General features: G+C 41.0%; 4 protein-coding genes across 19 annotated transcripts; 2 read left to right on the plus strand and 2 right to left on the minus strand.

The window, feature by feature from the left end:
- Positions 1-392: 392 nt before the first annotated feature.
- Positions 393-16,779, minus strand: HELQ (helicase, POLQ like). The gene is made up of 18 exons (XM_074823789.1): positions 16,473-16,779; positions 15,347-16,079; positions 14,821-14,999; positions 14,021-14,221; positions 12,922-12,994; positions 12,341-12,438; positions 11,653-11,751; positions 10,780-10,925; positions 9,773-10,012; positions 8,709-8,850; positions 8,302-8,406; positions 7,560-7,779; positions 6,610-6,767; positions 5,623-5,721; positions 5,165-5,338; positions 4,487-4,600; positions 2,232-2,366; positions 393-580 (listed from the first exon to the last, which is right to left on the minus strand). The coding sequence occupies exons 1-18, from the start codon at positions 16,623-16,625 to the stop codon at positions 494-496; spliced, it is 3,156 nt and encodes a 1,051-aa protein (XP_074679890.1). The 5' UTR covers positions 16,626-16,779; the 3' UTR covers positions 393-493.
- Positions 16,780-16,947: 168 nt separating this feature from the next.
- Positions 16,948-24,079, plus strand: MRPS18C (mitochondrial ribosomal protein S18C). Of its 2 annotated transcripts, none has more exons than XM_074823813.1 (6): positions 16,948-17,021; positions 17,129-17,190; positions 18,166-18,249; positions 18,692-18,749; positions 19,078-19,137; positions 24,023-24,079. In XM_074823813.1, the coding sequence occupies exons 1-6, from the start codon at positions 16,970-16,972 to the stop codon at positions 24,043-24,045; spliced, it is 339 nt and encodes a 112-aa protein (XP_074679914.1). In that variant the 5' UTR covers positions 16,948-16,969; the 3' UTR covers positions 24,046-24,079. The 2 variants fall into 2 exon arrangements, with proteins under 2 accessions (XP_074679914.1, XP_074679913.1); XM_074823812.1 differs by lacking the exon at positions 24,023-24,079 and adding an exon at positions 19,218-19,326.
- On the minus strand, positions 19,327-26,291 carry ABRAXAS1 (abraxas 1, BRCA1 A complex subunit). Its single transcript, XM_074823811.1, has 9 exons — positions 26,183-26,291; positions 25,395-25,485; positions 24,031-24,067; positions 23,112-23,178; positions 22,263-22,456; positions 21,502-21,621; positions 21,116-21,200; positions 20,588-20,696; positions 19,327-20,449 (listed from the first exon to the last, which is right to left on the minus strand). The coding sequence occupies exons 1-9, from the start codon at positions 26,267-26,269 to the stop codon at positions 20,022-20,024; spliced, it is 1,218 nt and encodes a 405-aa protein (XP_074679912.1). The 5' UTR covers positions 26,270-26,291; the 3' UTR covers positions 19,327-20,021.
- Positions 24,037-56,205, plus strand: LOC141923178 (glycerol-3-phosphate acyltransferase 3-like). 15 transcript variants are annotated; one of them, XM_074823806.1, is made up of 16 exons: positions 24,037-24,079; positions 24,353-24,485; positions 26,907-27,046; positions 27,986-28,163; positions 42,866-42,938; positions 44,453-44,723; positions 45,893-45,967; positions 46,685-46,774; positions 47,687-47,780; positions 48,064-48,179; positions 49,359-49,481; positions 49,571-49,626; positions 49,980-50,065; positions 50,835-50,963; positions 52,146-52,225; positions 52,664-53,532. In XM_074823806.1, exons 6-16 carry the CDS (start codon positions 44,479-44,481, stop codon positions 52,776-52,778), a joined length of 1,209 nt encoding a protein of 402 aa, XP_074679907.1. In that variant the 5' UTR covers positions 24,037-24,079; positions 24,353-24,485; positions 26,907-27,046; positions 27,986-28,163; positions 42,866-42,938; positions 44,453-44,478; the 3' UTR covers positions 52,779-53,532. The 15 variants fall into 15 exon arrangements, with proteins under 15 accessions (XP_074679907.1, XP_074679906.1, XP_074679905.1 ...); XM_074823805.1 differs by lacking the exons at positions 24,037-24,079; positions 24,353-24,485 and adding an exon at positions 38,189-38,394 and having other exon boundaries at positions 26,192-27,046; XM_074823804.1 differs by lacking the exons at positions 24,037-24,079; positions 24,353-24,485 and adding an exon at positions 26,192-26,705.
- Positions 56,206-65,508: the final 9,303 nt, after the last annotated feature.

Genomic DNA, 65,508 nt, shown 5'->3' on the forward strand with positions numbered 1-65,508 from the left:
AAGGCTTCAACTAGGCATTGTTTACAATTTCTTACACAACTCTGGGACAACTTTCATTATGAATTGCTGCTCTATTTCTCTCCTTCCATTAGCTACACCAAGAGTACAGAGATTCCTGCAAGTAGGAACTTTGGAGTAGCTCACTCAAGTAAGTGTCCTAAAGGGAATATGCAGTGTAAAGACATGATTTGAGTCAGCTGTGAATCTAAGCCCTCAGAAGTACCCATCAGGCAGTTAATCCAGTCCCCAAAGCTCCTTAGGCTACAGCTGAAAGCAGGAATGAACATCTTTTGATTCTAGCCTATTGCTCAAGAGGTTCAAATCAAAATCTCCAAGTTAAGTCAACTTTCCAAGAAACATTCTGAACTCAGAACTCACACAAAATCGAGGTATACAAAAGGCATTAAATATTTATTATAATTACAGCAGTTTTACACAGGAAAGTTAAAAATTAAAAAAATATCCCAATTTTTGGATTAATGATTTTTCACGGTCAGCAGGTCCCTGGGATATCTGTAGGCACCTTTAAGAGTTCTTCAACTTCTTCTTGTAAAGCCTCAGCTTTTTCACTCAGCAGCATCTATAATTAAAAAAAAAAAAAACCACCACAAAAAACCCCATTAGAAGACAAATACAAAGATTACACCACTGTTTCTTTCCAAACTTGCATCTGGTTTGTTAGAACTGCTGCTGCTGCTCACAGGACCACGGTACCTTTACCTCAGAGGACTAACGTTTTCACAAGTACTACCACCAAACATTTTTTACTCTTTAGTGTATACCCATATGAAAAACAGTAACACAAAAATTCATAAAGTACACAGCTGTTTTTTTCAGTTCTGCCATCACATAACACACAAAATTTAACAGAACATAACATTTCTAGACAAAACCTGTTAACAAGAGCATCTTTAAACATTTGTTTTCCACATTGGAATAAACATTTGGAGGTTGCATCTGCCAAGTTGCCAATTTTTGCTTTATACAAAGTTTCTTACTACAGCATTTTACATCAGACATATAGGACCCCTGATACTAGCAACTGTTTAATCTAGCGCCCTGAACTGTTTGTTGCTGGCAGTTGGAGGGTAACAGTTCCCCCAAGCAGCACGTGTAGCACAACACACGCAAATGCTTTAACCTCCCAGTCAGAGAAAACTCCATCAGTTTAATATCTGAGCATGAGAGTGAGCTAGACAGCTGGATTTGGCACTGATGTAGATGAGAAATCTGCACATATCCCTCCTTTTGGCTCACACAGCAGCAAAAAGGCAGTAAGGAGCCTACAACGTTAAATGGCCATGACCTTTTAAGCGCATAAACGCCAAAGTTAGTCCTTTTATTCTGTGAGAATAGACAAACCAAGACTTTGTTACTAGCTGCATCGTTTTTACACCAACTACCCATTCATTTATTCTAGGCATTCTCTCACTTTACTGAAAGTTTGCTGTTTTCGCAGAATCAAACATGAAACTGATGCCAGTGCAACAGCAGGTGTTTAAAGGAGATCTAGGAGAGAAAATACTACCACCTGGTAAATAAAATACCTCCTGTAATTTTTGTTTAGGCACAACGCGATGTTTCTTACAGCTCCTTTCCCTTGGATTACTTATGTGTGCCTAAGAGGCAGATATTAGGTGAAGGCCCTTCTCATGATGCATATTCAAAATGGAAAACAATTAGAAAGGGAAGAACAACAAGGCATGGGCAAGGTTAACCCTATAGCTTGTTGGTTTCTATTTCCACAATTCTGAAAATCCTGTTTTTATCACAAGTACCACTAGAATTTCTATAAGTCCTGAGGCATTGGCAGAACTGAGTGTTTTCAGTTACGATGACTCAGCACAGAGATCAAGGTAGTCATTCGATTCCTAAATTTCATCAGACAAGCTGCCAAACTTTTTTGCCCTTTGCTTCCCCTCTGAAAAAGAGCACAACTTTCCTCTATCCTGATTATAACAAACTGTTTTAAGAAAAGTTTAAGCTTGCCTACCATTCAGGAGCATGAAGGTCAGCAATTCTCAATTCATTACTCTTGACCCTCTTCAACAAATGATGTTGTCAAGAAGATATTTCAATATATTCTCAATACAGATCAGTACTTGGATCACAAATATCCACTAATGCCTTTACTAGCAAACTGAATCCTTCACTTTTAGTGTCATATGTCATATGTAATTTGACATATTGAAGTTCTGAAGCAGGTCTCTGCAACTTTATTTCTAACTTACCTTGGCAGATGAAACAATTTGTTTGGCTTGACGTCGTGACAAGTGCTCAATCGTCTTGACCAGAGTTTCTGGATTTGCATTGGCCAAGTGTGCCAAAGTTTTGTACCCTGCATTATAAAGCTGTTTCGCTCGTGCCTGCAAGTCCAAAATCGTGTTAGATTATTAAAACAAGCAATACAAACTACCATTGAGTGCCAATCTCTGCACCAACCTCAAGCATTTTGTGTTTGTGTATCAATTCAATTCTCTTTGATTTATCTTTCTAAGAACATGAATACTCACAGAGGATCTTTACTCCCCCAGAATACAGCTTTATTGCTAAGATTTACCTCCCCATGCAATCCCACCCAGCAATTAGGAACCCATTTGTGATTTTCCTCTTTTGTTAGTTTTCTGCATTCACTGCCACTGATGGGAACAACTCTCACATTCTTTGAAGGTGTTTAAGTGAAAGGAGGGCTGATTTTATCCGAATTTTTCCACAGTTTTCACAGAACAGAGCTTTCACAAAATTCCAGAAGATACTATACTTTCCTGTTTCAAGCTTATAAGTAATTTTCCCTTCAGTATCACAATAGCTTTTTATTTCTCTAGTTTTGTGCAAAGTCATGGCTGTGAGCTCAGATATACAGCAGATAGCAAGGGAGAGATTCTCTGGAATCTGATCCCCGCCAGTGGAAGGGGGTGTGCATTATCTGCTTCTCTTCACTTGATCCTGTTGCTGTGTAAGGCAGCCAAGCAGTATTTGCTTAACAGAGGGGCTCTGGGCAAATGTTTTTTGCAAAACAAATACTACTAGAACTTTACAAAAGTTTAAATTAAAATACATTTCTATACTAGTAGTGGAGTAACTTAGTATACCCAAGGCTTTAGTATCCTGAGTTATGAAATAATACCCACTTGATGCATAAGTGTTACACCTCCAAATACTTGGTTAACTATCTTTTGCTTCCCCTTCCCCCCCCCCCCCCCACTTTTAAAGACAAAGAATAGAAAGACATTTATTTGATGGTGTATGTAGGGGTTTTTAGCATCCAACACATAACAGTTTACAATACATTATCTTCCTCTATGGTAAACTGAGAGCTGTGAATGTTCATTGATGTGAAGTAGGTGTCATTAATTTCATCAGAAATAACCACAAATTGCCAGCAACTATTTTCTGTACTTTATCTGGCTGTTAGATGCACAGTATGACTGATGACACAGAATCTTTCCCCACTAATGACTCAATCTCATTACAAGGTTTTCTCTTTGAAAACTGTGTAAATGTGCAGAAAATTTTCTCTTTCACTACAACAACCTTAAGATTGATTTTACCATTTTTTGCACAGAAAGCTAAGCAAATCACATCTGTTCAAGATGACAGTCTACCTGCTACAAATATCAGCTCTTGGTATAGTTTTAACTCCAGTGCAGAAGTACCTTGGTTATAGCAATAATTTTGAAGAGTCATCTTCAAAATACAACTTCATGCTGTCCAAGCTATTTTTGCCTTTACATAGAAATGCTCCCATATGGAGTGAGCCATGAAAAAAGACTACTTAGCTTTCACATCTGATTAAGAAAGTTTGATATATACAAACAAAAAACATTAAGCTCTAAGTCTCCATTGTTGTTTAGCTTCTCAGAATAAAACCTTGCTGCCACTAAACTCAATGGTTTGCTGACAAACTGAATTCTACAATAGGCTGGACAAGCAAGTTAGATCACTTTGCAAAGAGGTCCAGTGATTACTCACAACCTTGCACTGAAACCCAAAAAATTTTCTACTTTAATAGCAGTCTTCAATTCAGAGACTGGTTAAGTTTCTTGCTTAAAATACATGTAGCACTGCAAGTGATTTTTACAATCTTTAGCCTAAGATCCCAATAGGACTTCACATATTTCTGTGAGGATCTTCTAAATAAATATGTAAATTCTTATTCCTCTTTACTCCCATGAGCTGAAGAATCCTTACCACAAAAGAAATCTGCACTCTGTTTTCCAATCGAGTATACAGCTAAATTATTGTCCAAATACAGCATTTTCACTGTTGCTGTGGTAGCAGCCAGAAGAAAAACATTATTGGCTCCAGCTCACATTTCCTCAACAGACCACTTCTTCCCCAACCTCCAGGACTGTGGTGGTGCATCTGCACTACGCCAAATTCTCAACAAAAAACTAACTTGGTCTTCCAGACATACTTAAAAGACACAGTAACATTTAAAATACAGGTTTATATTGAAAAATCTCACAAAGCCAGATTTACTAACCTCCAGAACCCCTGCTACCTCCATCAGAGGGATGAGTTCTGTCTTAACACAGTACGTCAACTGCTTGGTAAGTTCTGTCAGCAAGGCTTTATAAACCCAGAATTCTTCCAATTCCTGCAGAGACAGAGATCACTAAAAAAATCAGATCTTAAGTTCTGTATTTGGGGGGTATGATTGATAAGAGGTCAGCTATGGCAACCAGCATATATTTGGCTTTTAGACAGAAGAAAGTTATCCTTTCAGCTAGTTGCAGAGTTGTGTTCAGCACTCTTCAGCTGAACATCCCAAAGTTGGGGCAGTTCTGAAGGTTAAGCAATACATTATTTCAATAGAGGAAAAAAATCAAGAGAACAAGCCAAGTCAACTGCTTTCCTGAGATGACATTTCACAACCAGATGGCCTTATTTCCAGGAGAAGGGTAAAACTGTTCATTATTTCACCAACAGTGCTGACACTGATCAACGCCCTGCACAGTCTGTGTATTTTTCACATTTTCAGTGCATAAAGGTTACTTTTAGTGTAAGAAATATCACTGTACGAGCGTGCTTTTCTGAACAGGAAACATAATTTTGAACAGGAAAGGGGAAATACAGTATCTGTGTTCAGTTCTAATGTAAGAACAAAACTCCAGATTTTGCAAAGCCAACCCCAAAGAATTTATCGGAATTAACAAACTACCTCACAGAAATGTAGAACACAGGAGGCGAACGAGGCAGCAGAATTAAGGAGATTTTGTACATATCCTCGGGACATATTAAATTTCTCTGAAACGCTCCATATATTGGTCTCTTTCAGTAGGGCATAAAGGACAAATGACAGGTAGAGCCTGTTTACCACAGCACTGTCCACGTTCTAGGAATAAAGCAAGTTCGAGTTCAGAGCCAGTATCACATTCAAGATATCCTGTTAGGGCTACAAGGAAATTTTTAATCTCTACTCCTTCACATCTCTAAAACATGTCTATGTTATAACCGAAGACATTAAACAACATCAAGAAAACCAACCAACGAGGTTAAAAGCATCTTAATAAGTAGAACAGTAATAAAGAATGCTAGCAGAAAAATCATCTAGAATTTGTAAATAATCAAGTGAAATGACTAAACTGTCATCTTAGGTAAGAGAAATCTCCAGCCTACCTTTCTGATGGCTTGACCAGAAGCCTTTTTTGTAATAAAGCTTTCAGGTACTCCCACAACATCCACTACTTTTTGCTCTGCTGCACTTAGCTGGTTGAACTAAAATAAGATTTTATAAAGAATTTTCAAATATTTAGTTCTCTTATTATTATAGAAAACACAAGTCTATTACTCAAAGTGAAACAATGTTTTTCAATATCTCTATATAGTACTTAGTCACTAGACACAGTCAGATCTGCAGCTTCTTTGCCTACTTGTTTGAATTATCTGTAGCTGTCCATCTCCGAATGCCACATTTCAACAAAATTAAATAGATTTTAGTGCTACCCCTAGTATGTAACACTTTACAGTAAAGGGAGAAGTTGAATTATGGGTGATCTTACAGAGCGTGCAAGACTAGGACAAGGGCTGGGCTAAGGCTGACATAAGCCTAGTCTGTAGGAAGGTATTGGTCAGAGTAACAGTGGCAGTCATGACTGGAGTTAAGCATCAGACTCAGGTATCAAACAAAGATTAAGACTTAACATTCTTTAGTGGCTTTTGCTCCCTAAACTACAGATTAAATGAGTGAGCATCAGAAGGTAAATATGGCTCCTGATTAATTTAATAGTGGTTTTCTTGCAAGACTACAATGATGTGGTTACATATACCTAGTTGATAGGAAAGCCTTGTTTAAGATTAACCAGACTCTGGTGATGGCAAGGTTAGCACCAAGGTTAGAGTCAGGATTTGGAGTACTGGCAACTCAAAGAGATGTTTCACACCACTGTTTCCCGCAAACAGGGTCAAATATACATGCAAAACAGAACTTAGGTTTTCATGCAATACAGGAAAGCACTTCTGCCCTATGACTGAAAATAAAATAGCATATCTTAACTTTTTATCAAACTGTTAACCCACTACCTACATTTCCAATGTGCATAAACTTAAAAATTAATAAGCAGGATTACTATATGTCCCAATGCATGTTTGCTAGTAAATTCTCACCTGTCTCAAGTATATCATCCAATCTGGGCTACAATTAAAAGTCATATCATACGGAGTTGCCAGATATAGAAGATGAAGATTGCTCTCAAGAACCAGCCCTTCCAAACCTTTCTTCAATTCTCTGTAAAGAAGATTGCAGTATGCCAAGTCTATAGCCCCTATAAGCACACAACATATTGCAATTTTAAGCAGGCACACAGAGTTAAGTGTAATAGATTTTAACATAGAGTTAGTATTTCTTTGTCTTCCACAACAGCTTGTTATGCCATCTGAACTCCAGGTAAATCATTAACTTGAAGAATTGCTCTAACCTAACAGCAGCAGTGAAACAGAACTGAAGAAAGGCAGTCACCTATTTCCACGTCTGTCTATTCTGTGTGTGGTTTTGGAGTGTTTGTGAATTGCCTTGGCTTTCATGAAGTCCTGAAACAGTCTTGCAGATTGAAGGAATCTTTCAGAGATTCATCCTACTCCAATTGCTTTCCATACCCCATATCTTTATGCTATGACAGGAAAACAGAACTTCCTGATACGCTCTCCTCTATCACAATTGGTTCTACGTGTCATAGGCTTCCTTTCCCTCTTAAGTTTCCCTCTAGGTCAAGAAATCCGCCTGTTCACAATACCTGTTCATACAATGAATTAAAAAACAAGGTCATGAGCCATTTTTATTACAATCACTACATCAAATCTTTAAATAATTTTTTTGGAGTAAAGTTCTGGTTTTACTGCCATTGTGACCAGTGTTATTATACTTCGTTCCCATCATGCTCAGTCATGTACAACTTCTCCATTCCTACTTTCAGTCCAGCACATCATTTAGTAATCAAAACTGTTTCTCTACAACTTTTTTCATTGCAGTTTCATATGGGAAAATGTATCAAATTGAGATAATGGAGATGAAATGGTTTGTTGAAATAAAGATTGTAATAAGAGCAAAAAAGTCTTACCTTTGTATGTAGCTTTACCCAACAGTGTGATTGTCAGCGTACATTTGGAATTGTGGTCCTTCGCAGATGTTCTTTCTTTTAGGAGTCCTTTTTCTATTAGATTTTCTAGCCCATCTTTAGTTATCTCAGAAAGGCTCTTCTCGTTAGACAGCAGCTGCTGCTGAACACCCAGCAACGTACTGCACATAAAACTGTCGACTTCCTCATGGGTAACTGCTATCTGCATCAGTTTGCAAGTGATTAGCATATTTAAAGATGTCATTTCACATAATACATTCCATAAGCTATATGAAAAAATTTACTGAATAGAGCAGTCTGATATCCTGTTAATGTGTTTCTACAGAAATACACAACGAATAGAATGATAGTCTACGATGGATCTGATGGGACTGCTCTCCATCTGTTCTATTATTCTAGCTACTGCATCACGTTAATGTGTTTCCACTTTATTTTTATTTTGAATCAAGTATCAGAAATTGAAATATTAATACTGTAATGAATCATATGGTAGATATAATTGACTTTTACACAGTAGGAAATTGTCATGTTATGTGATTACTTGACAACTGAGTAAATCAAGAGACTAATCAAATCTTTGTCCTTCTTATCTGATTAGAAACTGTTCTGGAACTTGTAAGCCAATCTGTTTAAAAAGTCTGTTTTTTTCTATAGAATCAACAGATTAGATTTACTTGGCATTCCCAAGCACTTAAGTTACTCACAGAGAAGAGTTAACTGATACCTTCAGCCCAACCAAAGATAACAACAGGCTCTGTATTCCCTTGGTCAACTCCACCAGAAGATTGCTGTAACAATTCTCCAAAGGACTGTTAACTAAATCTTGAACCTAAAAAAAAAAAAGCAAGAAATATCCTAGTTCAGGGAAAATTTATGCATTAGTTTTACACTTTTAAGAATACTGATACACATGATTCAGCTTATAAGGACAATAAGTGTAGACATCTAAAGTTTACACTTCACATCTGAAAACAAAACACATAAAGTTAAGTTTATAGGTATTATTACATAAGTCAAATACTTGCAACATTAACAAGTGAACAAAAATGAAGCTAGGCAGCTCAGGTCCTCCTGTTTACCCCACCCACTCAATCCAACAATTTAAATTACCAACAGCTTTGTAAAAATTACCAAGTGTTTGTCTTTTTCTTGCACTATGAGAATACTTTCTCCCGCACTGTCAATACCAGCTCGACCAGCTCTGCCAATCATTTGCTTATATTGGCTCTTCTTCAGGAAGTCATTAGCAACGTAAGGAGCTCTAAGAATAACCCTGTAAAGAAGTCTTTAGTAAGTTATGCTTTATATTAAAAGTACTAAATGCAGCAATAGAATTTTACAAATGCATTGTTCATATATGGCCCTTGCTGAGTAACTAAGAAAAACCAAATGCACCTGTTTGAACAGATGTGTAAATCAACCACGAAAACATTTAACAATTTAAGGTTAACTGAATGATAAGCCGTGTTGATCATGTTTTGCAGAACCTCTGGAACTAGCCTTTACATCTACTCAAAGGCCTCAGTTTAAGAGTGGAAAAAAAAATCACTGAGACATAAAATAAACCCTGCTAAAAGACATAAGCAACACTGACTATACATCAGTTATGCTAGAAAGACAACACTTGTCTGTATGTATTTTTTTCCCCCCCTCAGATGCATTATTCCAACATAGATGCACACAAAACTGGATTCTTTGCAAACACTCTGTGGTCATACAGAGTACAGCAGCCATATCATCAGCACTTGTATAAGAAAAGATAACACATTTTTGTGTTAAAACATATTCAAACTGTGTCTCCTTAGAACCAAGATTTGACAATTTAAACACTGTTCTTGGGTAATACCTAAAGAAAACATCACAAATTCATTATTCTTCTGAGTAACTTTACTAAATTACTGAAGCATTTCCTCAATTTATTAAAATTTCCTTAATCCATTTATGTAAGTGCTCTTCAGCATTCTGAGGGACTTGCTACTGATTCACATTTCCTATGTAAGAATTTTACAGTCTTGTGTCTCCTGAGTTGAACACAAAAATCTTAACGCTTCCAATTTGCTAGTAAAAAGTAAAAGCAGAACCATAAAAGTAAAAGCAGAACCATACTTTCAATAGCTCCAATACTTCCAACGTATTAAAGCAATGTTTTTACAAAGCAAAAATCAATGCAACAATGAAATGTTTCAGGTACTAACCTTCTAGCTGGCAGGTTGACTCCAGCAGCTAAAGTAGCTGTGCAAGCAAGTAGACACAGGACACCTGTAGAATATGCTTCTTCTATACTTTTTCTTTCATCATTTGTGAGTCCACTATGGTGATAGGCAATACCAAAAGGGATTGTTTGCTTCAGAACAGGACAGATGCTGCCATTTCCAATATTCTTTAGGTTCTGGATGAGATCTTGTTTCTCTTTCTCCCTGTGAAGTCTAAATTCTCTTCAGGGAGGAAAAGCATTTCTTTAGGCTTTGCTCAATCATTAACTACTTACAAAGAAAAACAAGAGACATGCTTACTGTCTGTTCCTGTTCATTATCCATTCCTCCAACAACTAGGTTGGAGAAACAGTTATTTCCAGTAACTTTAAAATAGCAATACAGGAGACTGATCTTTTCTTGTTTGTAGGCACAGAAGCAATCAAATACTGACTAGGTCTGGGTATCCAGTGCACTGAAGAAAGGAAACGGGGCCAGTATCAACTTGCACTGAGGATTAAAGGTACATCAAAACCGGTTTCAATTTGGATCGCAAGGGACAGGTTTAGTTAGTTTCAGTGTAATTTCTTCCTACATAAATTTTAACTTTGCTAGACCATTATGAGTTGATCAAACTACATTTAAATGGAACCAAATGTAAGTCTGCTTTATTAACAAAGCCTGGTTTAGATTTTACAACTTACATTCACAAAGCAGGCATGGAACAGAGATGAATTTAGCATGCTTTTCCTTTTTTCTTTATTTGTCCTCTAATAACCACTTTTTCCAACTAGTTTGTTTAAAAAATAAGATTTTTTTTTTCTTGATAAAACATTTTTTTAATGAGCCTTGAGCAGTTTGCTATCAGTTAGGCAGTTAGCAACTTCACAATTCCATATTCCAAGTATTTACTTCTGATCACCAGAGATCACTTGCAAGCTAGTGAAGATAAATCCTAAAATTCTGACCAATTGTTCCATATATAATTAAAAAAATCATGACAAACTTACTTCTTGAGGTACTTGCACACCATTGAAGCCACATTTTCACAGTTCTTTTTAGTGGGACAGAAGATTAGGCAGGAATATTCAGGAATAACTTCAGTAACCAGTGCAATGATGTGGTCTGGATCTGCTTTCTCCAGATTACTAGAATACTATCATAAACACAGGTTGAAAAACACTTAACCTTAGAAATTAAGTCATAAACTAAGTATTCAATACTTGTTCTCAACCGTTGCTAGAATACTCCCATTTGGTTTAACATTACATAATTGCAGGTAGTTGTAGAATAAGCTTTTCTCCCAGTCCTCACTTGAAACGGTTTATTAACACATCTAGCTTGAACTGAGGGATACATGGATGTAAGAATTTAATGCTTTGTTTTTTCTCTTTAACACTTCAATTTCTTTTAGCAACACCACACTGATGTTACTTGTGCTACCTGCAGTCTACCAAAACACACATTTTTCTTTTTAAATGTTTGAAGGAGTACCTACAAAGCAGTAATAAGCAACAAAAAAAACAAAAAAGATGTCTTCTTTCAGTATTGTCTAAGAGTGATCAACTGTTGAGAAAATTTACCCCAAAACAAAAAAGCACTGGGTATCTGGAATACTCAAACCCATTGCTCTTCATGTATCAAAATAATGAAGAAACCTCTCTACCTTAAAAAGCAGTAAAGGACTGAAAATCAAGTTAAGCATTCAGTATTTTAAAAAACTTTTTACCTCCCCAAAGCCTGTCATTTTCTTTCTCATAGGCATTACAAATGAACTATCATGTTTAAGTAATTGCTTTGGTAAAAGCTCTATAAACAAATCAGTATAAAATAATACATTTTATAACTATAGTTCAAAGAAACTATAAGCACCTCAGTTTTACCTTGAAATTAAGGAGACGTGAAAAAGTAAAGCCATTCTCTGTTTTGCTGTCAACTGCATAAATGGTGTCTCGTATCTTTATGTATTCCTTTAACTCTACCTAGGGAGATACAACCCGTAAACCGAAACTTCAGTTAAATTAACAAGTCTTCTCTAAAGATTAAGCTATTACTGGTGTACACCTATTGTTTTTTCTATGCATCGCATTTCATATACATATATACTTGCGTGCACACAAGCCCATACTCCACCCCATGAAGAACTTTTAAAAGTTGTTTTAATTATTTGCCTGGACAAAGTGTCTAATTATAACAAAGAATGTGACAAAAATTGTACCACATGAACTACTCATAAGCCATTGTCACAACAGCATTCAAGCACCAGTAGTACAGATTCCAGTTATATCAAATGAACTGTGATGATTTATCACAGTAGCTGTAATTTGGAAGTTGGTTTAGTTAAAGTGACACAAACGGCTTAACACAACAATAGAAAGGTAGTTGCATTCGTGCATTTACAAGTGCATAGTGCCATTTACTCTGCTGGTACAACTGCAAGCAGTAGCAGGCATTATATTACATTACACTGTGAAATCAAGCACAAAAGCTGTGACAGAATCCTAAACAGATTTGCTATAATTTTAAAGCCAACTATCTTCTTTACTAGTTTATGCTATCTTGTGTACAGACCGGTCTAAAATTATTAGTATAGTACTCCGCTTGCAGGAACTTCTGCAGGTCTCCAACATTATTTAAAGTTGCACTCATTCCAATGATTTGCGTGTTTTCTGTAAAACAGAAGTTGAGATTAATTTATTGCCGTGTTAACAATTTTTAACACTTCTGCTCAGTATTTAATTCATTAATTTGCTTTTTTATCATCAGTCTTCTAAAATGCCAAAGTAGCAGGTTTGAAGGGGGATATAGCTAAGAAATATTATCTGAGACATAAACATAAAAAAATGAATCCTTCTCTATAGAAGCATTTAATTGGAATGGTTAAGGGGCTCCTACAAAGAAATGGAAGATGTTTGACAACACTCAGGATTTCCCAGAGAAGTAGTATCAAAAAAGCTTCAAAAACACCCAGCCCATCATTGCAGGGTCAACTGACCAACATTTAAACAAGTAAACACCATTACTGCATGAGTCATGCCATGTTTTGCAAAAGCAGACAGAACACCACAAATCCAGAAAGCAAAAGCATGACTTCTCTCTAGAGATGCCACCACTACAGCACTTTAATAACATTAACTGCAGCCAGGACTTACTACTAGTGTAAAGAATTTTTGCAAGGGTAATTTCCAGAGTTGCTCCACGACTTCCTTCACCAAGCATATGCAGCTGTGCACAGAAAATGCAAGAATATTACTGAGTTAAGAGTATTTCTACAAAAAACAGATTACGTAGTCCTAAACAAATATCGCAGGAATGTCTTTGTTGGGCTTCCTGGTATCGCTCTGTTAAATTCTGACTGCTAAGCTTCTTCCAGAAGTACAGGCTCACTGAAACAACGTTTAAGAATCACAGAAAAAAACACATGAGAGCAAATGTAAATAACAAGATTTACCTTCCATTTAACTAGACCATAACCCACACAAACAGTTAACTCCTGACATTGAACAGTCAACATGGAGATCTTGGTATTCACCTGCCTAAAGCAATTTTAAACAAACCATGTTTTAAGCAACACTTACAAGGGAAGTTAATCTAAAAAATCTTCTAGAGCCAGCTACTTCCAGAAAAAGTAGAACTTAATTCTTAAGCTGCCTTCTGTTTAGAAGCTACTGTGTTAAAGTAAGGTCAGCCTGAAGCTTTTCATGAATTAAACATCCCTCTTAGATGTTATACACGTGACTCAACCCCACAGTCAACCCTTCCGAGCACAATTCAGCCACACCACTAAACAGCAGGAGGGGCAATTCTCACAGTCAAATGTCACTTGCTATTTTTTTCTAAGGTTTCATTTAGTCATTATTAATACCAGACAGAAAGTCCCATGATTTCACATTTAAGCATTCAGTTCTGGGATTCATAAAATACATTCCATAGGATTAAAATTATTTATGTTTTTTCTAATCCATTAGAGATGTCTAACTGACAAGTAGTTACTAAGTAATTCACCATCAGTCACTAACACAGTAGATACCTCAATATATAATCTATTCCTGATACAGCAACAAAGACTTCAGTTAAAGAAAAAAAAAAACCTTTCAATATTACAGAATTATGTACCAAGGCAGAGAAAACTTAGTTAAGTAGTAATAATGTCATGATAAGACAGCAGAAAAGACTGCTCTTTGCTAATAATTGTATATTATAAATATAAAAAATAGTACATTATAAACCTGAGTAAATCTTGTAGCATACCTCATCTACTACAACCAGACCAAGGTCATCAATTCTTTCTGTTTCAATTAAGGAATTCACTAGAGCATGTCCTTTTTCTATAGTAGCAATATAAAGAGACTTTTTTTTTCTCCTCTTGAGTGGTGGAAATCTTCCTTTACTTCCTGCATATTCTTCAACCAGGAAGTCCAATTCTACCCCAAAACTTGATAAACCCCTAATCTGTAAAAAAAAAAAAAAAAAAGAAAAAAAAGAAAAAAAAAAAGAAAAAGAGATAAATTAGAGAACAAACTAACAAACTTATGCTCATTTTGGATTTCAGAGCTGCCTCAAGAACTCAACATGCATATAACGAAGACACAATCAGCTGTTTGAATTCGTAAAAACATATTAGCTATGACTACCTCTACCAACTTCAAAGTTGAAGCGTGTACAAATATTATCAAGCTTGGGTTACATCTGTTCTCCAAAGTTAGCTTTTCCTTTACATCAAAAAAATCTTAGCTTTTACTTAAAAACCATTTCTTTAGCAAGTTGGGCAGTACAGTTTTAAGACTGCAGAATTATACAGAACATTACAAAAAGCTATTATTTCAAAATTCAGCACACTTAACTTTATAATTCAGCATCTTCACCTCATAATTTAAGCCTATTTTATTATGAAATTACTGACCCTCAGAGCAGCATTTAGGAGCGAAGTCACTCACTTCACACCATATAGTTGTGACAATCACGGAGTTTGCCAAAATTAGTGTTAAAACCAGCCAAGTAACAAGGCATATCAGAAAAGAGAAGCAGTATCAGAAACACTGTATCCAGACCTTTTCTTGGACTATAGCAACATACGGCAGGATCATCAGAACATCCTTCTGCCTACAGAGTAATTCTTGGAGAATTATTATTTCAGCTACAAGCGTTTTTCCACCACTGGTTGGCAATGAGTATATTAAATTCTTTCTTTGTTGTAGAGATTCTAACATTAAGCAAGCATGCTGCCATTCTGCAAAATTAAAAAAGAATTATTAGCAACCCCCAGAGGCATGTTAATCAATATCAAAATGCCTGTGTTTCATACAGAATACTTTAAAAGCCTAGTCTTTGAAACATTTTCTTCAATAAGCTGCTAAAAACTTTGAGTGATAGTCTTCCAAAGTATTCTATAATCCATATCAACCTTTCCCACCCATCTAAAAAACAAAATAACAACTTAATAAACTAAAACAACCACTTTCCAACATGTTTTAGATTAAATATTACAACTTAAATATTTTTACAGCATAATGGGTAAAACAGGCAATGCTTCAATAGCAATTTATTTTTTTTCCAACAAACCATTAATTACATTACCATAAAGCGTTTCAATCCCTCGAAATTGTCTGAATAGATCTTTAACTTTGCTAGGTAATCCATAAAAAGGGCCTATATCAGCAGAAGATGATTCAATAGCTTTCCTAGCAACACAAATCTCTTCAGATAAAACAGCTTCTTTAAGCTGTTTGGTCTTAGAGACCTGCAAAGTCTGGGCTTTGGCATTTCCAGTCATAGCACTTTTCAGATGATCTTTAAGACTCTCAGCTTTAAGTAAATCACACTTAGAGTCTGAGGAAAAGTCAGTAGGTCTGTTCCTGTGTTCAGCATCAGGACAAAAAGATGATGGACTCGTGATTTTGACCGAGGAAGAACTCACAAATTTATTCCTGATTTCTGAGATTGAAGATAGTCGAGAATCAGAAGAAAGTTCATTCACTTCCTCAAAATACAAAAGTTGTGATGATGGCAAGTCATCTAAAACAGATACAGTCAGTTCTTGATTGCTATCCACTGGGTCATTTTCATTCATTTGGAAACCCTCCTCTTTATCGGCTTTAAAACCAACCATATTTTCTGAAGTAGAAAAATTATCTTTTTTCTGGTGAATTCCTGACTGAAGATTCCCAAGGACGATTTCTCCTGCTTTTATATCCGTATTTTTATCCTGCAGGTATTTCTGCTCTATATCATCAACTTGAGCTAGGAAAGAACTATTTCCATAAAAGCTGTCAGGGTCACCAAACATATCCTCTTCACTATCGTTACTACACTGTAAAAACATAACAGTGAGTATTAATGCTCCGAAGTAACACCCAGGAAGGCGGCATAACTTGTACAGCACACACATCAGATGCAAGTCACTTAGGTGTTCATCAACTTCACAAGCACGTAAGTGTTTTTCTGATGTTGTTTGAAGAAAATTTAGCTTTACTTCTAAAGGAATGCATGCTTTAACTCTGTGAAACTTAACCTAGAAGCAGACAGGATGCCTGCACAGATACTCGATGGCGATGATTAAAGCTAAACCCAAACCGCATCCCCTCCTCGTACAACGGCCGGCCCTCCCCGATCAGTGCCCCGCAGGCTCGGTCCGGGCCAAGCCACCCTCCCGGGCGGAGTCTCCCCGCCTCGATACGCAGCCCCGCACCCGCCATCCCCGTACCGGGATCTCCGCCAAGGGCCCCTCGCCATCGGAGCTTGGTCTCTTGGGAGCCACCGGCGAGCAGACGGCGCTGGGCTGCACCGGGGCCCGGCCCCGCTTACGGGTAGAGGCGGGACGGCTCTTTCTCCGCACCGCGAGGCTGGGCTCGGCCATCACCGCCGCCCCGGGGAGCTGGATGTCACCCCCCGACCGGGGCTGCCGGGAAGCGGAGCGCAGACTGTCACAGCAGGACAGGGCGAGGGATGGCCGAACCGCCGGAGAAGAAGAGGGCCGCCATAATGCGAGCAAGACCCCTCCACCCGCTTCCCCTGACATCACTTCCGCACCGCGCCACTGCCAGCAAGGGAGCGTGACGGCGCGGCAGCCAATCGCCTGCCCTGACAGGCAGACCGCGCTCCCATTGGCCATCGGATCGCGCTAGGGGCAGGCACAGGGGCGGGGCAACGGCTTCTAGGCGGAAGTGGCGCTGCTGGGGGTGGGGAGCTGTAGGGGGCAACATGGCGATGCGGGCTGTGGTGGCGGGGAGATCCTGGCGGCGGCTGGTGCCCGGTGCGCGCGTTTTTCATTCTGGTTTTCTGCCTTCCGGGCGGTGGGGGTGTGTGGGGCGTTGCCGGGGCCGGTCTCCCCCATTAACCCTGTCGGTGTTTCCCTTGCAGCGGCGCTGTGGGAGCGGCCGCGCCGCCTGCAGCATGACCGGCAGCTCGGCGGGCCCGACCAGGTGAGGCCCCTCAGCGCAGCCCGCGGCGAGCTCCGCGGGGCCGGTTGGGTCTCGGGCCGCTGCCGCCCTCACCGGGAGTGGCTCCGGTCAGGCAGCAGAGGCGTCGGGGAGCGCTTTGCCTTGGTCTTTGTGTAGCTCGGCCTCCTATGAAAAAAACAACCCACAACCTGAATTCGCTTCCTTGGTGTGTCACAGAGCAGGGGCTCTCCGCTAGGGGAGGTCACCGCGTGAAGTTAAGGCGCCGTTGATCTGTAGTCCAGTATTTTAACTGTGGTCACTTAAACCAGCTGTCTCGGTAACTTGGAGGTGGAGCAAAACCTCTGGCAGTGCTGATTACCTGTCTACAGCTGAGAAAAAGATTTAAGAGAACGCACGAGGTGTGGTTGTTACGTCCTAAAAACGTGTTGTCTGGTACTAGCAGAAGCTTTTAGAAACATCCTTTCTCTGCCCAAATTCTACCTATGTCTACTAAAAATGCATTTCCACCTTTCATTCATATCTTGCAAGGAGTTGGTGCTGGGTGTGTTTTGAAGCCGAAGGAGCCTTCCAGGGCTTGGGAGGTATTTCGGAATTTCTCTGTTAAAGTGTATGAGCAGACAGGAGCTCCCTCAGGCCACTTACTTTTAAATTACTTTCAGAAAAATTCTCTTCTGACTTACTAGACAGAACTACTTTACTACCAGTTTCTGTAGCTATTGCCTTCCAAGTGAAGGGCGTAAGCACTATCTTACTAATTGCTTTAATTGATCTGTTACATTGTCATTATTATTAAGGTACAAAATGTTGTGTAGCTGTGAGAAGTCTTTTAGATTGGTAGGTACCAAGCAGTGTGTCAAGGAAAGCTATTGAAAAACTTCAGTGATGCTCTAAATACCTCTTTTGGTTTCAAGGCATGTTTTGCCTAAAGGGTAAAAATAACAAGCATTCCTTATTTTCTTGTGAAGCTTACAGATGTTGATAATTCTCTAATTTCAGCCCATACAAATGGAGAACCCCTATAAAGAGCCTCCTAAAAAATGTGTCTTATGTGGAATAAATGTGGACTACAAGAATGTGCAGGTGAGTTTGAAGATTCCTGTCCTCAGATGAAGGTAACTGATCTGCTATTTTTAAATATGTGTGTAAGGAGTCCACAAGAATAGAAAGTGAAAAATTAATTCAGATGTGTTAGGGATTTAAAACTTAAGAATGTGTGCAGATAAGGACCAAAGACGGTGATTGTGATAAGATGTTCAATCTACTAGTCCTATGCACAGGTGTTAGAACTTTGTTATTTACCAAATACAAGTCCTTAGTTTCAATTCTACTGTCATATAGCTTAAATGTTATCACATATAAAATACTAACTCTAAGCTATACTTTTTTCTGTCTCCAGGTAGAACGGAGTTTTGTAAAAACAGATGAAAAAATGAAAAATAGAATGCAAATATTAAAATAAACTAAAGCTCTCTAAAAAAAAAAAAGTTTTTAAACTGACTTTGGATTTCTTAATTTTAAATAGCTTCTTTCCCAGTTTGTTTCTCCGCATACTGGCTGCATTTATGGCAGGCATATAACAGGTATGTGAAATATTAAATAATTTACTAGTTAATATCAGTGTTCTTGTGCATCCAAGTAACTGTATATCAGCCAGGTTTCCAAAAGTAACTACTGCCAACTCTATACATTTTGTAATAGTATTCCTCTTAGTAACCTTCATCAGGAAATGAAAATACCCCTTAATTATGTGTTTTTTTGGATCTAACAGTATAAGCACATGTGCCCTTTTCTATGAGGACTCAAAGCTGTCAGTAGTGTCACTTTCAGAAGTGTTGGTAATAGCACTTTCACCCTTTAATGGTTTGGTTATTGTTGATTTAAGAGACTGAAAATGATTTCTCTCTTCAGGCTTGTGCAACAAGAAGCAGAAGGAAGTTACAAAAGCCATTAAAAGAGCTCATGTGTTAGGTAAGTATGGTTATGCTTTTGAGTTTTGTAAGTCAAGCCTATGTTCCTATTAAAAACTCCTCCATCTTGTCTTTTTACAGGATTTATGCCAGTCATGTTTAAGAACCCATCATTTCTCACAGACCCCAAGATATGTAATATCAAGTATCCAGAGTAATATACTATAAAAAAAATAAACAATAAAACTACTTTTCATGTTTATAGACTTGTTTACTAGAAATGTAGTTGGCTAGAATAATGTATCACTGACCAAAGGCTGGATGTCAGTTGTTTTTTTTTTTTTCTTTTGAAGTCTCTAAAATTGTCTGAAGGAAGTGTGAAAGATGAAAGCAACTGTATGGACCACTTTCTCTGCTCACAGGTCTTGCTAAAGTTCAGGTGGTTGTTTTTCCCTTGCTGGATTAGAAGAGGGACAAAATAAACATGGAGTGGAGAGCCAAGGAGAAATTGAAATATTGAAATGGTGGCAATTTATGTAGACAGCTCATTCTGTTTAGCGTGTTATCTGTATTCTTTTGATGCTCCCTGCCTCAGCTTCTGCTGAGAGAAGGGTAGTACTGCTTCTTCCACCAGCAGCTTGAAGTTGTGTTACTCTGAGGCAGTATGTGACATGGTTACACGACTGCTAACAGCCTGCTAGCATAGTCTTGAAACCCTGAGAGAGCAAACACAGATTTAACTCTGGAAGGCAAAATGAGGGAATGTCATCTGGGCTTGTCTCTATGCCAAACAGGATTCATGCATTGGAAGAAAAACCCCAAACTTCTACGTCTTGGGAAAATGCAGGGATTTTTTTATCCCTGCAGGGCTATAAACTGATATGCCACTTGAATATATTGGCAGTGGCTTTTGGTGCAAAGTCATCTGGACAAATCATTAACTGATCAGAAAGTAGGAGAATGTGGGTATTCATTTGTGTCTCTGAGTTTTTCCAGCACTTCCTCATCTGTTTCAGTGCTACTCAGCGTAAGCTTCCTTTCCTGGTCACTGTCCTCTTGGTCTCGAAGTAATTTTTGGTGAAGCTGCAGTGATCTGGACTTCTTGAATGCCTTTGATCCTGTTGTGGTCCCTCTGACTTTACGCTTGGTGAAGTGTCTTGTTTCCACTTCAGTGAAGTCTCTTTCCTCTACCATGAGAGTCAGTTTGTCCATAACATTAATATTATGGTCAATATTACAGGAGTTCTTGGATATCTGTTGGCCCTTGAAGGAAACGATACATGTCTGAAGTCCAGAATTTGGGAAAAATGTCTGCAGTGCTTGACAAAGGAGAATGTTCTCTTTTGGCTCTCCTGGGTAGTCTCTGTCTTCTCCTGAAAAAAACAACAAGCTAGAGTTGCAGTCCCTCTTGCATGCTACTGTTTTGGCTGCCCTCAAGTTCAGAAGTGTTTTCTGCTTCTGCCCATTGAATCAACTCTTACTAAGACTGGCATTGCATTTATTTAACTTACCTGAACAACTCTGTTGCTTTTTCCTCTTTATTTCTTCTTTTAATTGGCTCACCTCTACTAAGAGTTTCTCTACAGATCGTTCACTGACTTCTACTGTAGAGCATATTTTCTGCAAGGAAAAGAGCATTTGGTGGAATTAATGGTATTCACAGAAGCTGACTTTAACCTTGTTGCAAAGTAACCTTGTTGCAAAGATACTCATGATTTTAAGCTGGACACAAAGTATTAAAAAGCTTAAATAACGAGCTGGAGGTGGATTTTAGAGAGAACTCGAGCCTTGCCTGGAATGAGGTGCAAGATGTTTTACTTGTTCCCATCTAAGCAATGGAGCTCTGACAAACTACAGGTAGTGCTCCTTCAAAATAATCCTCTCGTGAGAATTTATCAGTGGACTTTTGACCAAACAGACGTCTTTGAGAACTTAATGTACAGCTACTAACAGCAAGGAACTCTGATCTTTCACTATAGGCTTCCAAGACACAGCTTTGTTTCTCATGATGGTGCACCCTTGGCAGGTATCTGACTTGCCTTCAGTTCCCCCTGCAAGGTGGCATACATCTCGTTTATCTTCTGAACCTCTTGTAAGGATCCATCCTCATAAAAGAATTCTGACCTGTGGACCAATAATCGTATAATTGCAAGTTAATAATCCCAGTGCTTACTTAGTAGGAGCTATAATGAATAAAGCATTTTGAGCTTCATCAATGCCGATGTTGAGACAGACAGCTGCTCATGTCAAAGTATGGGACTTAACTGATTCCCAGGTACCTTGGAAAGGTAAATAATTGCAGGGAACAAGTGAGCAGAGTATGGCTGTAGCATTTGCAAAAGCACTTAAAAGGACACTTATTAAAGAAGGATAATTATAGCTAACTGAAAGCTACAGCTCTCAGTAAATATGGCATATACTGTACCTGTGTTGTCTTACTGCTCTCACAAAACCAGAAGATACACAGGAACCAGACACTGTTCTGTAACCTTGCTGTTCTGCCATACCCAAGTTGGTAACCACCAAAGGAACTTTCTGGAAAAGACTTAAAAAGCAGAAGTATGAGAACATGATTTATTAATATCCTCCCTGATTTTTTTAACTCCCTGATTTATTAACAGCCCCTCTGATAGTTAAAGGTTCTTGATGGTTACACATGGATGGAGGTCTGCAGTATAGCTAGTTCTTGCTAAATGGATGGCATCACCCACAGATGACTGCTTATGGCTGAAGACAAACTGCAGGAGCAACAAGACTCTGAGCACTGCCTCTAGTTTTTCCCTGTTTCTGGATATGAGTCACACAATGCAATACTTGCTTGTTAAGCCTAGCCTATGGGCAGCATGTCTGAAGACAGCCAAAAATGACCACCAATTTAAATATTTGAAGGCTATGTGAAGATGAACCAAACTGATCAAGAACAGCTTATGTGCATAGATGAACTGACAGTGTCTGCCTGTTGACACTGGTGCTACAGATAGTCATAAAGGCAAATCCCTGAACAGAACTCCAGAGTAAGATTTCAACTGGGCTCTAGCAATGTAAGGAATAATCTTATTTAATGTGTAAGTTTCAAGTGTAAAATAAGCAGTTAATCCAGTTGCAACAAAGAAGAAACCAAACTGTTCCAAGTTATAACACATGCTGTGCTACTGCTTTATTAAAACTTGAGAACAAACCAATTACCCTTCTTGTGGCCGATGTAAGGCATGTTCCAGCCTGTAAGTAGAACAACTTTCTGTCATCACGCTAGAGGTTAGTAACAGGAACACAAGGCCCTGATTTGATAGGTGTGACTGTAAATTCTTATGAAGAAGTCTCTCCCGGAATGTCATGGTCTGGTCTGTGTTACGTCTGAATTTGTACCATCCTATCACACTCTGCAGGCAGAAGAAAATTAATTACTGTTGAGTCATTATCCCTGTGTGTCATATTGAAGCAAGTTAGAAGACTCAATACGAAGTCATGAATCTCAATTGTTTGGTGATGTGTACATATTCAAGAAGTTAATTAACTTGAAACCCTTAAAACATCTAAACCTAATTCCAGTGTGACAACTTCTCTCTTTCCTTCAAAACCATGCCTTTAACTGGCCTGTTTTCTGAGCTTGTGCTCAAGCTGAAACTCTGCAAACTTTGTTCTGCTATCTTGCTGTTTGTCTTTTTCTGGCTTTTACTTTCCCCTCGTAAGGACAAGACTAAATTTTGGGGGGGGCAAGTGGTGCTTAACCACTTCAGCTGACCTCAACTGATCTTGAAATTAGTAGAATTCCTTTGGGATATCTGAACTGTTTGCTTGAGAAATGGATAAGAAAAAAAAAGTTGTGACATATATGTAGGCAAACCCTAATCAAAAATAACCTAACCTGTTCTTTCAGGGGGAATAGATGATGCAGCTGCCTTGACCAGCAGTGTGAGGGACTAGATATAAAAAAGAGGAGGGGAAAAAAAAGCAGCTTGATACAAGAGTTATCCAGAAGAGCCCCCAAAATCTGAGCAAGGTCCTTGGTATAGTTTAAGTTTGAAAATAAAATACCTTCTTACAGCCTGACAGTATTTTCTTCAGGGCAAGTTCATTCAGTTCTCCTGCAGAATTATAAAAGCTAGAAGAAAATTAGGACAGTTAGAGGAGGGGGGAAAAAAAGCAACTGTAGAAATAATTATTCCCTAGCAGTCTGGCAGTCATCTCACTTTAATAGCGCTCTTTCTTCCCCCTGGTAAGCATAAAAATATGCTGACACAGCTTCTCTGCTAGGACAATGCAGCTAATTTTATTACTCAAATAGCTATGTAGGTGGTCTTTTACAGCCCAGATGTTGTTCTGGCATCAGTGCTACTGGGACATGAGTTAAAGGTAGCATCTATGTTCTCTCAACTACAAGATATGTTCAATTTGTTACAGAATGCTCTTCTAATAACAATAAATTTTCAGAAAGATTTGAGAAGGAAATTGTGTTGTGCTTCTCCCCTTAGAGGGGTGCAAACCTGCACAACTGTGTTCCCATCTGTGATGGTCTAAATACTAGTTCTTGGAACTACTTCTGCCATGGGGCTAACCAGTGTTTCTTTTTCTGACCCACTTAGAAGCCCATGGCTGATGCTACGTTTCTTTTCTTTTTTTTTTTTTGTTTCTTTTTTTGAGGGTGAGGGTTTAGGAAGTATGTTTTTAGAAAACCAATGGGGTTTTTTTCAGTATGCTGTAGTTTATATGGTATCATAGTTCACCAGAAGGTGCAGTATGCCCTATCTCTATATGCACAGACAAACACCAGAACAGGACAGAACGAAAACAGGCATAACATAAAGCATCATGTGTCTGTAATTCCAAGGGGTTGATATGGCTAATGTAGTTACAGCTGGGTGACTTTCTCAGTAATGTAAGTTTAATCTTGAAGAGTTCAAGTTTAGGGTTAATTTTAACTTTTTTTTTATATCTGTTTACTTAAGATTCTTACCTGAACAGCTGGTAGCATGGAATATGCTTCTGTATATCTGGAAAGAGAGGTAAGATTATTCTGGGTTCATCAGTTCAAGATGTATATTCTTCTGTACGCTACAATCAGAATTAAACTGGTAGAAGAACCAAGAAAGATTTCTATTTAATTTCTTAAAATCAAATGCATAACATCTAATTAAATAAAGCTAAGAAATACTTTTTTAAAATATTCTAATTAATTTTTCAAATGTAAAGGGAACCATTTATATAAACGGTACTTTTTATCCATTTTTCTGTTTTGTCAAGTGAAAAAATCTTTTCCTCCCTTTTGTTGAGTACAGTAGTAAGCAATATGAAAGATTTCACTTGAGTTACTCTGCAGCAAGGCACGGATGCGAGTAAGACAGATGAGGCTGGAGAACAGAACCCCATAGGGTAGATGATAAGAACCAGGACACTACCAGAAGAAAAACAGTAGGTGATCTAATGGCATTCTAAATCTTTTTCTTTTCCTAAATTTTCCACTACTTTAATTTTCCCAAGTTAACTAAAACAAACCCCCAAACTTTGGAGCAACTAACTCTGCCTGTGAGAATGTGATGATGAGGCTCTGGGTGACTTCATCAATGCCACCACAAAAAAATCCCCACATTTTTGGTTCAGCTGTGAGACTCTGGAGGGAAGTGTTACACCTTAATTGTATCCTAGAGTAAAACTAGAAAATGGGATGCAATTTCTTCCTACAGTATTTTCAGGAAGACTGGAAAGAAGGCACATAGTGCATTACCTTGTTCACTTTCTTTTTGTACAACTACATTTTAAAGGAATGGAGTTAAATGTGTGTGCATATGCACATATACATATGTTTGTTAAGGGCTAGTATAAAATGCACATCTACTCCAATCCCATGAAGACTATAAAAAAAAATACATCTGGCATCTGCTCAATGAAATACATAAATAGTTTTCAGCCTTCACACACAGTATTTTATAAGCTCCAGATCAGGTAGTAGATGCTAACACATCACAGTTTACATGACTGAAATAGGCCAAGTTTTTCCAGGGCAACTGTAGTCCAGCAGAGTTTGTGACGTGGCCAATGCAAAGGACTCTTTAATGTGACAAGATATTTGACAAAGAAGTGCTATTCAAGGAACTAAGAGCTAGTATTTATATTAAAATATTGTATTTTCTACAGTAAAACTGTATTTTTGTAGCAATTGTTACAAAATAACCCTTCCACGTGTGTTTTTACATCACTGGGGACCCCAGGGTCTAGCAGCTTTGGTCTTGCTGTAGGGTGATGACTGCCCTCATTCGAAACTGGAAGCAGTCACGTAGTGCCTGAAGCCAAGTACGGGAGTAAAAATGTGGACAGACTCACCGATTGTATAAACAACTTCAACATCATCCATCTGTGAGTCAGTAATGCTGTTCTTGGCTTCACCTTTCACATCTCCAAGGAGAAAACCTTCCTTTATAGGGGGAAGAGAAAATAAAAGTTCAGATCAACAGTACCATTGAATGGGACTTTGTCTAATATGAGCAGTAAATGCTGTCTCCAGGAGAGGAAAAAAGCTGTCAAAACGAAGTGTTTTTAAACAGGGTGGGTTCTCACTCATTTGTCAATACCTGCCTGTATTTATGAAAAAAAAAAAAAAAAAAAAAAGTTGGGCTGTGTACTGGGCTTCTGTTCCTCATTTTGCCATTCCTAAGTGAAGGGTTTGCGGCCGTCTGGGTCCTGCCCGCCGCCGCGCTGAGGCCCGAAGGCCTGACCAGCATTGCGGCCGCCGCACCAGGCGCTCGCTGGCCCGCACCTCCTCGTTTCAAAAGAAAAAAAAAATCCCCGCCGTTTCCCGTCATTAGCACGGAAAGCAACCTCCGCTGCGGCGGGGAGGGAACACACCGCCCAACCGCGCTGCGGCACAGCGCGCAGGGAGGAGGCCCGGGGTGTCCGGGGGACCCTCCCCCGGTACCGGGGTCCCGGCGGGGCCTGGGCCGGGAGGCAGCGCGCCCTCCGGACGGGGACCGGGGAGGGGGAGGCCCGGCGGCGCGCTCCGCCATGGCCCGCCGGCCCAAGGGCCGCCCCGCCCTCCGCTCCCCCCGCCTGCCGGCCCGCGGTGTCCCCCCCGCCCCGCCCTCTCCCGCCTCTCCCGGCGGCGCGGCCCCCACCGTGTCCGAGTCGGTGCTGAGGTGCTGGAAGGCGAGGGCGCCGAAGACGAAGCCCGACAGCAGGGCCGACGTGCTCTCGCCCTCCATGCCCCCGACAATGGCGGGCCGCGCCGCGGCGGCGGGAGCCCCCAGCGGCCGCCGGCGGGAGGACAGGGCCGGGCCCTGGCGGGCACATCCCGACCGTGAGGGAGCAGCTGCGGAGGGAGGAGGAGGAAGAGGAGAGGGCGTGCGGGGCCCGTGCAGCGGCCTGGCCCGGGCCGCTCCGTCCGGCGGCGGCGGGGCGCGGGCTCCCCTCAGCCCTCACCTCCTCCCCGCCCGCTTCAATCCTCCCTCGCTCTCCCGGCCTCTTCCCGCCTCCTGCCCGGCCAGGCTCACTGCAAAACCAGCCCTTTCGGTTTGCCTTAAATGGTGTAACCCTTACCTCTAAATCCCCGGGGTTTTTTTACCCTTCAGGTGGAACAATGCTCCGATTTAGGCTGCTCAGTTGCCCTCACGGGCGGCTTCTGCAGCGCAGCACTGGCAGGTGCAGCGGCGAGGGCTTGTTCCTGCGGGGGGGGTGAGGTGCCCTGACCTCGGGGATGCCTGTGGGAGGGAATGGAAGGGCTCAAACAGATGAGTTTCTGACAATTATTAAGACTAAACTGTGATGGATGAAAGCTTTGCTTGTGCCTTGCTCTGTTTGTTTCACAGCTTTGCTTGTGTTTTGCTTCATTTGTCTCCCAAGGACTCCTGACTCCTCAGCTGGTGCCTGAGGTCCCTTTGTCCGTTTGGGTGAAACGTGTCAGGCTCCCGACGGAAATCCCTGGGAGCAGACTCGAGGCCTTCAGTGGGCACTTGGGCAACTCCCAGAATGGGAAAACTAAGGTAAGGGGGGGCTCGAACAGAGAGATGCAGAGACCCTGTTTTAGGGAGGATGATTCTGCTGATTTAGGAAGGAGGCACCTGGACTTTACTGCACAGCACATGCTCTGGAAAGAAGGTCAGCTAGTGAACACCGTGAAGAAGACTGCTTACTTCTTCCCTCGACCACCGAAGCCCCTCACCCTATTTCCACTACGCATGCTGGGACTATGTAAATGAATTCCGGGAACTCATTATCATAAGACACCCCTTTCCAGGATATCTAACGAATATGTATGATTTGTGTGTATATAAACTGATGTTCCTTGCTAGTTTGGGGGATCCCTTATGGTGGAGAATCCCCAGGGTGACCCCAGCGCTGCTAATAAAGAATTCCTGCTTAACAGGAAAAAACTTTACTTTTGAGTCAATTTTGTTTCACCTGCCAGCCACCTGCCCACCAGCTCCAGGCCAAACAGTCGGGATCTGTACCTATAGAAGCGCCTTATTGATCTGTACCGAGAGCAAAGTATCAAACCCGCGTTGAAACTGAGTTGCCTGGCCCACATCAGCCCTCTGGGAGTGTGGGTGGAGCGGGCTGGCTTCGCGGCCCCCCAGTGGGAGGGTTGTGTCGTGCCAGCCTGCGATATGAAAAGGCATGGCACTGGCTGAGCTCCGACCTGTAGCAAGGTCGTGCCTTTTGAAACAGGACATGCTGCTGTGAATGTGTCTGGAGGTGCACTGTGCTGTTTGGGATCGTGGCAAGAATCTTCTGAATTAATAAATCTTGATAAGGAAGTCGTAAAATGGTAATGCTAAACAACGATCCATCAGCAGTAAATTGTACCTCTTCTTCCTAAGATATAGACTGAGGTTTCAGAATGGATGTTTTGTCTTTTTTCAGTAGTCACATTTTACTACTTTTTAATATTTGTAGTAACATATTTTTTTACGCTCTGGCAGGTGCTCCTGACCATATAACCCAGAAGAAAGCTCAAGAAAAAAAATTTCAGGAAGGGAGAATTAAAAGTGACAGCATTCTTTGAAACATGATCAGGGATCTGGTCTAAAGGCCGCAGGAGTTTTTCCCCTTCACTTCAGGAGAGCAACTATTTGATTTCATCCCTCACCAGGAGCATAGGTAAGCATATTCTTAGCCTTAGACATTCATTTCCTGACTTGTGAAATAGGATGTATGCTCCTGTGGTCTTTCAAGAGGTTTGCTGCGATTTTGGGGTCTCACACATGTATTTTGCATATTTCAGTGCAATTTGTTTTCCCCTAAAACTTGTTGGCAAGATTTAGAAGGAGAATGGTTAGTTCTGGCATATTTACATTTATAAAGTTCCTTCAGTATTATTTAAAATCTGCATGAATGGTGCCAGCATTTAGAAGAGGGAAATTGTTGTGATTATTACCTGTTGTCGCAGTGGAGAGAGGGACCAGCTTTTATTTCTCAACACACTCATAAATTATCTAGATCTCTGAATAAGGGAGTGATGAGTCGTCAGATGATACAGAGTGATTGATGAGCTTAATGGGAAAGAGCTGGTGTGCATTTCTTGCAATGCAGGCCTGTGGTATTAAATGGATAATAAGTACAACACAATTGAAGTGATGCGTTGCAACAAATGACTCCATTATGGACCACGTTGCCACGGTGGAGGCAGCAAGAACAGGTGTGGGTATGACCAGCCTCCATAGCCATTTGAGGAGAAAATGGTGAAAGCAGACACGAATGCTGACACCTTTCAGAAATTGCCCCAAAGCACCATGTGCTGTGATTGCAGTCACTCCTACGCCAGAGCTGTGAGAAAATTTTATGCATTTAATCAATGCAATAAATGTTGGGCATTGATAAATTATTCTGTTGCATTCAGCATTGATGATAGGCAAACCGTATACAAGATTTATATTGACAATATATGAGACATGTTGACAGCCATGTAATGCCTGTACATCTAATAGGTATCTGTACCTTGCTGAGGCAAACAAATACAGTCAGGACATGTAGTGGACTTCCTGCTTTTGTGATACAAAAATGCAAGCCTGTTGTAAGCTACAGGATATGATAAATAAGGTTCTGTAATTGTTGCACTTATCTTGTGTGGAAACAATAATGCTTGTGTGGTCAGAGCTAAATGTGTTACAGTCATCCTAATGAGTGATACAGTACTTAAACATACTTCTTCGATGTTTTCATAATTCAACTGTTGATGGCCAAAGATGAACCATAGATAGCACAATCTTACTGCAGTCAGATATAAACGCAGATCTGTTTAGTGGCGTAGATGGGGTCTGTGCAGACCCAAAGAGCAGCAGACATGGATCAGTTAGAGTATGAACGCAGAGGAGTGGATATTTGCACTTCAGTGGTGAAGACAGTATGGTTTCCGTAAACAAATATTTCACCTGACATTGCTTACCATGCAATAGGTGACCTTTAAGGTTATTCTGGCCTTTTGGAGGATTTTTCACAAGTCAAGCATGAACCTCAGTCTTGATAAAAATTGAAACAAAACTACCAGAGATTATTTCACCCTTGAGTAGCAATCGGATGAGTTTGCTCAATGTGAGGTTGAAACATTGAGAAGATACAAGGAAAAAACCAAAAGGGCCCTTTTTTTGTTACAGCTGGTAAAAGTTTAATTGAAAAAGAGGTATTCTTAGTAGTTTTCATGCGTGAGTGCACACATCAGAATTATTGGAGTGCAGAATGCTCTGGTCAGTCCTGTTTGAAAGAATGGTTCCCAAAATTGATCTGTGATTCCTTCTCTTTAGAGGCCACACTGAGTGTTCTTTCTAGTCCATGCACATGTATTTTTAGGCTGCATATAAAATTAACCTTTTCAGTTCAATTTATTTTCCCCTAAAACTTGTTGGCAAGATTTAGAAGGAGAATGGTTAGTTCTGGCATATATACATTGAAATAAAGTTCCTTAAGTATTACTTAAAATCTGTGTCCATGTCCGCAGTAGGTAACCTATCAGAGGGAAGGCAAAACCCTAGTGGCGCTCTTTGAAAGTGGTTATGTCCTATTGCAGTTTTTATCTGTTCATGGCTTGAAAGATGACTTTATAGCTACTCCTGTGCAGGAAAAGGCTCTTTATACCTGATTTAACCCTCCCATATAACACGCTACAGAGAGGCAGAGGTCAGTGCTGTGTTTGCTTCTCCCTGCAGTGAAAAAATAAATGGGTCATAATTCCAGTTCCCTCAGACAATTGCAAAACGTTGCCTAATAATAAGAAATTAGTAGAATGATCTCAAGGATTGAGAGCCAAGAGTAGCAGCTGACACCTGCTCTGTCTCTTTCTCATTTCCCTAGGAGACAGGAATATTTTCATTGTTTCAAGTGATTTTCTTATGCTTGCAGGTGTCAGCTTGAGATTTGTTATATTAAAGAGAGCTTTGCTCTACAATTCCTCCCGTGTCACCAGGATCCCTGTCTTCTAAGTTGGATTTCATTCTTTCAAATGAACAGAGTTTGCACATTGTGTACTGTGACTTTTACTGGCATATAGGGTACTTCACCATAAAGAAGTGCTTTTAATTATTTGCTATAAATTAATCAACTGTGATTTAATGGACCTTGCAAATGAGTGGAACTACATTCTGTTACTGCACGTTTGTTTGAATTATTTGCAATACCTTCACACTTCTGAATAAAGTATTTCTACCAGCTCCAAAATGGACATGATTGCAGCAGGCTGGCTGTTGGTAAGAGGGATAAACATTAGAAGGGCAGAGGAATGACGTGCAGAAGCTCTGCTTAGTCAGTGGATGGTAGAGCTAATTCTTAAGAAATTATTGTGCTGAGGAATTTGTGTAGCCCCATCACAAACTGTATTTATTCAGCTCATGGTGTTGGATGCATGGCTATTCATACTGGAATTTGCCAAACATGTAATTTCAGTGGTTCTTTTGAAATAATAAAAAAAATCAGTGGTTGTGATGGGGGTGTAATAAGCTAGGTCAACTTTCTGACTGGAAAATAGGAACCTGTGTTATGAATTACCTGGAGGAATGAAGAATTTCCTTTCTTCTTCACATGACGAGCAAGTGCATCCCCTTTATAGAGCGCAGAGATACCATTCAAGTACAGATTTACTTCTGTAGTAACCCTGAGTGCTTTGGAGTTGAGAAGTAAACCTATTTTGACCACTGTTTTGTCTCAGTTGTTTCCATGCTCATGATCCCAAGAGCAGAAAGATGCTTTAGAAGCTTTGCCAGCCACTTTTGGCAGAAAATTAATGAAGACTGAACTCCTTGGTTGTGATTGGACCAATTCCAGTACTCAAGCTCATTCTTTAGTGCCTTTTGGGACCATTTTCCATTACATTAGAATTTTTATTCCATACTGTTAATAGGTAGACATAGAGGGTCTTCTTGATTTTGGTGTTGTTTCCAACTTGGGTGGTTTTGGTGTTTGTTTTTTGAGTTTTTTTTAACCCTCCAACCATGTGACATTAAAGGTTTGCAATAGAGCAGTAAGAACACTGAAATGTTTCGCATGATTTCAGGAGGTGCAAAGTGGATAAAGCAAAGAATAAAGATAAGAAGAGACCTGGCCATATGGACCTTATAGATCTTATAGCCCAAAGGTGGGCTAGATAGTTTGAGAACCTCAGTAGAGAGGCTACTAGCAACTCTTCCTCTTCTTTCACTGTATGTGGGAATGCCATCCCTACAGGAAGGGGGCTTCCCCTTTCATGTTCCTGCAAGGGGCTGGGGCCCCCAGGCTGGCCCATGGATTCAAGGTGATGCTTCCACCACAGTGGGTTGTTGCAGTGCTGTTTGTCCAGGAGCAGACTGAGTGGAATGGGTGTAGTAATTGTCCTTTGCTGTGTGGCAGATGTGACATGTTGGGTGAAAAGCAATTGACTGCCAAAGCCTCTCTGTTTTATTTGTTCCCCCTCCAAACCTGTTCTACTTTTTTGGGGGATATGCCTGTGACAGCTGTCTCAGCAGCCCCCAGAAAACCTCAGATGTCTTGGGCTGAGTGGTTTGTCAGAGAAAATTATAGCTGACAAAGGGCTACAGTCCCATCATTACAATAGAGGGGTTCACTTGCTCTCTGTTTTATTTAGACAGTGGCAGGGAAGAATCACAGTGTCTGTCTGTGCTGCTGGTGTGGTGGGGAATATGACTTTGTAAGGGTTAGGCAGGCAGTGCAAATGATAAGTTCTCGCAGGGTGGGAAACAATTCTCCCTCATTCAGGAGAGGAAACTTCTTCTTCCTCCCCCCAGGGTGGGGAACTCTGTCTTTCCCTCTCTCCTTTTAAGAAAGGATCCCTCTTTTGTGTGCTTATTGCTGAGGCACCCCATCAAGAGAGTTGCCACCCCTTTCTGCTACTTCCCGGTGTGCTATCAATACTTCATTTGGCCCATCTTTCCTGCTTCAGATCAGGTCCCAGAAACTACCTCCACCCTCCCGCCCACAAAGTTCTGAGTGCCCAGACGACACGCATACCGATCCCCTGTGCCAAGGCTGAAGGTGGCTATTCAGAGAGGCACTGCATTGTGCCGGCAGATCGCCCAGCTCTCTGCTATGTGCCGTCCTAGGGAACGGGTCCTAGCAGGGTACGCCACTCCACAGGAGGCCAGAAGGGAGAACGTAAGGAATGGTAGCTAAATAGAAACGGGTGAGCAAAGCTGTTTTACCGACAGTGAAACGTTGTTCCTAGAGAAGCCTGGAACTAGAGCCTTGTGGTGAGGCGGGTGAGAAATAGAGGGTCATGGTGAGCCTGGCAGCAGCAGTGTAGTGAGAGAGCAAGAGAGGAGCTTGAGGTTGCCATTGAAAGACCAGTGGGAGGGCAGAAATAATTAAAACCCAAACCAGAGAGGTTTTGTAGAAGACTGAAGGCTCAGAAAGAGGCCAGCAAGGGGAGCGACGTTAAAGCAGGTAAATAATAAAAAGAAGATGCAGAAGAAAAGTTAAATTGCCGAAGAAGATGCGGTATAGTTACAGGGATCTGAGGGATGGCATTCAGCAGTAAATCTGAAGATACAAAAGGTACTTGACTCATTATGTGGCACAAGAAGCATGTTATGGTATCACGTGAGCTTGTAAGATGTCAAGAGCCTGCCTGTTAGTGCCTGGGTGCGTGATATAAACGGGACAACTTGGTGGTGGTGCAGCCTGCTCTGGTATCTGTGCTTCTGTTACTGACTGGAGAGGACTGGGTGCACTTTCTACAGAGGATCTTTGGGTCTGCTTTCACTTCTAAGGAATCCAGTTTGTGTGTACTGGGGCTGCTCCACAACACAAACCAAACAACAGTATGGGGGAGTGAGGGTATTTTAAAAGGACAGCCCCAGCATTAGACAAACATGCTAATGTAAGCATGTGCAAATGAAAGGTCTTTTGTGGACCAGCATATCACTATCTTGGAAGTTATGCCCTAAATGCTTATTCCACCAAGGTTTATTCTGTGATAAATGAGCAGCTAGTAGGCTCCTCTTAGATTCTAGAGATGCCTTTGTTTCTTCTGTGATGCGTAAAAAAAGGCAGGAGGGGGGTCTGCGTAAGGGGCTGAACTGGGTCTTTCCTAAAAAATAGTGGATTAAATTATTGACATTTGATGGGATAGGAGAAGCCTGCTTATCTATTGTATTTAAATTCTGTACTTGAATAGATGCAAAGGTAGGTGACTTGTTACATCACCACAGTGCATTTTGTAACCCTGTACTACAGTTTGGCTCATTTCTTGTAGAGCAGTGGAGGGAGCAGGTTTTATTGTGTTGTTGATTCCTGCCTGCTGAAATTTGTATCTCCATTTCACAGGCATTACTATAAAAAAAAAAAAAAAAATAGCCTGACTTGCACCTCAAGCTTCAGTTTGGTTCCTTTGGTCAAATATCAAAACAAGGCTCTCATTTCACCATGAAGTAGAAAGTCTGACCAAACAAATCACTAATTTGAGAAAATGTTAGTTGGAGAAGCGCTTCATGTGTGTTAAATAAGTTTTAGAAGGTTTTAGGCAGTCTGAAAACCACACCTACTTGGTTCTGTATTGTAACTTATTGGTAAGATGCCTTGTGAAAACTAATTGACACACTGACAAGTTTCCTTATTGGCAGTATCGTATTACCTAACATATAACATCATGTTTTTTCTTTCTTCTCCCCTGTATTATATCTGGTGAGTAAATGCTTATCAATTAAAAGAAAGTGGGTGGAGTTAGGGCGGGACAAGGGGTAGAAAATACATTATCATTGAGAACAGCTGTGGTGTCAGGCTTCAGAGGGCAGCAGCCTTCTCCTAGAGATAGCTTTGGCTCTTAGAATGTGTAATTTTTATTTGCCTCTGTCTCTTGAAGCTTGCTGGATTCTCCACTACGGATGAGAGTATATTCTCAGAAAGGCAGCAGGTTGGCATTTTGAAGGAGCAAGCATGGAAGAAAACAGAGAAGGCTATGGCCTTACAGATGGCAAGATTTTGTTTATCTGTTTGATTTTGTTTGTGCTGTTAGTTTTGTTGCCTTCAGTGTTTAGAGTGTCACTGGGGATTTCTCATTGCTATGTGAAAATTCTAATAAAAATGTTAGAGGTAAGTTGAGAAGTGGGTTTAAAAGGTATGTGTTTACTACAGGACATGTTTAATAAAAAAAATAAAAATCTGTTCATTTGATAGAGATGCCATAAAAGTCAGCAGGAAGAATTCCATTAACTTGGGTGTGTTGTGAACTTACATGATGGTTTTTTTGAATGGTATCTTTAATGATGTTTAGTTATGTGCTGGGTTATAATCTGGTACCAGTTTGAGTTTTTCTTGGGTTTAAGTAGAGATTCCATGTTATATTGTTTCTAGTTCCAGCTGGTTAGAATACTTCATGCTATACTTGTGACAAGTCAAATATGAATAAAAAGATGTGTTGGTTTATGGGAGTTGGCAAGTAACAGGAATGTGTATTTTTAGATGTACATAAGTTTCAGTGGTTTTATTTGGGTTATTTTAATGACATGGTATTAATGAGTGCTGTTCTAGGTAAGAATACTGACTCTGTGTGTTTGCTGCTTCCACTTACAAATCTGGGTGATCCAGCAGTCACAAGTTCTGCTGTACTTGAGGAATCCATGTGACCTTCTCAAACTGTAATTTTTCTAGAGATGAACAGATCATGGTTAAGATCTTGATTCTGCTGATATCACTAAAAGTTTTCTGGGGCTTTTAATAAACCAGAGTTGCATTTAATTTTTCAAGTCTGACTTATCATATCCATCAGCGGCCAAGGGTAGGTGCTGTAAATTCATCATATTGAACAGCGAAGCGTTTCTGTTTTCCAGTAGATTAACTTTGTCTTTCTGGCATAAACCTGATTTTCATCAGTATACTTCTTGTGGCAGAAAACTTATTACTATTATTAAGCTGCTAGAGCCACCTGTTTGTGCAGTAGAACATGTCTGTAACAATGTGATGCAGTTAATATCATGACCACCTTACCTTGTCAATTCTGTCTTATTTCTGTCTTGCAATTCTCCCGTCTCTTTATTATTTTTTATTTTAGTACTGATTAAGAGTTCTTGGGCAGGGATTGTCTTCAGCTGTATGAACATAATGTAGCATAGTGGACATGACTGCAAACTGTAGGGGTTGCTTGTTTTTTCACGTACTGATGTCCATGGGAAATGATTGCCTGCAGTGGCTATGTGTAACATGGGCTTTTAGATGTGATTTTTTTTTTTTTTTTTTCTTTTTAATCAGCCAGTGGTATGCTAATTAAATTCTTACTGGTGCCCTGAGTAAGAGACTCGTGGCACTTGTATGTGGCATTGATTTCATCAGGCACTCTCATATCAAACACAAACCTGAGGAGGCTTGTGGGCAGCTTTGCTGCTGCAGTTGGCAGATACTAAAATAATGTCTGTTGCTTTTTCCCCTGTGCATTTCCCAGCTTTGAAGGACATTTGAACCACTCAGTGGGTGCTTAATATAAGAAGGCATTTCTTTCTGGGAAAGCACGTTAAATGTTTTTCTTTCCACAGTTTTCATGACAGGTTATGAGCATGATAATTTTGTGTTCACAATGTGGAGGCTTAATTTATCAAGAAAAAGTAATTTATTTTTATGTGATCGGGTAGAACCCTTTGTGTCTAGTTCCCACTGCCACAGCAGCTAATAATAATAAGAGCACAGCTCCAGGTACTGGAGTTCAGGCTGGCTTGTTTTGTTATTTACTTGAAAGTTGCTTCTTAACTGCCTTGTGAGCAAAAAAGGGGTTTCCTGTGTTTTCATCTTATGATTGATTTCAGCTGTTTTCTTTGAAGTATTGTTCAAATGCTTCTCATCGTGCCAAAAGTATAACTACTTACTTTGACCTGAAATAGGAGGGAGATAGGATGGAGGGAATGTTAGGTTCCCTTTGCTTGTGCTGTGGCTCACTTGGCTCTTTGGAAGTAAGGGTAGGGCTGGGGAAAGCTTGTGTATGCAATTGCTGGGCCTCTTCTGGGAGCACTGGAGCTCATTCACCTGAATATGGCTGAAATTGCTGCTTGGAACGCAGTTAGCTTTAAAGCAGGCTTACATGTGCCCTTCATTCAAAAAATGACCAACTTGACATTGACAGCCTAGTGAAGTGTCAACGTGTTTCTAGCTGTGATGTTGCCTACCTGAGGTCTTGCTAATGGGGTAATGCACAAAGACCATTCTCGGCTCCTGTTGCTGGCCTGACTGGTGAAATAGGATGCCTTACTGGGTAGCTACACTGAAAATGTGAAGAGCAGATGCTTAGTCATGTATTAGCACACCTCTGACTGTATTGCAGGAATATCGGCACTCTTGGAAGTACCAAACAACTGTTTGATGTGCTCAAGGTTGGATTTTTGGTGAAACTATTGACTGGATTCTCAAAATGACTGTTGCATTTGATTTAGTCTGTTATGTAGACTGGCAAAACTAATAGAAAACTTCTCACCTGAGAACACTTTATATTTACTTCTTACAGCTTTAAATGACTCTGCAAATTGGGAGGCAGAGGGAAAATGTGGTTTACTTTCCTCTACGTTTTCTCAATTTGAGAAAAATAAGAGACTGAAGACTTTAAAGACAAAAGATACTCTTTTCAAAGTTGTGTGTTCAAAGCAACCATATCTATAGCCCTTACTGAATTTGCTGGGGACTCCAGGTGTTTTATGATAAAGTCCAAGTTTGCAGATCTATTACTAAACAATGAGTAATGGGTGCATGTGATAAGTCGTTTTGATTTCCTGACTTCAGTGAAGTGTTTTAGCAGTGTGAACAAAGTGGAACAAACGGGCAAGACATAATCTATGTATGGAAAGAATTTGTACCCTTTGCTGCTTCTCCGTCAAGGAACCTAGATATTCGATCTTTAGAAACAAAACAAACAAAAAAAAGCAAGATTCAAGGTTTGAAAATTTGGGGAGTGACTGGGTTTTCTTGTGCCTTTTTTGGTTTTGTGGGGGTTTTCTTGTGGTTTATTTTTTCTTTTTGAGGACATATGGATAGTATAATAGTAAAAGATCTCCAGGACAGTAATTTCTCAATTGCATAACTGTTAGCCCATAATTGCTAATATTACCATAATTTATCCTTAAAATATTTCTGGAAATGATAAAGATGAATTTGGCTTGGTTTCCTAAGGGTTATTCTTTCATATAGGCTTGTAAGCTTTTATTTGTGACATAATGTGTTTTCTCTAAGCTTTGTATTTGCTTGTCTGTAACAGGATTTTGTGGAAATGATGATACTAGCAAAGCTGTGCTAGGGACATTATTCCAGCCCTTTAGTGTTGCAGCTGCAAAATAAAATGCATTTGATAGAATAAAATCTACACCAGGCTCTCACAGTCCTGTGGAGAGTCAAATAAACATGTTAAACAGCTGTAGCTCTCTTTGCCAAGAATCTTCTAGAATTTTATGAGATCTGAGCTTTTGTATGAAATTAGAGTATTGTTTCTTGAGAAATACGTGTAAGAAAGACACCAGTCAGCTAATAATTGTGGATATTCTTTGAATTGACAGCTCACTTGTACGTTGAGGTAGCTAATACGCTGTAAACTCCCACTGGAGCGTGGGCAGGTGTTGCAGACACTTGAGGTAGCGGATGAAGCTCACTGCTGTGCTTTCAGATACATGGTTATCCCGAGCTAGCCACTGCATCAGAAACCAAAGAAATGATACTTGTGCTTTTATCCCAAACAGATGCTTGGGGCCCTTCTCGACCTATTTCATCTGCCCTCACTAGAGGAGTCGGGAGGTTTGTGAGTGCTTTTCACTGTCCAATTGTGGACAGTCACTGCTTGCACATCCTCTCAGACATGCAATATGCTATGCAGATCATTTGTTCTGGGTTCTCCTCTGGGACGTGAAAGGGGAAATGAGGTTGGAAAGGTCTGTTGGATGAAAAGGTAATAAGTGCTTGATCTTAGATGGTGATTTTAGCTTGTACTAAAAACCTACTGACTTTCTCTTTATTTCGGAAGACTTTAAATGGAGTAATTGCTCCAAGGCCTTTGTCACACATGAGAACAAAGTCAAGAAGAGCACTGAAAAAAAACAGTGTAATAAGTGATTAGAAAAAGCTTTTGTGAGAGCATGGGAGAAGAGGTAGTAAAATATGGGAACGTAGATGGAGAGGCAAAACCAAATTATTACACAGTACAGAAAAATGGAGTACCAAACAACACACCAAGCTGTACTTAAAAGGAAAAAGAGGAAAAACCGAAAGAAGTGAGGTTTTCTTTAAATTAACATTCCATATTGTGTAGCTTTTCATGTCATGTACTATGAAGAAAGTAATTAATATAATGAAGTGTTAGGCACCCTTATTTTGCTCAGAATGTAACTATAGGAAGCCTCAAAGAAATGGGCTGTTGGAGTTAAGTTGTCGAGTCTTCAGTATTCCAGATGGGATCACCCACTGGATGTTTGGACTCCTTGTGTCCTCCTCATTTCAGAAATGGGAGGGAGGAAAGCACAGTGCCCAAGTTCTCATTTGGTCAGCAGGTTTAGGAATGAAGTTGCTTCATTTAACACTTAAATTCTGTGTTAGTTGCAACATCTGTGTTTTTGTAAGGTATTTAAAACATCCTTTCATTACTGTTTTGCAACAAAGACCAGCATGACAGCTCTGTCTCAATACTGTGCAAAACAAAGGCAATCACAAAGCCTTATTTCATATTTTAAAAACAAATTAAACATACAGATGCTGCCGAATGCAGAACAACATAGAAACTGCTGTGCTGGGTCAGTCCAGAGTTTGACCCAGACAGATAGCCTGGATTTGACAGGTGTCAACTCAGTTGCTTAATGAAAAGCCTCAGAGCTTTTTGCCAGGAATACCCTCCCAGCTGCTTGTTGCTTCAGCCTCCCATGCTGATTCAAGGGTTAGGAGTGTTTTGTGTCCTGTGATGATTTTCATCCATGTTTTTATGTAACTGCTGCCATTTCAGTTGATCTCTGGTGATATGTCCTGGACAATGAACTCCACAACTGAACTGTGTTTTGTGGAAATATATTATCTTTCTCTTGCTCATACACTCTGCCCAACATTTGCATATGATGCTCCCCGTTCCTTGTATTAGAAGAGAAAATGGATAACTGTTTGTTATGCACCTGCTCTGTGCCAGTCCAGACTCTGTAGACCCCTGTCACATGCTGTCCCAGCCAGCTCTTTTCCAAGCTAACAAGCTCTGTGTAACCATCCACCTGTTGAAAGCTCTTCCTGCCTTGTCTTCTGCCTTTGTAGCCTTGGCTGACACTAATTACAGGCTGCCACTTTTGTCCCGCTGTGCCACGAGGCACTACGCAATAGCCTGGCAGGACTTTATACTTCACTAGTCAACTTTACAAATTTTTGTTTGGTTTTGACTTGTTTTGCTCATTTAATGAGTTAACATATTTTTGTGAGTCAGCTTGTGATGATCACCCTTTTTCTACCTGGGATTCAAAAGCCAGCCTCCTTGAGGAGGATGATTTAATCTTTTAAGACAGTATGAGCAAGCTCATTTCTGGCAGTGCTTGCCAACTTGCAGGTGCCTGTTCATGTAGGAGGACCGTGATGGGCAAGATAAGGATGGTAGACAATAAAGCAGAGAGCAAGGCAAAACCCTTTATTTGCCAAGCTAGGTGACTTTTATTTTTTTCCTCCCTTATGCCATACAACTGTCGTAAAGGATATTGGGGAAGGGGTGAAGACCAGCAGTACAGTATAAAGAGATTAAGTTTGCAACATGTCTGCCTTTACTCTCTTTTGCAACATTCTTGTTCCTGTGCCATATATTCTTTCATTTCTCAGTGTGTGGGCTGCCGTTTTCATGACACCCCCTGGCTCCCCACTTCTGAATGATTCTCCATGTGTTGCAAAAGATTGAGACAGATGATGTACCAGTTTACCTTTCCTAGGGAATAGCTGGAAAGTACAGACTAGGTGAAGATCTGTATATTTTTTCCATGGTGTTATAACAGATGGTTTGCATGGAGGTTAAAATATCACATCATTACCCATTCTGCTTCCTTTCTCTCTCTCTCTTTCCCCTTCTTTTTCTCTCTCTCTCTTTCCCCTTCTTTTTCTCTCTCTCTCTTTCCCCTTCTTTTTCTCTCTCTCTCTTTCCCCTTCTTTTTCTCTCTCTCTCTTTCCCCTTCTTTTTCTCTCTCTCTCTTTCCCCTTCTTTTTCTCTCTCTCTCTTTCCCCTTCTTTTTCTCTCTCTCTCTTTCCCCTTCTTTTTCTCTCTCTCTCTTTCCCCTTCTTTTTCTCTCTCTCTCTTTCCCCTTCTTTTTCTCTCTCTCTCTTTCCCCTTCTTTTTCTCTCTCTCTCTTTCCCCTTCTTTTTCTCTCTCTCTCTTTCCCCTTCTTTTTCTCTCTCTCTCTTTCCCCTTCTTTTTCTCTCTCTCTCTTTCCCCTTCTTTTTCTCTCTCTCTCTTTCCCCTTCTTTTTCTCTCTCTCTCTTTCCCCTTCTTTTTCTCTCTCTCTCTTTCCCCTTCTTTTTCTCTCTCTCTCTTTCCCCTTCTTTTTCTCTCTCTCTCTTTCCCCTTCTTTTTCTCTCTCTCTCTTTCCCCTTCTTTTTCTCTCTCTCTCTTTCCCCTTCTTTTTCTCTCTCTCTCTTTCCCCTTCTTTTTCTCTCTCTCTCTTTCCCCTTCTTTTTCTCTCTCTCTCTTTCCCCTTCTTTTTCTCTCTCTCTCTTTCCCCTTCTTTTTCTCTCTCTCTCTTTCCCCTTCTTTTTCTCTCTCTCTCTTTCCCCTTCTTTTTCTCTCTCTCTCTTTCCCCTTCTTTTTCTCTCTCTCTCTTTCCCCTTCTTTTTCTCTCTCTCTCTTTCCCCTTCTTTTTCTCTCTCTCTCTTTCCCCTTCTTTTTCTCTCTCTCTCTTTCCCCTTCTTTTTCTCTCTCTCTCTTTCCCCTTCTTTTTCTCTCTCTCTCTTTCCCCTTCTTTTTCTCTCTCTCTCTTTCCCCTTCTTTTTCTCTCTCTCTCTTTCCCCTTCTTTTTCTCTCTCTCTCTTTCCCCTTCTTTTTCTCTCTCTCTCTTTCCCCTTCTTTTTCTCTCTCTCTCTTTCCCCTTCTTTTTCTCTCTCTCTCTTTCCCCTTCTTTTTCTCTCTCTCTCTTTCCCCTTCTTTTTCTCTCTCTCTCTTTCCCCTTCTTTTTCTCTCTCTCTCTTTCCCCTTCTTTTTCTCTCTCTCTCTTTCCTCTGGCTGGTAAAAAAAGTCAACTAAGGGTAACTAAAATATCCTAATTATGCTGTGATAAAGTGTCCCTTTTTTGTTATTGACTTAAACTTCCAAAGCTACAAAGGGAGCTGGTAGAGAACGTGCAAAACTTAAGGATGGCAAAAAGCTAGTTGATGTTGTTGGCACATGCAACACGTTGTAAATATGGTGAAGACTATTTGAGATCAAGCTTTGAGGTGACTTACATGGCTGCGTGTGTCAGTACGAGGGAAATAAACTGTTCTGCAAGAGCTTATCCTGAAGCAGAAGGATGTATACTTATCTGTTGTAGGTAGGAAGCCTTAATAGCAGGTGAGGATATAAGTTGTGCGAGTCATTGATTCCTTAATAATGAGCAGAGCCTACACACAAGCATTGTGTGTCCTTTTTTAGGGCAAATATCTTGACGTAAATATGGGAAGACCTAGTCCTCGTGAGAACTACTATTTATATGTCAACATATGTGTGATGAAAACATTCCAAACCATGAAAATGTCAAAAATTAGGTGTATTGGTATATTTGCTTTTGCTAATGGAGGAATTTTCTCTTCCCTGTGCACAGTAGCATAAACTTGGTTTAGCTCAAAAAGGTAAAGACAGGGAAGGGTGAAAGCTCATTACCAAAACTACAAGTTCCAAAATACTATGTATACAAAATAGTCCCTCCTCTGTCATCTTTTAACAAAAACTGCATCAATGCCCTAAAGCTGATGTTCTTTTTTTTTTTTTCTCTTTTGTTCTTTAAAATTCATTTTAGATCTATCTTTTCCAATATGTCTCTAATGTCAATGATAGTATTTTGGATCATTCTGTTGCCTGAAGCTCACTGGGGAAGACAGTTTTGGACCTATGGACCTCATAGAGTCTCTTAGGTAGCTCAGTGGGGGTTTGGGGGCTTGTTTGTTTGTTTTTTAAAACCCAAACAAAAACAAAGCAACTTTCTGTGTCCTGAAAAGAAGTTTGATCCAAACTATTTTTCCTGACAATGGCAAAAGGTAATCTATGTGACAAAGGAAATGGGAGGCATGCAGGACAGCCTTCAGGCTGAGTTTGAAAAATGAAAAATCTAAGACCTGGCTTCAAGGAGAGAGGCTCAGACAGTTCACCTAGGTGATTACAGAATGCCTGGAAATAACAAAATGAAAACCATCAACATCTACTTTTCTTGTTTTGGGAACAGTGGGCCACCCTGCAGACTGAGGAGGGAGTAAAAAAGCAGAAGGCGCTGGCACTTGAAAATTTAATCTCCACTGGTAAGATTTCTGAATGAAGGCGACACAGCACTATCCATCTTGTAAAAAGGCAACTCTTTCAACATCTTATCTAGAAAAGAGTGAACAGAAACATAAGTTACATCTGATAAGCAAGAAAACTGGAATGGCCAAAATGGAGTTTGATGGGCAAATAACTGCTGAAGTTACAAACCTACAAAAGAGACCTTAAGTAGGTTATAAGCAGATAACCTGTGAATGATTGAGTGGTGTTAGACATAGTGTGAGTAGAGAAAGACATTGCTGATACCATTTGGGAAGCTGTCCCTGTTTTCATGAGTATTTCCAACTCCATCAGCTCTCTTTACAAGGTTAGGAGGAACGAGTAGTCTTTGCCCTTGACGTTGCTCTGTGTGGATTCTCTCTCACTTCTTGTAACTCCTCGCATGCAAAAAGCCAAGATTTCTCAAGTAAAGGAGCTATACCATCCCACAGTTAGAATTTACATTCTTCTCTAGGCATGGGAATAAAATGTGAGAGAGTATTTTTTTTTTTTCTTCCCAACTGTTTTTCCTTTCTTCTTTGACTGAAGGGGACTGGGTTAAGTTCTCACAATAATCCTGTTATTTGTAGTGCTATTTTTAGTCATTAGTCAGGTAGACTGTTTGGTTTGTCAGCTAATGAATTTCAGGTCTGAGCGTTTCCTGAACGTTGACGATCTGACTGAAGTGCAGCTGGAGGAAAGTTTTGTTATTCTGATTGGGGGGTAGTATGTTGATTAAGACAAATGTATTTTGAATATTGCATATTGAATATCATCCAATACCCCCCTCCCCACACCACCCCAAAAAAGACAGACAAAGTCAAGTGTTAGCTGGTGTTATGAATCAATACAATTTTAGTCACTGTCACCAGCCAGATAAGAATCTGGTCTCAAGAGTGACCTCAGCAACTTGCTGAAGTGCCATCCTATGAGGTGTGATTTTATAGATATGGAGCATGAATGTGTTGTCATTCTTCCTGCGCAGTGCTTCTGTGTTGCACTATGTATATCTCAGGGGAAAATTCTAGACACTTTGAAGTTTCTTGGTGGTGAAGTGACTCTTAAGGGAGAAGGGATCAGGGAAGAGAGAAGGCTCTGAAAAAAAATACCAGAGGAAGGTGTTTGTTACAGCTGGGAAAAAAGTAAAACTAATCAACAGCAGCAAGAACAACAACTATACAAACACTGCCTGAATTTGAGTCAAGGCACCAGGAGGGGTTTGCAGTCTTGGCTTTTGACATTTCTAGGTGTGTGTACATACGTTGTTTGGTAAATGACATTGAAGGAGGTGTTGTGCTCAAGGTTTTATTTGCTCTGAATACTTTTTTCCTTTCTTCAACAATTTAGTGGTGTTATATGTTACAGGATTAGAGAAGTAACTTGTGGAACTAAAAGCCAGTACTTAAATGAGTAGGAGGACAGCTATTTCTAAAAAGTACGTGTATTTTACTCTTTTTTGGAATCCATATTGTCCATTCCACTCTGTGGAAGGAAGACTCATTTCTTCATGCAGGGATCATCCAGAGAGAGGAAACCTCCATGGAAGAGGAGATTGCTGGCCGGCACCAAGGATGCTTCAACCTTGCTGATGTTATGTACTTCTCCAAAAGGGGATGTGAGGCTGTTGCAGAAGATGAAGTCACCCGACGGTTCTCCTCTGAGGAGCTGGTGTCCTGGAATCTCCTCAGCAGAACCAATGCCAACTTGCACCATGTCAGCTGGCAACTGAGCGTTGTGTGGGTCGCTGGGATCCTAATTCGATACTGTCTCCTGATGCCTTTTCGGTGAGCCAGATGTAATTTGCTGGGATCTGTTTTTCATATATCTTTTGTGAAAAAGATGTGAAATAATCTGCTATTGACTACTGCAGAAAGGAGAACCTGGCATGGCTTTGTTTTCCAAGATACCATTGAAACTCAGATATCCCCGAAACAAAAAAAAAGTGCTGAAGATGTACATTTCTCATGTTCCATATGTTTTATTAGTAATTAATTTGTTTTGAAAATTCAACAAAACTTTATAAAAACTATCTGGAGATCTTTTTGTTATGTAAAGTAACAACTATTTCAACTGAAAGGATCAGGCTCTACCTGTCTGAGTAAGAGACAGGGAGACTGTGTGCTGAACACTTGGGCTTTGAAGCAGAGCTGGTGTTCTGGGAGCACAGGGCTGGATGCAAAAAAAAGAGACATCCACTTGGGAGGTATTTAATTTTTAGACTTTTTAACTTCTCTTTTAAGCAAAACCAGCCTTTTATCATGCTGACCAAAGAGTTACAAATATTCATGTGATCTTGTAAAGGGCAGGAGCTTTTAACACTTCTTATTCCTCTGATGGTAGGACAGTACATTCAAAACATAGCTGCAGTGTGTAGAGGGATTTCGTACCAGTCAGTCACATAGCAGAGCATGTATGCCTGTTTGTAAACTTAGATATGCAGCTTAAAAAGACAATGTTTATGCAGAAATGGTTTCAATATTGGTTTTGCTCAGCCGTTAGTAACCAATGATGTTTAATTTTCATGATTATATAGTAGCTTACTGCTTGGGGTGGAAATACATACTGAAATCTTGGGATAGGTTTTTAAAAATGAAATAATGGGTCCTTTCTGGCACTGAGAAATCTCACCTGTATTAAAGAACACTAGCCACTACTCGCCATCCTCTTTGAACACGGGGGCTTCTTTACCATGTGATAGCTTCAGGTTGAGGCGTGGTGCTTTTTGGAGGATAGGCTCCAGGAGCACAAGGTTTTGTACTCAGGGCAGGGTTAATTGGGTGAAAACATGCTCGTATTATCCTGTTGGCCTTAACTGGTTTGTATTGCTAGTTGGACACTATTAATGGTGGAGGGAAGCATTGTGAAATCGATCAAAGGGTTAAATAAAGGATTTTCTTGCTTGCTCTTCCAGTTTTGAGTTTTAGGATTTAATTAAGATTATTTTACTTTGTAGTATCTGCTTGGCTGTTTTCAGCATCCTCTTGCTGGTCTTGGCCACTACAGTAGTAGGACAGTTTCCAAATGGCAGGTGGGTGTTTGCTGAGGGCTTTTTTAATTTCTTTTTTATTTCTTTAAGAATTTGAATTAGTGTGGTGGAATATAAATCTGCTTGGGTCTGGAGGATTAATGTGAACTATCATGGAGGGATTTTTTTTTTCTCTATTGTAAACTCAGAGCACTATGAGAGAGAGTAAGGCAATGGCATCTGAAAGTGGACGTGCAATGTAAGCCGGATAGATACTGATGGAAGCGTGTCTTAGAGTGGGAAATAAAGAGTATGCTCTGCTTGAGTCCGAACAGGGCAAGTAAATAATCCGTCCTGAGCAATTCCATATTAATACTGTGAGATAGTTATGCCCTGTCAGTGCGGGGGGGGGGCGGGGAGGGGGGGGGGAAAGGCAACAAACTTCAAATGTGATTCACCAGCTAAATATTTTTATATTTAATTAATGAATAAGTCAATAGCAGTTGCTTCCAGACAAAAATCTATAAAAAAACCCCCTGATTGTTATCTTCTCTGCTTTGAATCTGGTGGGTTTAGAATAGATTACAGTAGAAGAATGGCCCGAGAATACCTTTGATACCCAATAAGCTCCTCCTGTATGGCATTGTTAGTGCAACTGAACCTTCTTAATATGATCTCTGTAATAACAGCTATTGGGAATAACTTGGAGAGTTTATATTACGTTGTTCTATGAGTGACTACCTATAACTGGCAATGTATGTATGGCTTCATTTCTTTTAGGGTGAAATGCTGGCTGAGCAACCAGGTTCAGATGATATGTGCCAGATTAGGTGTCCGATGCGTGAGTGGTCTCATCCGTTTCCATAACAGGTGAGCGGTGCCGCCCTGCTCCCGTCGTTTTGGTATTCATTTCTCGCAGGACTCAATGTCTCAAGTTTCCGAGCGGGATTCTTATTTTGTCACTGTGCAGATACCGTGATGGCACAGTTTGATCCAAGAGTGGTTTGGATCATCCAGACCCCATCAGGATGCTTGCATGCCCTGCTGCGTTTTCTGTTGGATACTGGCAGGGTATGCGAAGGTGGAGTAGTACTGTGCTCTTGATTAAATATACACTCAGATATTTTTCTCAATGTTTGTTGTGAATGTGTTATAATCACACGCAAGAACATTGCCATAAAATGTTTGACTGTTCTATTAGCCAGTTTGGTAACTAATTCTTCACTATCTCTCCTAAAGTAAGTTATGGATGGTATCTCAGTAAGTTTTTGTCATATCTTGCTTAGTGGTGGAGATTTACATAATGGAGGCTTCTGAAGTATCTTTTTGTTTGTGCTTTAGAAAAGAAGGAAAATCATGCTCTAGTGTCTTTGCTTTTAGAGTTTTAGTGTGTCCGAGTAGCCTTTGATATGTACCTCTGTGAGTGGTAATGTACACAGCTACAGTGCATACCCCAGTCTTGTATCCTCAGCTAAAAGGAAACTGGTTTTGGTGAAATGCCAAAACTACTGGAATGTGAAAGGACTCTTGAAAGTATGAGGAAAGATGAATTATCTTCTGTAATGTACTGCCAGAAGTTTTAATGTATATCATAGTAATATTAATATTTTAAAACATTTTGTGTTTTACTTTCTGTTGATCTGTTGCTGAGCCGTGTGCCTTAAATGCTATTGTCACTGAGAGTCTCGGCTGTGGATGTATGCTCACTGGGTGGGTCACCTGATGAGGCCTGTACTCCAGAGAATAAACATTAAGTAATTACTTTTATGGTTGTCACTGCAGGGAAAACAGACCCCAGGAAGGAGGCATCTGTGTAGCCAACCACACGTCTCCACTAGACGTTCTAATCCTGGCCACCGATGGATGCTATTCTTTGGTATGAAAAAGAGAGTCGGTAAATATTGGTAATGTTGAAATGCCTGTAGATGTAGTGTTGGGTAAGAGGATAAACTTACTGGTAGAAAGCGTGGGATTTGATAGCATTCAAACTGGCATTCAGGACTGCAAAATAATAGACACAGGCAGGTGTGTGCACACTGTTGACCAAGAGGATTGGTTATCATTTGTCACCAAGCTTAGAAACATTTATCTGTGTTCAGAATTTTATCACTTAAGTCTGTGTGTGTTTGCATAATAACCAGTTTCTTTTGGGCTTGCAGGTTGGCCAGGCACACGGAGGGTTTCTGGGGCTTATTCAAAAATCTTGCATGCAAACCTCTCGGCATGTTTTGTTTGATCGCTCAGAAATGAAAGACCGTCATCTGGTGAGGAAAAAGTAAGGTAGTGAGGTGTTTGCTTAATTGTCCCATCAGGTCTAGTAATTGTGAGGCCCGAGTGTGAGCTGAGACTGTTCTCAGCCTGCATCTCTCTTTGGTGGGCAGCTGTAGGTTGTCACCAGTGTGAGGTCTGGAACGGCTCCATCTCGGGGAAGGTGCAGAGTGTAGCAATCCTCTACCCAGCCTTTGATCGTTTGCCCTATAACCTCTGGGGATTTCCACATTGCCCCAGCTGTCCCACCTGCCACAGGCAGGAGCCTGTTCATTCGGTTTCCAGGCTGATGACTGGGGCTATCAGGACAGAAATCGGAGTTCTGTCAGCACATGCACTCCCCAGATCGTGCCTTGCCCTGGTACGTCTTTCATCAGCTCCGAGCATCAGAGCTGGTTATATCTGCTGTGAGTACAGGATAAAGGGAGGCTGATCCTAGCAAATAATTTTAAAAAAGTTAATAATTACCAAGGTACAACCTAGCTGCTGGAAGAGCATCCTGGAGAAGTGTCATAATATGTTTGCTTAATTAAATATTGCTCCCCAGGCCTGCAGTATTGATTCCTGGCAGAGACAGCATGTTGCACTTGAAGGATGTGGACAGGATTGACTCAGTACAGCAGTTCTGATATTCTCAGGTGTTTACAGAGACTGTTCTTAGTCATCCTAAGCCTTCATGAAATAGGGTGCAACGCAGCTAAATTAAGTGTCTATGTGTTTGTCACTAGAAAAATGGAGAAGGTCCCCCCACGCTGGATCATTCTCTCCTTTTTTTTTTTTTTTTGATATCCGATGTTCTGGTTTTCTTTAATGCAGACTGGAGAGGAACTGCATGCTCTTGAGTCATAGGAAAAGTCAGGTGTCTCAAAAAACAGATTTTTTGTGTCAGTAATCTGCTTAGTGGTAAATACATTTGTTTTACTACATTTGCTGCATCACTTAAAAATAGCAGCCTATCTCTTAAGAGATGGAGAATCATTAGGTACATATAGAACTAATGTTATGAACCTAGGAGGCATGAAAAGTTGAAATATGGAATATACTTCAGTCAGAAGAGAAGTCTGACTGTGGTCATAGCTGGAACCAGTCAAAGATAAATGGAAAGCAATTTCTACATTCTTCAAGTACCACCATTCTCTGGCTTTGTGTTAATTGGGTTAAAATGGTGAAATAAAACTGTATACAGTTTTGTAGAAAACCTACTTTTGCAACGAGCAAGACATAACATCCAAGATAAAGGCCTGAAACTAGCGTACATCCCAGCTGAGGCTACTGTCTGGCAAAGGGCTTTTCTTGTCCTATGTAAGAGGTAATGGATGTTTAGATTCTTGGCCAAATACAAATATGAGTCTTCTATGAAAATGAAGTATACACTGAAATTTTATTTTGTCTCCACAGAATTAGAGAACACATTGCAGATAAGGCCAAATTACCCATTTTAATTTTTCCGGAAGGTAGGAAACAACCGTATTGATTTTATTGCTCTTCTTACTTCTTGCCACCGAGTGCGGTTTATTATACCCAGTCTTTACAAGTGAGGTGTGTGGTTTTAGTCTGTAGAATTAATTAACTCTTGTGAGATATTAAAAGTCAGATTCTAATATTTTATAACAGTCAGTTTTATGACAGTCTGTTTGCTTCAGTGTATAGCATAATGGAAGAGCAAACAGGCTCTGGAATTATCTTTCAGAACTAAAGCTTACTTTCTGCTTTAACAACTTAAGTCTCCTTAAGACAGTTTAGGATTCGTTTGCTGATACTTTTCTTAGAGTGGATTAAACTCGTCATCTGTTTTAATTCTGGCCAGGTACCTGCATAAACAACACATCAGTAATGATGTTTAAGAAGGGAAGCTTTGAGGTAGGAGGGACCATCCACCCGGTAGCAATCAAGGTAATGTATCTGTAGTTTTCCAAACGGGGAAGGATTATTTGCAGAAGCTTCTCATGCCAGAGAAGCTGTTCATGTGTAAACATTAAAAAGGGGCTTGTTCTGTGCGAATAAGGTACTGAATAAGCCCTGAGAAAATGGAATTTTTCATGGTGCACGATGCCTCACAGTTCAGTGCAGTATGGGAAATCTTTCACTGATTGTCTTTACAGCTGATTAGGGGCAACCTGAAAAGCACAGTTGGCAGTTGCTGTGCTGCGCGTTCAATTCTGCCCACTCTTTCTGTCCTAGGGCTCCTGGCTCTTGCGTGCTCTGGGGATAAAGGCACTCTTCTTGGTGCTTCCAAGGCTTTCTGAGGAGCTTTACCCAAGTCACCCTGGCTCTAGATATGTTAGTTACTTTTTCTGGAACTATAATGTTGCCTGATCTTACAGAAATAGTTAAAACTGGTGTGAGCGTTTTCAAGGAAACCACTGTAGTCAGCATATCTGTAGGTGACAAATCTTTACCATTTGAGTAGATCTATCTGGTTAGAGTTGAGATGCGCTTCAATGCCTCTGTCACAGTCTGGGGTTGTTTGTAAAGGTTAATAAACTTGTAATAAACGTTGAAATGTGGAGCTTTACTCTGAATTTTCTGCTGCTTTTAGGAGGTGTGATTAGATTTGCCGCTGACTTAAGAACTGTGTCTTCATGGCCAAAAAAGAGCAGCTTATGTGATTTAAACTAAGGTAGCAGGTCACGCCCTTTTGCTTATTCCTCTTGTCTTCCAGTATGACCCCCGCTTTGGAGATGCGTTCTGGAACAGCACAAAGTATTCCATGATGACCTACATTTTTAATTTGATGACCAGCTGGGCTATTGTCTGTAACGTGTGGTACCTGCCACCAATGGTCAAAGAGGTACTTATGCTTTCGTATGTTTTGAAAATGCTCATAAAACGTTGTCTGGGAAGAAGTCTGCGCTACCCTGCACGGTATGTTGGCATTATGTTTGTGAATCTTTATTGACAACTGAATGGACAAAGGCCAGAACACAACACTGTAGTCTTAAAATTGAGTGGGCATGGATTTATGTGGGTTAGTTATCTTCCAATAAAACTACTCTTGCAGAGATTCAGGCATTTCTGCACCGTGCTCCCTATTGCTTCTAAACAGCTTCTTTACTTGTGTGCAGCTGCCTTGCTTTCTTCTGCACCCAGAGACTAGAAGAGATGTTAAAATATGCTTTTATGCTGCAGGAGTCCTGCCTCTCAGCCTGGCACAGACCTCCCTTTTTTTACTCCGGGAGTGATCTATAGATTGAGACCTTCTCTTCACTCCATACTGGGGTGCTTTTGCCTTTTGTGTCCCCCCTCTACCTCCACCTGCACAGCTTCCTCCCACCTCCTTGTTTCTCAGCCCTGCAGAATAATATCCAGCTAATCCTTTTGCAGAATAATATCCAGCTAATCCTTTTGGAGAGTATCCAGCTAACCCTTTGCCCAGCAGCTTTACCCCACAACTTGGCGCGATTTCTCAGCCCACAGCCCCCAGATACCAACCTGAGGCTGACAGAGCGGTCAAGGCCTTTGCTGCAGCACTGCCCCCGTTTGGTACTGCCCACCCTGGTCTCTGCTCAGCCCTAGTCTTGGCAGGGAAGCTGCTGTATCTTCAGTCCCTGGCAGTTCATGCAAACAGACTCCTGTGAATCACAGAATAGAATCATCTCGGTTAGAAAAGCCCTTGAAGATCCTGCAGTTTAACCACGAACCTCACACTGACCGTTCTCAACTCCACCAGATCCCTCAGCGCTGGGTCAACCCGACTCTTCAACCCCTCCAGGGATGGGGACTCCACCCCTGCCCTGGGCAGCCCATTCCAACGCCCAACAACCCCTTCTGCAAAGAAATACTTCCTAAGAGCCAGTCTAAACCTTCCCTGGCTCAGCTTGAGGCCATTCCCTCTTGTCCTGGCGCTTGTTCCTTGGGTCAAGAGGCTCATCCCTGGGTGCCTGCTGTCTGACAAAAAGGATCTCTTTAAGTGAGGCATGGAGAAAATGTGTAAGCTACAAAGCAAATAATTATTTTTTTGTTTTAATCTCAGGAAGAAGAAGATGCCGTTCACTTTGCCAACAGAGTCAAGGCTGTCATTGCTGCTCGGGGAGGAATGTCTGTGCTTCCTTGGTAAGAAGCAACACCTCTGAAGTTGGGTTTAAAGCATATTTAGGTGTTCTGTCTTCTGAAATGTTAGCCTGGAATCTTTTAAAACTTCTTCTAGATTTGCTTTGCTTGGGCTGTAGTCCATCACCCTTACTGACTCTTGAGTCAGAAAATACTACTTTATCCTTTGAACAGTTCCACTAGAATAAATATAGTATAAAACCAGAGAAACGTAGCTGACAGGTGGATCTGGTGAAAATAAATTATTTGCCTGCTAAATGCAGGATTAAAGGAAAGGCATTGTTTCTGTTGTGTGGTAGTCTTGGCAGTACAGATAATTTAGCATCGTGTTGCAAAAGCCAACATTTAGAGTGAATGCTGTTTTGACTACAGGGTCTAAATATTGTAACGTTTTTCTGCTTTGACCATGAATCGAGGCTGTTTCTTTTCTGTATCTTTCAGGGATGGGGGACTGAAAAGGAAAAAGGTCAAAGAGTCTTTCAAGGAAGAGCAACAGAAAAAATATTGCCAGATAGTAATAGAAAATGGATCTGTGGGAAACGGAAATGTTTATTAAATGGTATTTATTTTATCTCATTTCTCTGTGACTTCCCCACCAGAAAATGGGCTATTTATTATATGAAAACTGACAAGTTTTCCTTCTGTCCCTGTAAGATATTTTGCATATGACAGAGCCGGGAGATCATAAAGAGACAGTATTTTGTATTAAATAAGGATATCATTTTATAAATAAGAAAATTTACAATAGACTAGTAAAATTCTCTCCGATGTTGAGTGAGAGGAATTTGCAATCAAGTTACTTAAGTTCAGTGAAACACTGGTTTTCTTCAAATCTTTGAGTTACCCTGAAGACTTAAATCGCAACTTCTTAACTCGTAATAAATCACCTCTGTACTCCCAGCCTCTATCAATGACTTGGACTAGTTTTCCTGTGAGCCACAGTCACTGTGTTGCTGTAGAGATGGATCTCCTGATGGCAGAAGACATGAAGCAGTTCACCAAAATATGTTTTCCAAATTGTAAGTTGGAGAGGAAGTGTTGGAGGCCAGAAGCAGTCACTGACTTTCCCCTCCGTGTCACGAGACTGGGGATGGTAGAAAGTTTTCCAAGGTCCCACTGACAACAGCAGAACAGTGTCCCGGGCAGCGCATCCCCTATGCCTGGGTTTGTGGTGCTGGGATAAGTTAGTCACAAAGACAATGTGGTAGAAAAATATATTTTTAAATTATATTGTGTCTTCTGATTTTGCTGTATCCCTTTCTGTGTCTGTTTGTATGCGTTACACAAATTAAAGAAAACCTGTGATGTGATGTCTGTTATCCTCTGTTGTAATTATTTCTGGATAGCCACCTGCTTGTGTTGCCACTTGATGTGAAGGCTACTGATTTGCTCTCAGTAGAGAGAAATATTTCTGTCACAGTATTTTTTTGGGTAAAATATTTGCTGTTAAGTAACTCCGATGTGGAAAAATCTGGCTTCTTTAATGATCTGAATGTCACTAATGAACCATGCGTGAACGGGTGTTATTTGGCCTAAGTTGCTTTAAGACAGATGAGTTAGTAAGGACAGTTAGTAAGGTTTACATTGGCTGAGGTCTCAGCAGAGATGGAGAACCTCTCGTGGTGAGCAGAAATACACCCGCAGAAAGACACGTGCGCAGATCTCACGCTGCCCAGCCCTGCAGAGTGTAGAAAATTAATATTCAGCAGTGAGAAGCGCCCTGAGGCTGCATAGCACAGAATTACTACGGAACTGAGCTCTCCTATTCCGTGGCCTGGCGTAAAACCCCTGGGTGTAGTTGCTACAGGTATGTGAATTCTCTTGGTGGATCGGTCAGTCCAAACTTTGGTGTCAGGTAAGCAGCAGGAGACACTACCCTTTTACAGACCTGTTAGCCACCCAGGTAGGGAGGGGGCTAGCAAGATGTCTACAGAAGAAAAGGGCTTCAGGGTCTCCTGTTATGAAAGAGGCCTGCTTGCTCCTGACTGTAGTAAGCTGTGCTGCCATCTCTGTTGAAGCTGTTGATCTAATTTCTCGGTACAAAAATCTGAAAAAATGTGACAGACTCTCTTGATAACTGTTAAATCTCTTCAGCATGCCAGAGTTTCAAATTGGGAGTTTTTCCTTCTCTGTGACTACTGTCTGAGAGTTGCTAAGAGACTTCAAGGGGTTAAGACGAGTGTGCGCAGCATCCTTCCCATGCTACTGTGTGCTGCCTTTCTGTTCAGAGGTAAAACGGGCGACAGAACAGGCAAAAAGAGGGGCCAGAGACAGGAAAAGATGGGGAGATAACTGTTGGAACCAAAATGTTCTCATTTGGGCTCTGCTTCTGTAAGACATCAGGAGATGACGTGCCTTTTTTCCAGTCCTGCAGCACTCCCCCAGCTCACCAAAAGGAGAAGAGCTCTTGGGTGCACCATCCTCATATGGGTGTGACTCCAAGTCTTGTAGAAGTATAGTGGAAACCTCTGAATGTACGAGTATTTTGTGTCACCTGTTGAGCTGTGGGAGGAACGGTGGAGTTGTCTATGCTTTATCTGCCATTTTTTGGCTGTCTTGACAAAATAAGTCAAAAACTCTGTGAAGTAGGTGCTTACCTACAGAACAGAGAAATTTAAAGCAAAAGCCCAACCCACGAATTTGTCAATGATGAGTGTGAGGTGTGTTTTGTTAGCTGCAGGTAAAAGTGCCAACCTGACTTAAAATAGAGGCTATCACAGAATCATCTGGGTTGGAAAAGACCTTGAAGATCATCTAGTCCAACCATTAACCTCACACTGATTGTTCTCAAGAATTCTATTTTCTCAAGAATCTCTATTTTGTCTTGCCCTGTTTTGAAGGAATGTTTCTGGGTTTTGGTGGTGCTTGCTTTACCTGCCTTCCATCTCCCCCTTTCCTTTCTCTCGATATTCTGTGTTTCATTTGCATTTATCAGCAGTGGCGTGGCAATTGCTTTTAGCTGAAATTGTACACTGCCCTTAGAGTGCTGAGCTTGTGGAGGAATGGATTGTTTTCCAAAAGGACACCACAGGTGTGTTGTCCTCCTCCAACAGGAGGGCAGGGTAACTAAAAAGAACATGTCATGATGTCAGTGGGAAGCTGCTAAACTGCAGCTTAATTTTCACAATCAAAGAACTCAGGCTTGTGTTACTCTTCCTCTTTGCTTATCTTCCACTGGTCTTGCAGGAACCAGGCTTCTAAACTTTGAGGTCCTTTTTTATTCTGTACTTTTGCAGGATCACACATAGCATGGTCTTGTGCCCACTGGTAGGCTTAGATGGAAGAGAACTAATATTTCAGTTCCCACCCCAAATAACCCTTTAAAAAAATGTGTCAGTGTAAGCAATATGTTTTGTTTTGTTTTGTTTTTTTTAATTTGATAGCTGTGCAAGCTACACAAAGATGATAATCTTGGAGAGGCCTGCAGCTCTGTCTTCCTCAAGAGCACAAACTTCCTCTACTGTTCACCACTTACTGTGTTTGCCCTTCAGCTCCTTACCCAATGTGCCTAGCACTTTCAACTGGCTGGGTGGCCTCTTCTCCAAATCAAATATGGGGGCTTTCTGATACAGCTCATCAGCGTGGAGAAGACCTATACTGTAAAACATGGCCTTGATTTGTAACTTGGTGCTGCTGGCTAATACCTACGTACGGAACATCTAAGTGATGCGAACTGTTGCTGTGGCACTAACGTGTTGTGTTGATGAAACTGGAACAAACCAGAAAGGTTGTAGGTGCATCCATCTGGAACTTTGTAGAAGAATTTTAAATACAACCTCTGGTATATTTGAAACAGATTTTAAGGCCTAGTGAAATGTGTTCAGGACTGAGCTATCTTGTGATATTACCAAGGTAACCGGAATGCTGCTCCACAGGCCTGAGAAGTGTTCTTAGCCTGGTCCTTGTATAGTCCCAGCCCAAGGCTGGTTTAAAACCCCATCAAGCTAATCCTAGAGACACAGTTTTAAAAAAGGATGATGAATTGACTAAACACAGGGGTTTTGCTAGATTAAGAGAATTTAGGACATAGAAACTGCTTGCTCTACCTAAGCTTTTAACAGAACATCTTGAAGTCTTTCTCAGAATTGTGTGAGATGAAAACTAGTGGAAGGAAGATGATGACCAGAAACTGAAGCAAGAATTGGAACAGAATGATGAGAATCAGCTGAAGCTGTGGAATATAATGGACTTCTGAAATTGAAGAACTAAAAGCTAAGAGTTCGTGGCAAAACATCAAAGACTTTTGTATTGCATAATGTTATGTAGAATCATATATCTAGAAGGCGTTTTTTGTTAGCCACGGCCACTCCCTGAGGTGATGGCCCAACTCTGAGTTGTTAATAAAACCAGCCTAGAGATACCCACAGTCTGGTGAAATTCTGCCTAAGACAGTGGGCCATGAGTTGAAACTAAACATATGTTGGAATAAGTGAATAAAACCAGGCCCTCTCCCTGTGCCAGTTGGGGACAGAGTCAAAATAGCTGCTTACACTAACTCTTGAAGACACCACTGATCAGCTGTGTGGATGGAAAACCAGATATATTTAATAAATTCCACCTTTAGATCCTTAATAAAACTCGTGCGGCGTGTCCAAGGTGCAGTGTGGAGTCTTTGTGCACAATGTGGGTTGTCTGGGACCTTAAGCCCCTTGGGCACTGTCCTGCTTCTGCGCTGGGCTGGAGGCTGGAGCTGTGTCCCCTGTGTTGAGAGTCCCAAAGCCTTGGATAAGTAAGGGTGACTCTTACAACCCCATAAAGGCTGGGTCACCGTGTCTAATGTGCCTTTCCCTCCTCAGGCAGGCTTCCAAACCCGGAGCTTGAGAATGACTCCTCTGAAAGCAGCTTTCTGGGTGGTCACATTGCTATTATCCAAGTTTTCCTTGGCTGGGAGTAGAATTTGTAAAGATGATTTAAGTTTTGACTCCTTTAAACTAAACGTACGAACTGAAATAACTTCACTGTCTGGCTCTCATTTCTGGGTTTTCATCTCTGGACTATGAGGAGGTTATCTGGACATTACCACTATTCATGTTTAAAGTATATTGTGCTGCTCTGCTAAAACGGTAAAGTAACCTGAAACAGCTTGTAACTCTGCAGCATGAAAGCAGCGCAAGGTGAGTCTCTGTGTGAATGACCATCACTGCATTAATATATTTGAGGCAGTTTTTCAGACGGGTTCTCTAAATTTCCTGGGCCTCCAAGAACTTCTGTGACTCAAATAGAAAATGGGACCAAAAGTTTCAAGGTCTCTTTCTGTATATAAAAATATACATATCTCTTTCTCTGTGTGTAGGGGAGTATATACACTTTGTGTGTCTATAAAGGGATGCCCGAGTGCCCGTCATCTGGGAGCATGGCATGGACATGAGAAACGTGAGTTAATTATAAAAACAGAAACATTACAGATTATTAGAAGACGTAGTGATAAGCACCTTAGTGATCTCTTGTACTGTGTGAGAAGTGAATCGGAGTTTGCTAAAACATCTAACAACCTTTCACTGTAACGTACCTGCACGTTAAGACTGACTGTCATTTATTCTCTTGACTCCAGATGTCTTTTTCTACAGCTGTGTCTTATCTTTGGGAACATCGGAAATGCTTTTCCCTCTCTGACTTCTGCTGACCAGCTCTATGTTGTTGGGAGACACCTTTTTCCAGCCTCGCTGTTGTTTTAAGGTGTTTCAGTAATTGCACAGCCATGTATTATAAGAAACGTGCAAAAGTTGCCATCTAGTGGCATCTCATCAGTGGTAGCAAGCTCCCCCGTGCACAGCCTTCTCAACGCTGCATTTAATGCAGAGTTTACCCTCAATTCCGGTGAACGATCCAGTTATTTCTCCTACGATTCCAGGAAACCATGAAAACATCGAAATAATGCTACATACCCCAAACACTGGATCTGATTATCGGTCTTGGTGTACTCACCAGCAAAACTTGTCCTAAGTTTCAGCAGCCTGTGGGGTTTCTTCAGGCTGTCTCTTCCCTGTGACAAACCAAAATCAGAAATACTTCTGTCCTTTTAATTACTTCCAAATCAAGTATGCGTCTAACCCCTGAGCTTTCATGTGTATTTTAAAATTCAGTAGGGGCAGCAAGCCTGGGATGTTCCTGAAGACAGAGTGACCCTTGCATTTGCTGTGATGAGTTTCTTCAGTACCTTGAAACTCTTTGCTCCTGATCTGGGACTGGGGACTTTCAGAAAAACCACGTTTTCAGAACAATAAGGGAGATATTCTGAACTTGTTTTCTACCGGCATGTGTTTCCTTGAGCCGTAGTGAGAACAGCGAGCCGCTAGTGCTGAATTTGACGACCTGGCACTCTGCTCAAACTCTTTCTTGTGCAGCCTGCCCTGGATGAAAGCGAAGCAAACAGGCCGGGCAGGTCTCCACCTAGTGCTTTTTTTTTAGTTTCAAGACACTTTAAGGAATGTATTTTGACTACATCTGCAGTTTGAGGCCAGTGGAGATAGGTCACAGATGCCTTATGGTTGGGACCTCTGGGTTTTCCAGCCTCTTTGCAGGATTTGCTTTTGGAAATGTTTGCACTGAGGAGAAATACCCATCGCTCAGGCTCTTCTGAGCATGTTTCCCAGCTGTGGCACAGACTGTGGAGATGACCTGAGATGGGTTCACAGTTGGTTTTGGAAAAGTAGGCTTAGAAGTTAGTGGACATACGGTAGAGACAGAGGCCTTTGTGGCTCTTTGATTTTATTTTTTTGTTGTTGTACAGACAGGAAGGGCCTTAGCTCTGGAGCCATTTCTCCTCTCCCCTCCTCCTCTATTTATTATTCTATTTAATGATGGCTCCTCAATTAGAGTACCAGACTCCTTTGTGAGCAGGGTTCACCGTGATCAATTGTCATCAAGGCTAGCGTTTAGTACATCCAATCAATGATGTTCTATATAATGGCTGTGCTATTGACTGATTTCTAATTTTACAGTATGTTGAGCCCTGTTGAACTCTTTTAATATGATAATTGCTTTACTGATCAGTAGTCGTGATTTGTGTGCAATTGCAGATTATTGACATCAGTTGATATCCCTTGGTATTTATTTGACTAGACGGAAGATGCATGTGGTGAAACACATTTAATAATCTATGTGGTGGATAATAAATAGAGGGATATTGGGGAAAATACTACATCCTTGCGTATCGGACATCTAAGAAATAGGTGACTTAGGTATATTTCTTCTTTTTATATGGGATAGCTATTAAATACTACCTTTTAATTTTATACAGACATCTGTTAAACAGCTTATTTTGTAACCACGTCATAAGCACTCGTTTGTACGTTAAATACTGTGTTTACCAATTGCATAATAGATTTTTAAAAAACGCTCATCACATGTGCCTATGGGCAGTCTCTTTGACTCGTATTATTTATAACTTTACATAAGATGTAAGTATGTACACATGTTTAATAAAATAAACTGTGTGGTATACTGCAAATAACTGCTCTGACTTGTTAATGTCATTTTATAAAATACACCTACAAGGGATTATAAGGAGAGGTATGTATATAAAAAATACATTTATGTTAGATTTGAGCTGAGGCTGATTTCTACCCAGATGCTGTCTTCCACATTTGAGCTTTTAAGCTCTTCTCTGTATGCCCCCCCCTCCCGCGGGGATGTGGTGGGCGCATCAAGCGCGTACATCGCACTGCAGAGTGGCTCCGTGTGCCAAGGGGACGAGTCGCTCCTGCTGTGGAACCAGGAGATGGCAGCGCTGTATGCCTGTCTGACACCGCCATGAGGAGGACTACAACCTTATTAATGGTCTTTTGGGGAGTACGAGCCTTAATAACACTTAAGAAAAAAAAGATGGTAAGTTAATTTACTGGACATCAGCACGTTTTGTCCTTCCTTAAAATACTGGCATGAACGGAGAAGTACAGTATCATTTTAAGTGGTAATTTTGTTATATTGGAAGGTTAAGTGATTAAAGAGATTGCAAAGTTCTGCAGTACAACATATATATTTTTTCCTCACTGTTTCTCCTCTCCAAGTGCCACAGAAAGTCAGGCCTCCAGCCCTCAGGCCACGGTGGACAGTAAAAGGAGACGCCGTACTCATTGCGTGCTCCCTGCGTTGATGCTGCAGATTTTCACATGTCTGCTGGGTTGTCTGGAGCATTTTTGCTCTGGGGATGGTGTCTGCATCTCCTCCTGAGCTCGATGCGCAGAACCACTCAGATGATCACAAAACCCCTTCCAGGTTAACACAGTGGTGAAGGTTTCTAGGTGGTTTGCTCAGCTGAGTGCAGATGCTTTTATGGTCACGAAGGGAAGCCCATTGCTGAATTGCTTTCTGATGCTCCTCTACTGCTACAGAACCAAGCTTTACGTATGCACTTAAATATTTTGTTGTATAAAGGACAGCATATTTAGCAACTGCAAGGATCTGAGACATCTCACTGAAAAATGTGCTTGCTAGAAAGGTCTCAGGGTTCTATTTCCAAGACTAATGGGGAGCCTCAGTTGTTGCTCTCCAAGTGATAAAATTCTGCTGTAGGTGAGACGCCAAATGAGCACAGAGTCTGCGCTTACAGTCCCCAAAGGAGAAGTGCTGGATGCTGAACACCTGGGAACATTTGCCCCTGGGACTTATTCATATGACCATTGTATTAGAGAAGCTCCCTCTCCTCCCTCTTCCCCCTCCAGCATTAAAGACTCAGATTCTAACAGAGTCACCTCAGCACAGGGACCTCGGAGACACCCAAGGATGCATGGGATATGTGTGCAGTTTCTGTGACTTGCAGTCGTATCTGCTGCAGAGTGTTTCCCGTGAGCTGTTCTAGCTGGAATCACAGAACCATCTCAGTTGGAAAAGCCCTTGAAGATCTTCCAGTCCAACCATTAACCTCACACTGACTGTTCTCAACTCCACCAAGATCCCTCAGCGCTGGATCAACCCGACTCTTCACAACCCCTCCAGGGATGGGGACTCCACCCCTGCCCTGGGCAGCCCATTCCAACGCCCAACAACCCCTTCTGGGAAGAAATACTTCCTAAGAGCCAGTCTAACCCTGCCTTGGCGCAGCTTGAGGCCATTCCCTCTTGTCCTGGCGCTTGTTCCTTGGGTCAAGAGACTCATTCCCCCTCTCTGCACCCTCCTTTCAGGGAGTTGTAGAGGGCGATGAGGTCTCCCCTGACCCTCCTCTTCTCCACACTAAACCCCCCCAGTTCCATCAGCTGCTCCCCATCAGACCTGTGCTCCAGACCCTGCACCAGCTTTGTTGCCCTTCTCTGGACACGCTCGAGTCATTCAATGGCCTTTGTGGAGTGAGGGGCCCAAAACTGAACCCAGTCATTGAGGTGCCCCACCAGTGCCGAGTCCAGGGGTAAGATCCCTTCCCTGTCCCTGCTTGCTTCTGTTAATGTCTGTCTTGGGTGTTCACAGTTTCCCACTTGTTGTAAGGAGAATGAAAGTAAGCTCAGGGGTTAATAGTAGCTGGATTGCTGAACTCCTAGAAACCTAAATTTCTAAATTATTGAAGTTAAATTTTAAGGTGGGGTGCTCCTGGGCACTGAGTTTGAAGGACATGGTGCTTATGAGCTCTCATTCTTGCTGGAGACAATGCACAAGGCTGCAGCTCTGTCAGTGCATGCTGCTGGGCTGAAAGGGTACATAGAAGCCAGGCTACTTGTATTTATTTCCACTGCAATAAGAATTGGAGGTCCCTGACAGCAGAAGGTAAAATTCCACTTAGGTTCTCGGGTACAAAGTGAAGCTGAAAACATCTGACTCCTTGTATAAAGGGCATCAATTTTTACAATGAGTTGTAGCAAATACAGTGGTGGAGAGAAAGCATGACCTGCCTGCAGCCAGAAGACAGATGAGAGAGTGCAGAATTCCCCCGAGTGCTTTGCTGGCTACCTGCCATTCCGCAACAGCAGAAGATAAAAGGGAGTACTAGGATAACTACCCTGACCCTATTTATTTCCAATAAAATACGGATATTTACATGAGATGAAACTGTTTGATATTCTGAAGCTGCCCAGCTCCAGTGACAGGATACAAATGAAAAGCTACTTTTTATCAGATCTGACCTACCAGAAGCCAATAATGTGTGCAATAACTTAGTAAAGTAGGAGAGTGACTGCCACATGAGGTGACACCATCCAGGCTCTCTTTCTGAGCCAGTTCAACAAGATTTCCCTCATCCTGGAAACCAAGTTTGCAGCCATGCTCCACACTGCCAAAACCTGACAGGTTGTGGTAATTAAGCAGGATAAAGCAAGTATAGCCAAAGGAATGTAAAAGTAAGTCATTAAGAAAAGCAGCGTGGTAATAGTGATGAGAATTGTACACGTACTTCTTCTCAGTCTTTGATTCAATCCACCCCCCTGTTAAAATCATACATTACATTACCTAGCTGTGCTTAATGAGGCAATAAATGTAAATGTATTCTTAATACTGACATAAAAATACATTATTACTAGTGCTTATAAAAAAAAAATCAAAATCTTGATAACTTCTCACAAAGTTAAAAAACAAACCAAAACTTTTTGGATCCGTTTGGAGCACCTGGTTTAGATAAACTTTAAGCATATAATTTCAACTGAAGCTTTTGTGTATGCACTGCACTTTGTGAAATAAATTGAAAAATAAGGATATATGAAAACATTTTCTTCCAAGTTTACCAACTCTCATATATTCTCAGGGAATGTTTCTTTCTCACGGTTTGCACTTTTTACTGGAAAATAGTCCACTAGAAAGCATGACTACATGTAGCCTTTGTACACAAAATAGGCCTTCAAAAAGTGAAAACTGTTAAAACTAGTACTCTTTCTATGGCTTCGGTGGAATCATGCTCTTACCCATGCTGAAAGTATGGTCCTAGTACTTGAAAGAAAAAGGTCCTCCTCTCGGGAAAACAGGCTCACAGGTAAATGTGAGGCAGAGAAATTGTATGTTCTCACAGGCTACAGAGCAAACAGGAAATGTAATGATGGAATTAATCTGAAACAAATTTATCAGTAGATAGGCAATCAGTGGTTTGTAACAGCTACAACTTTTTGAAAGACAAAGCCACTTGGCAAAGAGAGCAAACTGTTTGTTTCTTTTTTTAAAATAAGCCAACAGTTTTTGCAGTTAACAGCCAGCTATTCTTTGATGGGAGTGCAAGATACGTGCAAAGGATGAACTTCAGCATGTTCATGATCGGACTTTGCCAGCAGCTCTGTCACTGGGAGGAGGCTGTCAGGTTAGCAGGCACGTTTCCTCTCCACCGTTCCAGGCAGAGAAGGTGCTTCTTCAAGCAACTCAAGAACAGAATTGATTTTTTTCCAATTTAACATTAATGGCTTTGTGAATTATTCATGCAAGTGTGGAGGGGAAACCTGGATACAATAAAATACGAGTTTCTGTTTACGTGTGAATCTTGCCTCTGTCCTGCTTCAGTTTATACAGAATGGCTACCTGTGCCTGAAACTGCCTCCCAGCAAAACACCTTTTCACCATTTTTTTTTCCCCACTGGTGTGCAATGACAGCAGGGATCAAAACAGTTATGTTCCCCTGCTCTGCAGCACAAATGTTGGTAGAGACTGCTCATTTCCTACTATTTGTTTATGGAGCCTGCGGACAGTGGCAATAGTTCCAAGAGCCATGCTACTGCGGCAGAAAAGCGATGCCTTAATTCCACGTGATGTTACAAGTAGAGCTCTCCAGAATGTTCTTTTGATGCTTCAGGGACACTGATGGATTTCAACCCTCTGAGCCTCAGGAATTTGCCATATGTCACCAAATTTGACATATGCTGTGCTGAGTCAAGGCTTTTTTGCATTTTACTAAAGCAGAGGTTAACAAGCACGTGGACTAAGGCAAACAAACTTTTTTTTTTTTCAGTTTTCAAGGTTTTGTCAACACAAAAAGCTTTGCCTTTGGACAGGATTATCTGTATTGCAGTTCTTGCTTCTGATGGCAATTTTAGATGTTACTATCTAAATGAAGATATTGAAATGTAATGGAGATGAAATCTGTATGACATGATACTGTGAACACGGTATCATTTTCCTCAGGAGCTAGACAGCGTCCACTGTTGCTACCTGGGCTATATCTGTCCTTTGGATGGAGACATCTGATCCTTAATGCCGGGTAAAAACCAACTGATGAAGCCTTTGTCCTCTGCCATTTGCACCCCAGATGAAAATTCATGAGCAAGTACTAAATGCCCTGTATCACTTCCTGCTTTTGAAGCAACGGACAAAACACAATTTTAAAATAAGCTACCGATGGGTGTATGTGTTGTGAATACCACCCGGTTTGGAAAGTAATGTCCTTTTGATTTGCTTCTGTCCCAGACTTTGGGCACTCTTAATTGACTTGGATCCACACAGCCCTGTAACACTTGAAAATCACACAGCTCTTTGGAGTAGGGACTCTTGCATTAATGTGTGTATGGCACTGACAGGCTACTGCCTTCAGTCCTAACTGGGCCTTTCGGGCATGATCACAACTAAACAGTTAGATGGATGAAAACACTGAAGTGCTGGTTGGCAATCTCAGATCTAGCTGGTTGATTATTTCTGTGGTTGTTGTGCCCAGAGGCTTCATCAGAGATCATGCTGTCTGCCTCAGAGAAATTACCTAACTGGATGAGGGAAAGAGTGGGACGAGAGGTGAGATGCTGAGAGCAGAGAAGACTTGTCCATGACGATGCAGTGCCAGAGCCAAAAATAGGAGCCAGAATCCAATGCCCTTGTCCACGTGACTCTCCTGGAAATAGTTCTTAAGGCCTTGGAGTCTAATTCAGGTTTTTCCTTGGATCCTAAGCACTGGGCTCTTAGGGCTTCAACCTAATGTCTGCATGCATCTTTCATAGGTGTTTCCTAGAAAAGGGACATTTGATTTCCCTCTTCGAATTCAAAAGGTCAGAAATGTATCTAAGAGCCCGCCGCTGGCGGGGCTCACCTCTCCTTCTGGAGGAAAATGTTCTTCCCTTACTCCAGGATGCTTTGGCAAGGCTGGCATCCCTCTGCTACTTCAGTCTCTTTCTGCTAACACTGCTTTCTTAGTATAGATTCTGTCATGCCAAGTGCTATACGACCAGCAGCCCAGGCAGAGAAGCCCTCCCCGAGCTGTTTCCCACAAAGTTTTATTTCTCTTGGTGTGCGCCTAGTGCCTGGTTGTACCCTCAGGGCTGGTCCCTCACGTGCAGACAGAATCACAGAATTATCTCGGTTGGAAAAGCCCTTGAAGATCCTCCAGTCCAACCATTAACCTCACACTGACTGTTCTCAACTCCATCAGATTCCTCAGTGCTAGGTCAACCCGACTCTTC

This window comes from Strix aluco, chromosome 4 (assembly GCF_031877795.1).
Source record: "Strix aluco isolate bStrAlu1 chromosome 4, bStrAlu1.hap1, whole genome shotgun sequence".
Lineage (NCBI taxonomy): Eukaryota > Metazoa > Chordata > Aves > Strigiformes > Strigidae > Strix > Strix aluco.

Coding starts and splice junctions, on each gene's coding strand:
- HELQ (XM_074823789.1), bottom strand. CDS start 16,625: ATGGCCGAGCCCAGCCTCGCGGTGCGGAGAAAGAGCCGTCCCGCCTCT. Junction 16,080..16,472: donor GGCCCTTGGCGGAGATCCCG/GTACGGGGATGG, acceptor ATGTTTTTACAG/TGTAGTAACGATAGTGAAGA. Junction 12,995..14,020: donor GTCTGGTTGTAGTAGATGAG/GTATGCTACAAG, acceptor TTCTGTGCACAG/CTGCATATGCTTGGTGAAGG.
- MRPS18C (XM_074823812.1), top strand. CDS start 16,970: ATGGCGATGCGGGCTGTGGTGGCGGGGAGATCCTGGCGGCGGCTGGTG. Junction 17,022..17,128: donor CTGGCGGCGGCTGGTGCCCG/GTGCGCGCGTTT, acceptor TTTCCCTTGCAG/CGGCGCTGTGGGAGCGGCCG. Junction 18,750..19,077: donor TTATGGCAGGCATATAACAG/GTATGTGAAATA, acceptor TTCTCTCTTCAG/GCTTGTGCAACAAGAAGCAG.
- ABRAXAS1 (XM_074823811.1), bottom strand. CDS start 26,269: ATGGAGGGCGAGAGCACGTCGGCCCTGCTGTCGGGCTTCGTCTTCGGC. Junction 23,179..24,030: donor CCATGCTACCAGCTGTTCAG/GTAAGAATCTTA, acceptor ATTTTCTTCTAG/CTTTTATAATTCTGCAGGAG. Junction 21,201..21,501: donor AGAGCAGTAAGACAACACAG/GTACAGTATATG, acceptor ATTGGTCCACAG/GTCAGAATTCTTTTATGAGG.
- LOC141923178 (XM_074823796.1), top strand. CDS start 34,419: ATGGAAGAAAACAGAGAAGGCTATGGCCTTACAGATGGCAAGATTTTG. Junction 49,482..49,570: donor TTTCTTGTCCTATGTAAGAG/GTAATGGATGTT, acceptor TTGTCTCCACAG/AATTAGAGAACACATTGCAG. Junction 52,226..52,663: donor GGAATGTCTGTGCTTCCTTG/GTAAGAAGCAAC, acceptor TGTATCTTTCAG/GGATGGGGGACTGAAAAGGA.